The sequence below is a fragment of the Rattus norvegicus genome, chromosome Y (assembly GCF_021556685.1).
Source record: "Rattus norvegicus strain SHRSP/BbbUtx chromosome Y, alternate assembly SHRSP_T2T, whole genome shotgun sequence".
Lineage (NCBI taxonomy): Eukaryota > Metazoa > Chordata > Mammalia > Rodentia > Muridae > Rattus > Rattus norvegicus.
The window spans coordinates 19,683,233-19,755,321 of NC_141555.1; the positions used below are offsets into that span (position 1 = coordinate 19,683,233).

At 38.1% G+C, this 72,089-nt stretch overlaps 1 pseudogene; it reads left to right on the forward strand.

The window, feature by feature from the left end:
• Positions 41,555 to 41,869, forward strand: Glrx-ps7 (glutaredoxin, pseudogene 7; annotated as a pseudogene).

Consider the following 72,089-nt stretch of genomic DNA (forward strand, 5'->3'; position numbering starts at 1 on the left):
CAGATCAGTCCATGCTTATCACCCTGTAGAAAGCTTAAGTCTAACTGGATCAAGTACCTCCACTTCAAACCTGATACACTCAAACTGATAGAAGAAAAAGTGGGGAAGCATCTCGAACACATGGGCACTGGAGAAATGTTCCTGAACAAAACACCAAAGGCTCATGTTCTAAGATCAAGAATGGACAAATGTGATCTCATAAAATGGCAAAGCTTGTGTAAGGCAGAGGACACTGTTGTTAGGAATAAATGGCAACCAACATATTGGAAAAAGATCTTTACCAATCCTACAACTGATAGAGAGCTTATATCCAAAATATACAAAGAACACATAAAATTAGACTGTACGAGACAAATAACCCTATTGTAAAATGGGGTTCAGAGCTAAACAAAGAATTCACAGCTAAAGAATATCGAATGGCAGTGAAATACCTAAAGAAATATTCAACATCTACAGTCATAAGGGAAATGCAAATCAAAACAACCCTGAGATTTCACCTCACACCAGTGATAATGGCTATGATCAAAAACTCAGATGACAGCAAATCCTGGTGAGGATGTAGAGAAAGAGGAACACTCCTCCATTGTTGTTGGAATTGTAGACTGGTACAACCATTCTGGAAATCAGTCTGGTGGTTCCTCAGAAAATTGGACATTGGGTTAACTGAAGACCCACCTATACCTCTCTTGGGCATATACCCAAAAGATGCCACAACATATATAAAGACTCATGCTCCACTATGTTCATATCAGCCTTATTTATAATAGCCAGAAGCTGAAAAGAACCCAGATTCTCTTATCAGAGGAATGGATACAAGAAATATGGTATATCTACACAATGGAGTGTCATTAAGTGATACCAAGTTAATAACGATGGAGAAAAGAAAACTTTACTGGCTCTTTATCTGATGTATGGATCATATCTATAAGACACAAAATACCTTATTCTTCAGAAATGAAGTAATGCAATTAAATAAGCTATATTTGAATAAAAGCTTAAATAATGGCACAGTAATTATCAAAAATTACATGAAAAAGACTAAAACCACAAATCGTTGGTGAAGAACAAATATAAATGACAGTGTTTGTATAGTTTTGCTGGGACAAAGAACCCTGGTATATGTTTGTTGGGTCTAAAATTTAGTATACCTACTGAAGAAATTAATATAAAACTGAAAACTGAAATTATTTGTGATTCAATAGTACCACTGAAGAAATATATACCTTGAGGAAAATGTCTATTACAGTTTTAACTCCATAAATGTATTTACCTTCTCGCTGTTCAAAATATCCATGTTACGAAATTGGAAAAATAATTTATATAGGCACTAGACATTAATTTACCCATCAAAAAAGCAAAATTATATCATTGGCATGGATATTGATGAAACCAGATATCATTGTGCCAGTTGAAAATTAAGAAGTTTAAAGACAATTATCTAAATCTTATAAAAGAGTGCAACTGTTTTTTGTTTGAATTTGAAGCCTCTTCTATAGAAGGAAAGTCAGATGTCATATTATAAACACAGTCACAGTTTTCACATAGCTCACAGGGCCATAGAGAGGATCCCACTATTTCTGTTTTGCTAAATGGCCATGTTGTGAAACTGCCTTCCAATTCTTACTGTTTTTTTTTTCATACATTACTGCTTTATGAGCTGTGGTCAGAGAAATGTATAGGTGTAGTGTGGAGCAATTACTATATATCTGTGTAACTGGTATAAGGCTAAGACCGTGAGAAGAAGAAAGCTGAGCATAAGGCTGGGAAAACATTGCAGAAAAGGAGAAGGCAGAACTTGAGGAGCGAGAGGATGCAATTTTGACATCTAGACATGACACAGTAATTGGACCTATGGACTCACTGCATCTACAGTCGTATGCACAAATCCTGTACACAATTAAGACAATGAATTAGGGAAGATCCCAACAGGCAGTACTCAGTGAACCAATGTATTATAATGAAAATAAAACAGGGAAATATATAGAACATGAAGCTAGAAAGGGAATTTATCCAGAGAGAGTAGAACCAAGTTAATGATCAGTGTGATCAAGGTACATTGTATACATGTGTGAAGAATAAATAAAAATTCCAAAATAAGAAAACAGTTCTGAAAATATATTAAGAATTTTTATATCCTATTTAAGTCATTTTTCCCGAAAAGTAGAATAGAGTATCCTAACTTTTTGTAAATTGCAGAAAAGTCAGTGAAAAAACGTAGTTACCTTAGTCATTAAATGCTGTCTCCATTATGGACATATCAAAATGAGGCTCATTAATTTGTACAGTTAACTTATATCACCTGTTCAAATAAAATAAAATGAAACACTGTGTAATGATCCACCAACACCAAACTGCACACTGGAGATATAAATGCAAACCGAAAAATGCCCTGTTCTTAACCTCAACCATTTTACTCTTTGAAACTCTGAATACTTATGAACATAAAAGATCTAACCTGATACCCAGCATATATTATGGTGTCTTTGTGACTTACATGGTAAGACTTTTAGGGTTGCACATTGCCATCAATTATGTCATTAATTTTTAAAATCCTAGGACAACAAGATCTAAAATCCATGGGCTTTGGTCGTGACAGCCAGGGATTGCACTCTGTATGTGATCACTTTGTATTAATTAGCTAAACTCAGAAAGGTAATTTGCTGCCTCACAAATTTAAATTGATTCATTCCTATTGTTATGAGAAGGGGATTGGCCCCAGGTTCTCTGGAAGAACAGATAGTGTTATTAATCACCGAATCATTTTTTCATCTTCAGCAAACAGCATTTTTTGTAAATATAGTGCCTAAGCTGCCTGTCTTCTGCATAGACCACTGTTTTCTCAAATGTGCTAATTTAATATTAAACACACAGAACTGCTTCTTACCATCATATATATATATATATATATATATATATATATATATATATATATATATATATATATACTCACACAGACAACACACACACACACACACACACACACACAACTGCTTCTTTCCTCCAAGTAGACTTAGTTATGTTCATGGTTATTTGTTTATTTATGCACTTTACATGCTGCATACTGGACCCTCCATTTCAAACTTCTCACAATCTTTCTCCCAGCCCTTTCTCCTCTAAGGAGTTTCAGACCCCACAGTGTTATCCCCTCATAATGCATATCCAGTCTCTGTGATGCTAGTCACATCCTCTGCTACTGACTCCAGACACAGCAGTCTAGATGGATAGGGGTGGGGAGGTAGAGGTCATATCCAGAAAGAGGCATAGAGCTGTGCTAAGAGAGACGCCCATGAATCAATGGGTGTTTCCTTAGCTGACAGTCACAGCCTCAGTGATATCTACCTGAAGTGCCCTCCTTCTGTAGCCAGAGAGCACCCAAAATGGAGTGATAGAGAGACTAAATTTTGACCCAAAATTTATTCTGACCACAGGAAATGCAGGGTCTGTGCATAGAGCAGAGAGTGAGGAATGGTCATCCAATGGTTAGTACAGATTGAGAAGTCCACCATGGATCAGCACTGATCCCTGACACTATTAATGACACTCTGCTATGCTTGCAGGCAGAAGTCTAGCCTGATTTCTCTCTCAGAGACTACACTAAGCTGCTCACTCAGACAGATGCAAAAACCCATTAGTCAAACCACGGTTGGAGCGTGGGGACTCAGATGGAAGAAGAGAATAAAAAGGATTATGGCCTCTAGGGACAGAGTCACTCCACAGGCTTTGTCTTCCTGTGGGTACCAAACAACTAGAATTGGACTTTCCCAAAACATTTTGTCTGTGATGGGATATCTGTTTCTTTAAAATTCATTTATTTATTTACTCACTTTACATCCCAAAATAGGTGCTCCATCTTCATGGAATGTCCACACACATTGTCGGGGGCACTTGTAAAAAGACAAAGCTACACATTGCTACCTATGTCCTGGGGGCTCAAGTTCAGTCCATGTTCACTCTCTGATTGGTTGTTCAGTCTTTGGCAGACCCCAAGAGTCACTGTGAGTTGACTCTATTGGTCTTTCTGTGGACTCCCTCATATCATCGTGGCCTCAATTATTCACCTGTTTTCTTTAAAGACTCCCCAAGCTCCAGCTAATGTTTGGTGGTGAATCTTTACACTTGTTTCTCTCAGCTGTTGGGTGGAGTCACTCAGAGGACAGTTATGCTAGGATTCTCTCTTCAAGCACGATACAGTATCTTTAGTAGTGTCAGAGATTTGTGCTTGCCCATATGGTAGTTCTCAATCTGTGCTAACCATTGGTTGGACGGACCTTTCATGTCTGCTCTATCTATCTTTGTCTCTGATAATCTTGTAGGCTGTGTACATTTTGGATTGACGGTTTTGTGGGTGTATTTTTTTTCTTTTTCACATCACTGGGAATCATGCCTGGCTACAGAGAGGCAAATTAATGATCTGTATCCCCACTGTTAGAGTTACCCCCATAGACACCCTGGGGATTCACCTTTCCCAGGTCTCTGACACTTCCTAGAGATACCCACCCCACAATTGTGATTTACATTCCCTTTTCCCGGCATTCCCTATACCTAAAATCCTACAAACCCACTATACCTAATTCCTCCTACCCATTCCATTCTCTACCTCTCCTCCAATTCAGTTTCTGCCCTCCCTCCATCCTCCTCAATGTCTATTGTGCTAAATGCATTTTAAAGTCAATATTTAGGAAAAAACACTGAGTAAGTACAGGAAGTATCCCATAAGTAATCGTGGCGGATGTTTAGGCAAGATAAGAACATATTAAATTTTATAGAGGCCAAAATTATTACATATATTCTTAGAAGAGACACTGTCTTCATTACATTCAACATGAAGGAAAACCATTTATATATTGTATTAAGTTATACAAGGAAATCTATTAAATGTGTTACACACATCACACAACTTTATTACTTTGAAAGCTCTCTTTATTGCAAATATTTACACAATGAAAAGTACAAAGGTTTAAACTCATGTGAGTGTACTTTGCTGTAAAGTTAAAGTTTATATATACCACATGATGACAAAAGTCATCTCAGATTCACAAGGGATAAATACATCATGGAGTTCTCTATTACCTTACCTGTCTTCTTTCCTTTATTCCTGATGAAGACTCATCTCATTTTCAGCCCCTACTGTGAGAGATGGATCAGAAAATGCCTGAGAGTCTACAACCCAGAATACATTGGTAGAAGATACAAAAGATAACATCTCCAAATAGTATACGCAATCTAAACTTTCTTGTAGATCGTGAAACAAAATGCAAAGAACAAACCCACATCCTAGGATATTACCATTTATAGGAAACGGTAGCTGTAGGTAGCATTCTCAGGGGATTTTAAACATTTGCACCTAAGACTGAAACTGCCTCCGTGAACATGAAGATTTATTCCTTTGGCAAGAAAGTCAGTCTGTCTCTTGACAGTCGTGTCATCTGTCCATCATTAGAGCAACGACCATGCTTTATGAATGTGTACAGATAAACACATACCAGTTTTCACATCCTCAAAGAATTTAAAGAAGAACCTTAAAGAGAATATATAATACAAGAATTTAAGTTAGCCAGCATACATATGTTGTTGAAATTTTCTGCCTAATATTATTTAATAATTTTGACTATTCCTTCTGTGAATGAAAATATGGTTATGTAATGTCTACCAATCCCCAAAGCCTGAAACATTGTGAAAAACTGTCTTCTTTCTCCCTAATGTGGGTCTTTGGTCACCAAACTTTTCATTGCTCGTCTAAATTTTGTTTCTCAAATAGATCAGAGGACTACGTGAGGGTGTCCCTCTCATGTAGAAGACCAAGGAACTTTCTGTATTTGCATGTGTTTTCTCTTGGGAACATGTAAATAAAACTTTCAGTTTCGAGAACCAAAACATGGCCGTCCAATCAGACCCACGTGAATCAAAATGTTCCTGCCATCAGTGAACATTAGCACACTGGTAACAGCACAGACAATAATATAATGGAATTATCCTGGAAAAATAAATAATATATGATGATGATGATGATGATGATGATGATGATGATGATGATGATGATGATAATAATAATAATAATAATAATGATAATAATAATAATAATAATAATAATAATGGAATAATCCTCTCAAGGGATTACAGAATAAGGAAAGAAAATGTTGAGATGTGTTTTTCAAGGGTTATTGTATCCATGAAAGCTATTTTCACTAGGACACACTCCTCATACATGAAAATCACTCAACCTGTCATGACTTCATAGAGAGAGTTGAGAAACAGGGTGGACTTTTCTTAGGACAAGAGAAAGATTTGCCAACCTTCCAAAAAGAAAAACAATCCAGACAGTCTGTGTGTGAGGATGGTTAGCTTGTGTATGACTAACAGACACACACACATGCACACACACACACACACACACACATGCACACACACATGCACACACACATGCACACACACATGCACACACAAACACACACACACAAAAAGACACACACAGAGAGACATAGATAGATAGACAAATAGACAGACACACACATATACACACGTACACACAGAGAGACACACACACAGACACACACACATACAAACACTCACAAACATAAAAATACACACACACATACACACACATACACACAGAGAGACACACTCAGAAAGACACACATACAAACACTTACATAAAAATACACACATACAGACACACACACACAGACACTCAGACAGACACACAGACACACACTCACATACAGACACAGAAACACAGAAACATACACACAGACACACACACACACACACACACACACACACACACACACACACACACATCTCTGATGTGTGATTCCTAGAGTGTCCAGGTGCAAAAGGATGAATTGGCCCGAGGAACTAGTCGGTCAACAGAATATTCGTCTGCATGCAAGTGAGTAGGGGGTTGCTCCAAGGTATTCCGTGTCACAGCTCTGTTAGAAGGTATTCAGGGATGCACTGTGTGCATATATTTTACTCAGGTTAAACAAATGCTATAGGAACCTTGGAGAGCGGGAAGGGGTTTTCGGGTGCATTTGCATCGATGGAGGTTTAAGGTACCAGGAAGGCCTCTTTTGCTTGAGCTTTTATAAATCTCTGTCCCAGCATCGGTCTGTTGTTCAGAGATCTCCATTTGACCTCCTCAGAAACCGACTCTACTGAATGTGCCCCATCGCCTACCCTGGGGTCCCACTTGCTTGATTTCAAAAGATTGAAGGTTCGGACTCTGCGTTCTCTATCAGATTAAATCCTCGGGAGGTTGCCCTCTAGATGCCATGAATTAACCAGTGCATCCATTGAATTTCTTCATTAACACGTATGTCCCCTAATTCTGGCCGGTTCTCTCTGCACCGCGCTATCCCTCCGTCTTCCCCACCGACCCTCTGCTTCTGTCCTCAGTCGCCCTCATTCACCCACAGAATCAGTTCCAGTTTTCCTTTCAGAAATCGATGCTTTTCCCATCACGGACCTTCTTGTTTCCTTTGTCCTCTCTGCATTTGTAGATTGTAGATGGAATAAGATTTATCTAACAGCTGATACCATGCATAGGTAAACGCCAGCCATGTCTGTGTGTCTAGGTCTCAGTTCCCTCTCGGGCTGTTTTTTTTTTTTTTTTTTTTTTTTAGTTTCATCTATTTTCTCTTAAACTTCATGATGGGATGCTCCATCCAATGATGTCATATCCAGCCCCCATTATGTAATATCCCCGCCCCCATGATGTCATGCCCCACCCCAATGATGTCAAACCCCGTCCATGTGATGTCATGTCCCCATCCCCTCTTTGCCAGAATGGTTGTATCTATTCAGCAGGTAACATTCTGAATGCTGCCCTGGCACCACAATCCTCCAGGCCCCCACCATTTACAATCCCTCCTTCTATCCTCTCCCCTTCTTCTCTGAGAGAGTGGATGACCCCTCTAGGTGCACCCTCTCCCCTGGCTCATCAAGTCTCTGCAGGACTAGATTCATAGTCAACCACCAGGTACTGAAAACACAGCCCAGGTAAGAGAACAGGATCCACAGACAGGCGGTGGGTTTAGTGACTCCACGTGAAGATTATTGTGCTGCTCTGCCTCTCCAGCCCTTCCCTCAGCTCTTCAGTGAGACTCTGAGCTCCATCAAATATGTGGTCGTGTGCCTCTGCTTCTGTGTCAGTCGACTGCTGGTTGGAGCCTTGCGGAGGACAATAATGCTACCTCCCCGTCTGCAAACATAAGAAAGGACCATTAATAATGTCAGGGTTAGCCGCCGGCCCATAGGTTAAGTCTCACATCCGGCCACTTATCTTGTCGCCATTCCCTCATTTCCTATTCTATCTCTGTCCCTTTGTCTCTTATAGAGAGGGCAATTTCTGGGTCAAAGTTTTGGGAGTGGGTTTGGTTCCTTGTCCTTCCACCTTGGCTCCTCCGCGGCTACGGAAAGTGAATATTTCAGTATCCGTATTCCCACTGCTAAGAGTCTCAGCTAAAGTCACCTTCATGGATGCCGGGTACTCTCACCCATCCCAGATTGCTGGCAAATCATAGAGATAGCACCCACCATGGACAGTCATTGATTTCTGTTTATTCTCTTTACCGTCTGTTCCTTTTGGCCGTCTCTCCCAAGAAATGATTCTCAAACCCCATTTCCCTTCCCATAACCACAGCCACCCAATCCTTTCCTTACTTCTGCCTCCTCTCATTATTTTATTCCTCCTTCTGAGTGAATTTCAAGCATTTTTCTTAGGTCTTTCTTCATGTTTAGCCTCTTTGGTTCCATAGACCGTAGTGTGTGAATGCTGTACCTTATAGCTAAAACCCTCTTTTAAGTGAATATGTACATGTTATTTTGGGTCTCAGTTACCTCATTCAAAACAATACTTTCCCATTCCATCTACTTGACCGCATCTTCACAATGTCCTTATTTTTATTAGCTGCGTAGTGTTTCATAGTGTAATTGAACCACATTTTCTGTAGCCATTGCTTGGTTTAGGGGCATCTTGGTTATTTCTATTTTCTACTCATTATGAAAAAAACAGTTAGGAACCTTATGGAGCACATGACCTTGCGGTATGGCAGATGTCTTTTCAGATATAAGGCCAGGAGTTGTATAGCTAGGTCTTTAGGAAGAATATTCCTTGTTTTCTCAGAATCCACTGGATAGATGTGCAAAGTCATCTTTCGATTTTGGTCTTCACCCAGCACATGGTATTTGTCTCCTGATATTTATCTGCTTCCTCAAAGGAGGTTGCCCCTAACTATACATCTATCATGGATTAAGGAGATCGCATATGATCCTTATGTCCATTTTAACTGTTCAGTAAATGCTTGAGACTATGACAGGGAGCCAGAGGAAATTTGATACTGGAGTGTTGAGGGTGGGGTTAGGTAGAGAGTCAGAAGAGGGTAGGAGAGATATAGTATTATTACTATGTAATAATTTAATATACCAACATAATATATAAATATTAATTATATTATATCATGATATTAATACTTAATAATTTAATATATTAATATAATATATCTGTATTTATTATTTATTATAATAATATAATTCAATATATTAATATAGTATAGTAATATTTATTATATATTATCATAAAGTTGATATATAACAATATATTATCATAATGTTGATATATAACAATTAAATATGTTAATATATTATATTAATATTACTTATATTATTATGTTAGTATATAATAATTTAATATATTAATTTATTATAACAATATTTTATATCTGTATAGATACACACACACATATAAATATATTGCATGGTAGGCAACATCCACAAAGTTAACTCCAAGTGGAGCTCGCCTGTTAATGGGAAATGCTGAAGGTAGAATATTCTTTTTTTCATTTCAGTTTGCTTATATGGTGGATCTCTTTTATGGGTTTTCATAGATTGATCCACTCCTGCATCCTCAGGAAGAAGCCTACATGATGGCATTGAAGGCGGTATTGATATGCTTTTGGGTATTATTTTCGAGCATTTTACCTAGTATTTTTTCCACCAAGTTCGTAAGGGAAATTCGTCTGAAATTCTTTCTTTGTTGAGTCGTTTGTGATTTAGGTGTCAGGGCAATGGTGGTGTCGTGGAATCAGTTTGGCGATTTCCCTCCTGTTTCTGTTTTTTTGGAGTAGGTTGAGAATTCTTTGAAAATCTGGTAGGACTCTGTGCTCAAACAATCTGGCCCTGGGGCTGTTTCAGTGGGGAAACTTAATTACTGTTTGTATCTCTTTGGGTGTTGTAGAGCTATTTACATAGTTTATCTAACCTAAATTTACCTGTGGTCAGTGAAATCAGTCTATACAATCATCCACTTTGTTCAGAGCTTCTAATTTGTGAGACAGCAGCTATTTGAAGTGAGACCTAACGATTCTATAACTTTCATCAGTGTCCATTGATACGGCTCCCTGGTTCATTTCTGATTTTGTTATGTGGATGCTGGGAAGTTGCTAGGGTGGGGTCTCTCCGGTTTCTTTATAAAAGCGCCCTGTGCTGCATATTCATGTTCCTCTTAGCACTGCTTTCCTTATGTCCCTTAAGTTTGGAGAAGCTGTGCCTTCATTTTCATTGAATTCTAGGAATGCTTTTTTTTTTTTCATGTCTTCTCTGCACTGGTGGTTATTCAGTTTCGAGTTATTGAATTTCAATTACTTTATACACTATTTCTTATTGTAGAAGTCCAGTTTTAATCCACTGTGAACTGAGAAAATCCTATGGTTAGCGCAGTCTTCCTGTATCTGTTGTGGCTTTTTTAGAGTGGGAGAACATGGTCAGTTTAGGATAAGGTTCCATGAGGTACTGAACAGAGACTGTGTACTTTTGTGTTCGTGTTAACTATTCTGTAGATGTCAGTGAGGTCAATTTAATTGATCCCCGTGTTAGTTAAATCATTTATTTATTTACTTTTTAGTTTCTGTCTCAATGGCATGCCCTTGGTCATAGTGGGACATTGATGTCTCCCACTATTAATGTGTGAGTTTCGATGTGATATTTAAGCTTCAGCAATATTTCTCTCACCAATGTTGCTGCTTTTGTCTTTGGCATATAGACATCCTGAATCAAGATGCCATTTTGGTGGATTTTTCCTCTGATGCATAGGAAGTGACCTTCCCCATCTCTTTCGATTAGTTTTGGTAGAAACTCTGATTTGCTGGATGTTAGAATGGCTACACCATCTTGTTTCTTGTGTCCATTTGCTTGGAAAAACTTTTCCAACCCCTTAGTCTGAGGTTGTGTCTATCGCGGTTGCTGGATTGTGCTTCTTGAGTGCAACAGAAGGATGGATCCCGTCTTTAAATCAATTGTATAGAGACCATTAATGCTTAAATGTACTAATGAGAAATTATATTTAGTTGATGCTATTTTGATGTTGCTGGAGCAGTTTTTTTTTTTTTTTTTTTTTTTTTTGCTGGCATGTTTTTTGGTTTTTGTTTTTTCAATTGGGATATTTGAGTATGTATGTGAGTATTAGATCTGTTCTGTAGGGTACATGGATTTTTGTTTGCATGTTTTTGTTTTTGTTTTTGTGGGGAGCTGTTAGAGTATGCATGTGAATATGAGATCCCCTCTGAAGATTATGCTGTGTAATTATTAATTTCTAGTAGGAGTCAGGAATGGTTCAATTTCTAAAAATCCATCAATATAATCCAGAATATAATGAAACTGAAAGAAAAAAAAACACATGATAATCTTATTAGATGCTCAAAAAGCTTGCAAAAATATTCCAACCCCCCTTCATGTTAAAAGCATGAGAGCGATCAGGAATACCAGTTCTATGCAGAAACTTAATAGAGGAAATGGACAGCAAGCCAGTACCCAACATCAACCTAAATGGAAAGAAACATAAAGCAATTCCATTAAAGTCAAGGACAATGTAAGGATCCCCACAGTCCCTACTCAGTATAGTATTTGAAATTCTATCCAGGTTAAAAGCATGGTTCAAATTTGGTTCAGACATGGAGTATGGCCAAGGCCTGTGAAGGAGGAATGACACAGAGCTTTTGAACTCCTGGGGTATGGCCCACTCTTCAGCACAGTCTCGTTGGACCTTGGTGAGTCATGAACCCAACGAGGACTTCATGCAGAGTGTCGCTCGGTTATTGCACTCATATCTCTCTTAATCTAAGAAGTGCATGTAAATCCTCATGGAGCTTCCCACCACTCGGAGGGCAGCACCATTAGTATTTGCAATAACAGTGGTCAAGGCCTATTAGGAATTGCCTCTGGGGCAGATCAGTGCTTCCATCATTGACCGAGGAACTGTAGAATGGTCAGAGACGACCACCAACCTTAAAACGCATTTCAAAAAGTAAATTGTTCCTGAAGCTGTCTAAGATGTTGTCCCTACTGACTTTGATGTAAAAAACAATTTATGTAACAATTTGAAGTTTGGAAAGGCTGGGACCTTTTAAGGTCAGGGATCAAGAACAATGGCGGCACAGGCTAATGGTGTGACTGTCACAAAGGCTGGACTGTTGATGACTGATTTCTGACTGAGTTTTACCCTCAGCTTCCTGATTGATTTAATAAGGATTGCCAATTACAGATGTGCATTCTTATCATTAAAAGCAGATATGATATTTTATACAGTTTTTAGATTTCTGTTTTTTTTAAAGATTCTTATAAGAGTACTTTTAAAGATAAATAATACAATACTTAACCATTTCTCCGTAAATTCAAATTGCTTACTTATGAAGTTACGTTGGCCTTGAGAGTAATTTGTTTTCTTTAGGTGTACTATGTAATATTTGTTCTAATACTGTATTGGGTATCACCTTTTTTCAGCAATAAGGAATAGAAGAAAACAAGAACATGATCACATTTGTGTAATACAATATTGAATAAATTAATGGACTATAAGGAAAATACTACCCGTTGGGAAACAGAGAAAACCTAGAAAATTGAACTGTATGTCACAGCAATGAACCTGGGAAGAAAAATATTATCTAGAATAATCTCATATACTCCATGTTGTTAAATCTTTTCTATCCATGCCGAACCCATTAACAACTTTGTCCATTCAGAGCATGTAACCACTAATGAAGCAAAGAGAAGTCTCTAGATTTAGAGATATGGAGTTTGTAAAGGTTTCCACTGTGTCACAAGAGACTCTCCTGGAAAAGGCACTCTAGAATCTGGTCAATGTAAGGAAAGCTGTTCAGCAGGTAGGCCATGGCAGTTCTCAGTCATCATCATTAGACCCTGCCTGAAAAACCTCTTGTACCCTGGAGAGCCCTAGCTCCTTCTGTGAGGTCACAAGTGTTGTTGTGACTGTATCTGCCTCTCAGATATTCCTTCAGAACTTCTAGGGCTTACTTATTGGCATTTAATTCAGAGTGAACAGCCATTTTTGAGGGAGAAAAAAGAGGATGAAGAGATCAGAGATGTAGAGAAGGAAGATGCCTTTCTGTCTTGGTATATAAAAAGAAAGAAATATGTGGTCCATTGGAGAGCTAAGTTAGTCCTGGGTAGGTTTTTAGTGGGCTCCCTAAAGAGAGCATTGATCTGAGCTTTCCACATATGGGAATCAGGAGCTAGGAGCCTCTCAGAAGAATCTGGACTTGCCTGTTCTTATGGTCCCTGGAAATCAGAGAGTTTATATCATTCATTTCTTTATTCCAAAAGCCAAGTGTTGGAAAGGGCACAGTTGTTTCCTCAGAGCCCATGACCTTCATTGTTTTTTGTCAAGAAGAAAAACGTCCTAAGGAAGAAGGGATGGGCAAGTATCTTGTCCTCAGCTCAGAGTAAACTCCTCCAGGATTATGATCCCTATAGTCCAGTTTGAGTCTGACACTGATAAATGGGAAAGAGAAGTGATTCTAGTTGAGATTTCATCATCTCAGTCTTTCACTATTATTACTCTAACTACCATTCCCTGACAGTGACAGTTGAGATTTCTGAGTCAATAGTTGAGACTAGCTAGCACTTTCTTTTCTTTTATTTCTTCCATTTTTTTTTCTTTTTAGCAAATTTTTGGCTTACTTAATTGGATATTTCTATATTTACATTTCAAATATTATTTTCTTTCCTAGTTTCCTGTCAATAAGAACCCTAACCGATCCCCCTACCCTTCTTCTATAACCTCCCTTACTGCACCTTGACATTCCATTGATCTGGGAGTCAGACCTGGGAAGGACCAAGGGCTTCTCCTTCCATTGGTGCCCAAGAGGGCCATCCTCTGTTACATATGCAGTTGGAGCCATAGGTCTGCCCATGGACAGAATATTGGTTTAGTATCAGAAATCTCTTGTTCTTTGGCATTGATTTTCTTATGGAGTTGAAAGCACCTTCAGCTCTGTTTGGAGGGACAACCTTGATGCCCTCCATTGTTGATGTTATTATTATGGTTAGAATTAAGTATGACTATTTTCATGGAAAATCCCCAGCCAGCTTCATAATACTAATACAAATCTGGTTGTCAAGAAAAATAATAACATTTTAAAGTTGTCCTGCTGACTAATAATATGACAAACCTGTGACTTTTCTGATATTTTGTCAACATCAGCTAATTCCCTGACCACATCAATATTGTGTCTTTGGCCTGAGTAAATGTTTCTTACTTATCCCCTCACTATGTTACCATTGTTATGGTATAAATTCAGCATTGGAGGAAAATAAAATTTCACCTTGATCAGACTCTTATCTTAATGTCCTACTTTGTGACCCTTGTCCCCAGTTCTAATCCAGGTACCCTCAGACCTCTCTCTTACAAATGGCACACAATGAGCGGCTCTTTGAAGGTGTCCTAGAGGAGAAAGTCATTCCCTGTGAATAGGCTGGTCTGTCTTCTTTGTTTTTGAAAGCCTTTGCCCCCCTTGGAGTTTTTGCTCCACCCCCACCACCTCCCAGAGCTTCTGCTGAGAGATGGGACAAGCATTTTACAGTTATCTTTTGTGACATGACTCAGGCTGTCATTCACAACACAAAGAATACGGTTAAAACTTAAAAATAAAATCTTTGATTTTGTAAAAATATTTGTCCATAGTTCCCCCAGGAGGGAACAATTGATTCATAAGATAGTACAGAGTTAGTGATTGTTTAATGGATGGGCTAACACTTTTACTGAAGTCTACCCTCTGTAATGAATAAAAGTTATGTTCATTTTGGGTACAAGGTTGACTCTCCATGTGTGAATGAGCAACACCAAGTACATGGATTAAAAACCTTATACCCTCATGCTACTACAGCGGTCACTTTGTCAATCTATTCTCCGTGGTTGAGCTCCAGAAGTGGTCCACTATGGGGTCTTACAACATTTTGGTGCATCACAAGGACTGTGATCCCTCCAGACCACAATTGGCTAAGAGATCGGAGGTAAGCTCGAGCAAGTCTGTGTTTTGTGTTCTGTGTTACTTTCTGTTTGTCTCTGTGTCATGTTTCGTCTTTGTTTCATGTTGACTTGAGTTGTCTGCCTCTCCTGTCTGAAGGGTTTTAGTCCCCGGTGGAGAAGGTTTATAGTCCACTCGGTGGTCCTATTGGTCCTGTAAGGGGTATACAGTTGTGACAGGTTGACTTGCTAGTTGTCACAAGCCATAGGCCCTTGAGGATGCTCTAGGAGGAGAAAGGAATCTAGGGGACACTCTAGAATCCCATTAGGAGGTGGGATCAGATGGTCTGCCTCATCCAAGAAGCAGCTAAGGTTAAGATGCATTTTTGGCCAGGTCCTGAAGGTAACAGGCATCTGTGGAATTCACTTACAGAATGATTTTTTTTGGTCTTTTTTTTTCTAGTTTGTTTTCTTTGGTATTGTCGTGTGTCTTTTTTGGCTTTTGTTTCATTTTTGGACTTGGGCTGATGATAGTGTTTGAAATCATGGAACTGTTTGCTTTGTTTCTCAAGAAGTTTTACTTGGTCCTCTTGGTGCTTAACTTGGAAATAATTTGCTTGAGAGAAATTGCTTTCTGCCAGGGAGCCTGCCTTATCTGCTGGCCCTATTGCAAGTGAGGAGTTGATCTTCAGCATTAAGTCACCTTCATTGTTAGTCCTCATTGGCATAGACAGTGCCTCTGTTCCTATCCCTGCAGCAGGCAGTTCTTGCCACTATGGTCAAAAGGCTCCAGGTTGGGGGTCAGTGTAGTCCCTAAAATAGCTTCAGAAAACGTCTGCAGCAGATTGCGAGGAAGTTTGTTGTGCCAGACAAACATGCTTTACTCTAGGATGACAAGAGGAGAAAGTCATTGCACCGACTCTTCAGCTTCCTCCAACTGGAGGTTGTGGCCAAGGTCAGGATCAATATTTTCTTTTCCATGGCCCTCTTACTCAGTGAGAGGGCTTGGTGAAGGGTTACTACTGCAGTCCTGGGAGGACTATACTTCTTTAAAGATCAGTACTCCAGTGTTAGTAATCTATTTATTGGTTGCAAGAGGCAGGAAATCCAATGCAATTGTGACCCCTGTCCAGAAATGACAGCTGAAAGAGTCATTAAAACCAATTGTCTGTAACTATAGCTTACTCTCTGATATCTGAGCCTTCAGTTGGATAACACACCATTCAATTCTCAAATGATATTTTTTCCTGATTTTTTGGCGCAAGGTCACCAGGCATGTCTGACAGCCTGGGAGAAACTTTCCCCCTAAAGCAGACGAACCATACAATTATTTTATCAGCCACTTGGCATCTAGCACTCAGGTCCTAACCATCTCTCCATCCTTCTTTTATTACTTCTTACTGGAAGCCTATTGTCCTTCAAAGGCTGAGTCTCTTGAGAGGCAGAGACACTGAGCTGACTCTAAGGAGCTGAGCTGAGCTGAGGAGAATCTAAGTCCAGAGAGAGAGAGAGATGTTAACAGACCAGCTACCCATCTGCTCTCCTTATTGTTTCACAGGCACAAAGCTTGCCCTTGATTGTGGGCTGGCCTTTTCACCCCAAGAAAGCTTCCTCATTTAGCTGTGCGACTGAATGTTATTTGTCACCTGATCTGGTTGTTCCAACCACTCTCACGAGGCCAACCCCTATCATTCTTGCCTGGCCCCTTACCACTGTTCTTAAGAATTTTATCACCTAAGACACTGTTCTTTTACTTAAAATATATCCCATCCTGCTAATATGCATGTCCCAGATTCATGTTCTGAAGGTCATAATTCTAAAACAAGGGGATGGTGCATCCTCCTAAATATTAAATTTACCTCTATGGTCTAAACCATGATTGATATATCTGGGGTCTTAGAATGTTTCAATCAGGTGCTGATACGGAGATTATATTTACTATAAAATTGTTAAAAGAGACATTGCATTCCTACTGCCCCGCTTTTGGGCATTGATCCAAAGAAGGAGCCCAGGGTGGCTCTGAACATGTCGCAAGGTACTCACGACTGCATCTACAGCCTGCACTCCACAGAGAGGAGCTGCTTCCTCAAAGAACTGCACCGCTTCCAGAAGAATTAGAAGCCTACCACCCACTCCAGGACAGCTAAAATATGTATTCTTCAACAGTGCAATACATTTCATAGGATTTGAATTTTTGGATAATGCAATTATGATTGTTGCAGGAACACAAATTATATTATCTATTTGATTTATTTTGAGAATTCAAAAAATGTCAATCAGCATGCTATTTTTCCTTCTACGTATCAACACATTATTTATTTTTCAGTTATTGATGCTTTACTTTAATGACATGGGGTTTGCTTATTTCTTATATGACATGCATGGGATACCTATTTATCTCTTTGTCTTTTGCTTATATATTTTGTCCCTTAGAGATTTAATCACTTAACAGGCCTTGTTAAATAACAGTGAGTTAATATAGCAACAAAACATATTCACTTCTATTCTAATAGGCTAAATATTGACGATGCTTTGATGAGGGCCAAGCTCACCTACAAATCTCCATCCCAGTCCATGCAACGACATTTTTGTTTTTCAGTCAAAGGAGGCAAACATTCTTTTCTGCCTACTGTCCTGATGCCTTTGCAGAAAAACCAAAAAAAAAAATTGTCACCCCTGCGTGCTGAGCTGGACAGTCAATGACGGATAAGTGAGTGATATATTCATGAATAAAAGTCCTAAGAGAGGAGGGCCGACATTAGCTGCTGCCTTATTTCATGATGGGCCTTGGTTACAAGATTCCCTTGGCCATGTGACAAGTAACACCCCAACCTAAGAGAGATGCAGTTTCCAAGGGGTTCATCCCAGGACATGCATGGCCACTGGTCACTTTTACATTTTAATATAAGTAAGGGGGAGATGTTGGTTGCGATGCCCTTGAAGCCCTCCATTGTAGATGTTATTATTATGGTTAGAATTAAGTATGAGTAGGTTCATGGAAAATCCCCAGCCACCTGAAGAAAGCTAATACAAATCTGGTGGGCAAGAAAAATAATAATATGATAATGTTGTCCTGCTGATTAATAATATGACAAACCTCGGAACTCTCTGAAATCCTTTCAACATCAGTTCCATGACCAAATGAATCCTGTGTGGTTGTCCTGAATAAATGTTTCTTAGTTCCCCCTCACTCTGTTACCCCTGTTATGGTATAAATTCAGCCTTGGAGAAAAATAAAATTGATGCCTTGTTCAGACTCTTGTCTTGGCATCCTTCTTTGCATCCTTGTCCCACATTTTTTTCCAGGTACCCTCAGAACCCTCACTTACACAGCATTTGTAATCCTTTCTCAAAATCTACCAAGAACAGATCCCTTGTCAGTAAACTAGTTTGCCACTCACATTCACTTCTGTATTTGATATGCTCTAGCTGTGTCTCTCTCAGGAAAGATCTGTATCCTGTACCTGGCAGCATACACTTCATAGCTTCCTCAATCATATCTAGTTTTGGTGGCATATATATCCTACAGCAATGAGGTTAGGTAGAATTTTCGCAAGGATTCTGTGCAACTAGCTCAAGAATGTAGAATCCACAATTGACAATGCCAAATAATCTCACACCTGTTCTTATGAACTGATTGAAGTTGAGGTTTAACTGGACCTCAAGCCATTCCTCTCACTGCTCATCCTCCTAAGTATTATGTATGGCCTGAAGAAATAATCATGGTAAAACATCCAAAACCCTCAAGACTGACACTGGGAGCACAGGTAGGTATATATGAGAGAACTGATACTTAATTGGAAACAGAACCGCATTCTATAGTCCATGTTTTCCTTTGTTTTATTGATATCTGTTATGTTTTGGATAAAATAATGATTTGGGAGTTTATCATTTGATGTAGGTACACAATATTTACACTGTTATATTCACTCTACTGCTGGAACCACTTTGTTCCCAAAATCACTGAAAAAAATGGAATTGGAAAACAGATTTTTTGAAATCACATTCAGAAATACATATAAAGTCCCCTCTCATGGAATGTTCAATTAGAAAATGAAATACAATATTCACTCAATTAAAGGTTTGTAGGGTAAATACAGGTCTTTAGGAAACAGAGTAAACGTAGGAAATTGAACTGTATGTCACAGGAATGAACTTGGTAATAGAATTATGATTCAGAAGACTCTCCTCCATTCTATGTTCCTAGATGTTTTCTTCCCATGCTAAGCCACTGAATAACTTTCTCCATTCAGACCATGTAAACACTAATGCAGGAAAGAGAAGTATCTAGGCTTAGAGAGATGTAGTATGTAAAGGTTTCCACAGTGTCACAGGAGACACCTGCAAATCGCACCCTTGAATCTATTCAATGTAAGGAAAACTGTTCAACAGGTAGGCTATGGCAGGTCACAGTGACATCATCATTAGGCCCTCCTTGAAAAATCTCTTATATCCTGCAGAGCCCTAGCTTCTTCTGTGATGTCACAAGTGTTGCTGTGACAGCAACTGCCTCTCAGATATTCCTTCAGTACCTCTAGGGGTTACTAATTGACCACTATTCCGAGTAAAGAGTTATTTTTGAGGGAGAACAAAGAGAATGAAGAGATCAGAAATGGGGAGAATGAAGTTGGCCTTCTGTCTTGGTATAAAAAAAAAGGAAGAAATACATGGTTTGTAGGAAATCTCAGTGAGTCCTGGGTAGGAGTTGAGTAGATTCACTTAAGACACAGACTTGACTTTAGCCCTCCACATGCAGGATTCAGGTGCTGGGAGCCTCTCAGAAGCATCTGGATTTCCCTGCTTCTTATGGTTCCTGGAAGTCAGAGCATAATATCATTAATTTCTTTATTCCAAAAGCCAGGTGTTGGGAAAGGTACCATTGTTTCAGGAGAGTTCATGGCTTTTATTCTTCTTGCACAGAAGATAAAGGTTCAAAGGAAGAAAGGAAGACAAGTATTGTGTCTTCAGCTGAGGGTAAACCCCCTGATTCTTTAGATTCCTATAGTGCAGTGTGTGTCTGACACTGATATATGGGAGAGAGAAATGTTTCTTCTTGAGACTTCACCATCTCAGTCTTCCACTAGTATTACTCTGAGTGCCATTCTCTGATAGTGACTCTCTTGATTTCATAATTAGTAGGTGTGATTAGCTAGCGTTTTATTTATTTATTTATTTATTTATTTATTTATTTATTTATTTATTACTTTTTACCAAATATTATTACTTTTCTGATTAGATATTTCTATATTTATATATCGAATAATTTTCCTTTCTTTATTTCCTGCACAAAAGTTCCCTAACAGACCCCCCTCCCCTTCTTCTATAAACCCTCTTGCTGCCCGTTGACATTCCCTTCAACAGGGTGTCAAAGCAAGGGAAGACCAAGGAATTCTCTTTCCTTTGGTGCCTATGAAAGCCATCCTCTGCTACATATCCAGTTTGAGCCATAGTTCTCTCCATGTACAGTCTTTAAATATGAGTTTAGTACCAGATAGTTCTGGTTTGTTGGCATTGTTTTTGTTATGGGTTTGAAAGTCCCTCCAGCACATACAATCCGATCTCAAAATCTACCAACAAGAGACCCTTTTCAAATTTACTGGTTTTCCAGTAGCTTTCATTTATGAATTTGATATTCTCTAGCTGTGTCTCTCAGGAAAGTTCTATACCCAGTTCCTGGCAACAGGGACTTCTTAGCTTCATCAATTTTATCTAGTTTTGGTGGCTGAATATCTACATACTTTTGGTGGCTCCTACAGGTATGAGGTTAGGTAGAATTTTAACATCGATTCTGTGCAACTAGGTCAAGAATGTAGAATCCAGAAATTACAATTCTAAATAGACTCCATCCTGTACTTATGAAACTATTGAAGTTGAGGTTTCCCTTGACTTCAAGCCATTCCTCTCCCTGCCCATCTTCCTGACTCTTATCTTTGGCCTGAAGAAAGAATTATGGTAAAACATCCAAAATCCTCAACTCTGGCCCTGGGAATACAGGAAGGTAGAGATTATAGAACTGATATCTAATGGGACTACAGAACTCCATTCTATAGTCCATGCTTTATATATGTCCCGTAATTTTTGGATGAAATATGCATTTCAGAGTTCATCATTTGAAGTAGGCACACATTATTTTCACTGTTCTGTTAACTCCATAGCTGTGCCCTCTTTGTTACCAAAATCAATTCAAAAATTGAACTGGAAAACAGAATTTTTGAGTGCACATTCAGGAATATATATATATATATATATATATATATATATATATATTCCCCTATTAAGTAACGTACAATAAGTAAATGTAATACAATAGTCATTCAAGTAAAGGTCTGTAGGAAAATACTGGCCTTTGGGAAACATAGAAAACCTAGGAAATTGAATTGTATGTCTCAGGAATGGACCTGATAATAGAATTATGATCCAGAAGAATTTCCTCTGAGATTCTGAGATCATTTCGCCCATGCCAAGCCGCTGAATAACTTTCTCAATTCAGAGTATGTAACCACGAATGAAGCAAAGACAAGTCTCTAGCTTTAGAGAGATGTAGCATGTAAAGGATTTCACTGTGTCGCAGGAGACACTGTTGGAAAGGGCACCCTCAAATCTGGTCATTGTAAGGTAAGCTTTTTATCTGGTAGGCCATGACAGGTCTCATTGACATCATCATTAGGCCCTCCCAGAAAAATCTCTTTATCTTGCAGAGCCCTAGCTTCTTCTGTGATGTCACAAGTACTGTTGTGAAACCATCTGCCTATTAGATATTCCTACAGTACCTCTAGAGTATACTAATTGATCTGTAATTCAGAGTAAACAGCCATTTGAGAGGGAGAAAAAAGAGGATGAAGAGATAAGAGGTGGGGAGAAGAAAGCTGGCCTTCTGTCTTGGTATAAAAAAGGAAGAAATACGTGGTCCATGGGAAAGCTCTGTGAGACCTTTGTATGGGGTAATTGGGCTCGCTGAAGAGATAGACTTGTTCTGAGCCTTCCACATATGGGAATCAGGAGATGGGAACCTCTCAGAAGCATCTGGACTTCGCTGCTTGTTATGGTTCCTGGAAGTCAGAGATTTTCTATCATTAATTTCTTTATCGCAAAAGCCAAGTGTTGGGAAGGGCACAGTTTTCTTTCCGAGAACTCATGGATATTATTCTTTTTGATCAGAAGAAAAAGGACCTAAGGAAGAAGGGAAGGACAAGTATTGTGTACTTAGCTCAGAGTAAATTCCTCCATGTTTTCTATATCTATAGTGCAGTTTGTGTCTGACACTGATATCTGGGAGAGAGAAGTGCTTCTAGTTGAGACTTCACCATCTCAGTTTTTCCAATATTATTTCTCTGACTACCATTCCCTGACAGTGACCCATTAGATTTCTGTGTCAATAGATGTGATTTGTTAGCAATTTTTTTGTTTTATTTCTTATTTTTTTAATTTTTACATCTTTTATTTGTTTTTTAAATGTATATTTCTCTATTTACAATTATAATATTACTTCCTGTAAGAGTTTCCTCCCAAAAGATCCCTAACCGGTCCCTCTCCCCTTCTTCTATAACTCCCCTTACTGTCCCTTCAAATTTGCTTTAACTCTGAATCAAACCAAGGGAGGACCAAGAGCTTCTTCTTTCATTGGTGCCCAACAAAGCCGTTCTCTGCTATGTATGCAGTTGGAGACATAGGTCTGTTCATATTCAGTCTTTCAATATTAGTCTCATACCAGAAAACTTTGGTTCATTAACATTGTTGTTCTTATGGGGTTGAAAGTCCCTTCAGCTCTTGTTAGTCTTTCTCAAAATCTACCAACAAGAGGTCCATTTTCAGTTCACTGGTTAGCCATTAGCATACACTTTTGTATTTGACATGCTCTAGCTGTGTCTCTCAAAACTTATCTATATCCATTTTCTGGCAGAATGCACTTCTTTTTTTTTTTTTTTGGTTCTTTTTTTCGGATCTGGGGACCGAACCCAGGGCCTTGCGCTTCCTAGGCAAGCGCTCTACCAATGATCTAAATCCCCAACCACCAGAATGCACTTTTTAGCTTCTTCAATCTTATCTATTATTTGTGGCTGATACATACATACATACATACATACATACATACATACATAAATACATACATACACACACACAAATATATATATATATATATATATATATATATATATATATATATATATATATACATGCTTTTGGTGCCTACAGCTATTTGGTTAGGTGGAATGTTAACATGGAATCTGCGCAACTAGGTCAAGAATGTAGAATTTACAAATGACAATGTTAAATAGACTCCCTTCTGTACTTGAGGATGAGGTTTCACTGTTCCTCAAGCTTTCTTAACCCTGTCCATCCTCCTATTTCTTATATTTGTCCTTACGAAAGAATCATGGTAAAATATCTAAAACCTTCAAGTCTGGCCATGGGAACACAGGAAGGTAGATAATGTGGTACAGATATCAAATGTGATTAGAGAACTGAATTTATAATCCATGTGGTCCTTTGCTTTATTGATGTCTTGAAATTTTTGGATAAAATAAGGATTTGGGAGTTGATCATTTGAATTATGTACACAATATTTCCACTGTTATATTGACTCAATAGCTGGGTCAAGTTTGTTGCCGAATTCATTGCAAAAAAAAAAAAAGGAATTGGAAAAATGAAATTTGAGTACACATGCAGGAATATATATAATGTCTCCTGTCGATGAATGTACAATCAGATAATGTAAAACAATAATCCCTCAATTAAAGGTCTTTAGGGAAAATACTGGCACATGGGAAACTGAGGAAACCAAGGGAATAGAACTGAATGTCACAGGATTGGACCTGGGAATAAAATTAATCGCCAGAAGAATCTCCTTCACTCCTTTTTCCTATATATTTTCTACCCATTTCAAGCCCCTGATGAACTTTCTCCATTCGGAGCATGTAATCACTAATGAAGCAGAGAGAAGTCCCTAGCTTAGAGAGATGTAGCATGTAAAGGTTTCCACTGTGTCGCAGGAGACTCTGCAGGAAAGGGCACCTCCAAATCTGGTCAATGTAACGAAATCTTTTCAGCAGGTAGGCTATGGCAGTTCTCAGTGCCATCATTATTAGGCCCTCCCTGAAAATTCTCTTGTATCCTGGAGAGCCCTAGCTTCTTCTGTGATGTCACAAGTGTTGTTGTGGCTGTAATTGCCTCTCAGATATTCCTTCAGTACCTTTAGGGCTTACTAGTTGGCCTCTATTTCAGAGTAAACAGCCATTTGAGAGGGATAAAAAAAAGCATGAATAGATCAGCGATGGGCAAAGGAAGCTGGATTTCTGTCTTGTATATGGAAAGGAAGGAAGATGTGCTGTATGGAAAAGCTCAGTGAGACATGGGAAGGCATTGAGTGGGATCTTGAAGAGATAGACTTGATCTTCCACATACGGGAATCAGGAGCAGGGAGCCTCTCAGAAGCATCTGGACTTCCCTGCTTGTTATTTTCCTTGAAAGTCAGATAGTTTATATCATTAATTTCCAAATCAATAAAGCCAAGTTTTGGAAAGGACTAAGTTGTTTTTCTGAGAGCTCATGGCCTTTATCCTTTGGAGCCAGGAGGAAAAGTTCCTTAGAAAGACGGGAAAGACAAGTATTGTGTCCTGAGCTCATAGTAAATTCCTCCATGCTTTGGATTATTATAGTGCATTTTGTGTCTGTCACTGATATCTGGGAGAGAGAAGTGCTTCTACCTAAGACTTGATCATCTCAGTCTTTCCACTAGTATTACTCTACCATTCCCTGACAATGACCCTTTAGATTTCTGAGTCAATAGTTGTGATTAGCTGACAGATTTCTCTTCTTTTATTTCTTTCATTTTTTTATTTTTTAGCAAATTATATTGCTCTTTTAATTGTATATTTCTATATTTACATTTATAATATATTTATTTTCCCTATTTCTTGCCCATAAGATCCCTAACCGGTCCCCCTCTCCTTCTTCTATAGGCTCCCTTACTGCGCCTTCACATTCTCTTTAACTGGGATCAAACCTAGGGAGGACCTAGGGCTTCTCCTTCCATTGGGACCCAAACAGGTCATCCTCTTCTACAGATGCAATTGAGGCCTAGGTATGCCCATGTATAGTCTTTGAATATTGGTTTAGTAACATATATATATATATATATATATATATATATATATATATATACACATATACACATATATATTGGCTCCTACAGCTTTGTCGTTATGTGGAATTTTAAAATGGATTCTGTGCAACTAGTTCAAGAATGTGGAATCCACAAATAACAATGTCAAATAGACTCCCTTCTGTTCTTTTGAACCTATTGAAGATGAGATTTCACTGGTCTTCTAGCCATTCTTCTGCCTGCTCATCCTCCATTATCTTATGTTTGGCCTTAAGAAAGAATCATGGTAAAACATCCAACCCTCAAGTCTTGCACAGGAACACATTAAGGTTGCTATTGTAGTACTGATATCAAATGGAAATAGAGAACTGAATTCTATAACCCCTGTGGTCCTTTGCTGTATTGATGTCTGGTAATCTTTGGATAAATTAAGGATTCAGGAGTTTATCATTTGAAGTAGGTACATAATGTTTACACTGTTATACTCATTCTAGCGCTGGGCCCACTTTGTTGCCAAAATCATTGCAGAAAATCCAATTGGAAAAAAGTATTTTTGAGTACACATTGAGAATTACCCAATCAAGGAATGTTCAATAAGAAAGTGAAATACATATTCATTCAATTATATGGTCTGTATGGAAAATACTGGTCTTTGGGAAACAGAGAAATCTAGAAATTTGTACTGTATGTTAAAGTAGTAAAACTGGGAATAAAAATATTATCTAGGAGAATCCTCTCCATGTTCCTAAATCATTTCTACCCATGCCAAGCCCCTGACTGACATTCTCCATTCAGAACATGTAACCACTAATGAAGCACAGAGAAGTCTTTAGCTTTAGAGAGATGTAGTAAATGAAGGTTTCCACTGTGTACCAGGAGTCACTCATGGAAAGGGCACCCTTGAATCTGGTCAATGTAAGGAAAGTTGTTCAGCAGGTAGGCCATGTCAGCTTTCAGTGACATCAGCATTAGTCCCTCCCTGAAAAATATCTTGTATCCTGAATAGCGTTTTCTTTTTCTATGATATCACAAATATTGTCTTAACAACAACTGCCTCTCAGATATTCTTTCCTTTTCTCTAGGATTTGCATATTGGCCTCTAATTCAGAGTAAACAACCATTTGGGAGGGAGAACAAAGAGGATGAAGAGATCAGAGATGGGGAGAAGGAACCTTCCCTTCTATCTTGGTATCATGTAGGGGTTGTGTGGATTCACTAAAGAGATAGTCTAGACCTGAGCCTTCCACATATGGGAATAAGGAGATTGGAGCCTCTCAGAAGCATCTGGACATCCCTGCTTGTTATGGTTCAGAGAAAACCTAGAAATGTGTACTGTGTGTCAAAGTAATGAAACTGGGAGTAAAAATATTATGTAGAAGAATCTCCTCCACTCCATGTTCCTCAATCATTTCCACCCAGGCCAAACCCCTGATTAAGTTTCTCCATTCAGACCATGTAACCACTAATGGAGCAAAGAGAAGACTCTAGCTTTAGAGAGATGTAGTAAATGAAGGTTTCCACTGTGTCACAGGAGTCACTCCTGGAAAGTGCAGCCTTGAATCTGGTTCTCCTAAGGAACACTGTTCAGCAGGTAGGCCATGGCAGCTTTCAGTGACACCAGCATTAGTCCCTCCCTGAAAAATATCTTGTATCCTGAATAGCTCTTTCTTTTTCTATGATGTCACAAGTGTTGTCGTGACAACAACAGCCTCTCAGTTATTCTTTCCATACCTCTAGGATTTGCATATTGGCCTCTACTTCAGAGTAAACAACCATTTGGGAGGGAGAACAAAGAGGAAAAAGAGATCAGAGATGGGGAGAAAGAACCTTGTCTTCTGTCTTGGTATTAAAAAAAGGAAGAAATGGGAAAGCTCAGTGAGTCCTGTGTTCGGGTTGAGTGGAATCAATGAAGAGATAGCCTAGACCTGAGCCTTCCACATATGGGAATAAGGAGACTGTAGCCTCTCAGAAGCATCTGCACTTCTCTGCTTGTTATGGTTCCTGGAAATCAGAGAGTTTATATCATTACTTTCTTTATTCAAAAAGAGAGGTTTTCATCTTGGCACGTTTGTTTTCCTGACAGCTTATGGTTTTTATTCTTTTAGTCCAGAATGAAAACCTCCTAATGAAGAAGAGAAAGACAAGTACGGTGTCCTCAACTCAGAGTAAACTCCTCTATGCTTTGGATACCTATAGTGCAGTTTGTGTCTGACACTGATATCTGGGAGAGAAAGTGCTTCTAGTTGAGACTTCATCATCTCAATCTTTTGACTAGTATTACTCTGACTACCTTTCCCTGAAAGTGATTCTTCAGATTTCTGAGGCCATAGACGTGGTTAGCTGGAAATTCTCTTTTTTTTTATTTTTTTTCATTTTTCTTTAATTTTTAACAAAATTTATTGCTTTTTTAATTGGATATTTCTATATTTACATTTCAAATGTTATTTCCTTTCAAACTTTAATGCCCATAAGATCCCTAATTGGTCCGCCTCCCCTTCTTCTGTAATCCCCCTTACTCTTCCTTGACATTCCCTTGAACTATCAGTCAAACCTAGGCAGGACCAAGGTCTTCTCCTTCCATTGGTGCCCAACAAGGCCATCTTTTGCTACATATGCATTTGCAGTCATAGATCTGTCCACAAACACTCTTTGATTATTGTTTGAGTACCAGAATGCTCTGGTACATTGACATTGATGTTCTTAGGGGGTTGAATGCACCATCATCAGCTCATGTAATCCTTTCTTAAAATCTACTAACTAAAGGTCCATTTTCAGTTGACTGATTTGCCACTAGCATTCACTTCTGTATTTGACATTCTCTGACTGTGTGTGCCAGGAAAAATCTATATCTGGTTTCTGGCAGCTTGCACTACTTCTTAGCTTCATCAATCTTACATTGTTTTGTGGTGCATATATATTCTCTTGTACTGCTCTGACTATCATTCCCTGACAATGATCCTTTAGATTTCTGAGTCGATAGATATTATTAACTGACAGTTTTCTATTCAGGTATATTATCATAGGCTAACTATGGAAGAGGATTTGATGAGGGACAAGCTCACCTACACATCTCCTCCTAGCCCAGGTAAGGATATTTTTGTCCTTCAGTCAAATGAAGCCAATATTCTTTTCTGCCTACTGGCCTAATGCCTTTTTTGAAAAATTAAGAAATTGTAAACCCTGTGTACTAACCTGGACAGTCAATGCTGGGTAAGAGTGATATATTCACGAATAAAGGGCCAGACACATGGAGCGGGGGGGGGGGTGCCATTAGTTTGCTGCCTTATTCTATATCGGACCCTGAGTAAAAGATTCTCTTGGCCGTGTGACAAATATCACTCCAACCTAAGACAGACAAAGTTCTCGAGGGGTTCATTCCAGGACAAGCACAGCCATTTGACACCTCTTCATTTGACTATAAGTAAGGGGGAGATGTCTGGAGTGAAGCCACTGAAGCCCTACGTTGTTGATGTTATTATTAGGGTTAGAATTAAGTATGACTGGGTTCATGGAAAATCTCCAGCCAGGATCAGGAGACTATTCCAAATCTGGTGGTCAAGAAAAATTATGTGATAAAGTCCTGACGACTAATAATATGACAAATCTGTGAACTTTCTGACATCCTGTCAACATCGGGCAATTCCCTTACCGCACAAATATTTTGTCCTGGACTGCATAAATGTTTCTTACTTCCCCCTTCCCTTTGTTACCCCTGTTATGGTATATATTCAGCCATGGAGAAAAAGAAAATTGACGCGTGGTTCAGATTCTTGCCTTGGCATCCTTCTTTGTGTTGCTGGTCCCCAATTCTCTTCCAGGTACCCTCAGACCCCTCATGTGCACAGCTCTTGTAAACCTTTCACAAAATCTACCAACTAGAGGTGCATTTAAAGGTCACTGTTTTGCCCTGATCACTCACTTCTGTATGTGACATGCTCTAGCTGTGTCTCTCAGGGAAGATCTACATAAAGTTCTGGGCAGGATGCACTTCTAAGCTTCATCAATTATACCTAATTTGGAGATATATATATATATATATATATATATATATATATATATATATATATATATATATACACACACACACACACACAGACATTTGGTGGCTCCTACAATTTGGAGGTTATGTGGAATTTTAACATGAATTCTGAGCAACTAGGTCAAGAATTTAGAATCCACAAATGACAGTACCAAATAGACTTCCTCCTTCTCTGATGAAACTGTTGATGTTGAGTTTTCCCTGGGCCTCAACCACTCCTCTCCCTGACCCTATTCTTATATCTTACGTTTGGCCTGAAGAAAGAATTATGGTAAAATATCTAAAACCCTCAAGTCTGGCCATGGGAACACATGAAGGTAGATATTAGAGAACTGATATCTAATGGGACTACAGAACGGCACTCTGTAATCCGTGTTGTTCTTTGCTTTACTGATGTCTGGTAATTGTTGTATAAAATAAGTATTTGGGAGTATATCATTTGGAGGAGTTACACAATATTTACACTGTTATATTCACTCTGTACCTGAGCCCCTCTCTTGCCAAAATCATTGCAAAAACTTGAATTGGAAAAAAATTTGAATAAACAGTCAGGAATATATATAATGTCCCATATAGAGGAATGTAGAATTGAAAATGTAAAAAAAATATTCATTCACGTAAAGGTCTGTAGTGAAAACACTAGCCTTTGGTAAACAAAGAAAATCTAAGAAATTGAATCATATATCAGAGGAATGGTCCATTGAATAAAATTATTATCCAGAAGAATCTCCTCCACTGCAAGTTCCTAGAACGTTTCTACCCATGCCAAGCCCCTGACTAACTTTCTCCATTCAGGGCATGTAACTACTTGTGAAGCAAATGACCTCGTACCTGTAGAGAGAAGTAGTACATAAAGATTTCTACTGTGTCACAGGGACACTCCTGGAAATGGAACCCTTGAATCTGGTCAATGTAAGGAAAGCTGTTCAGCCGGTAGGTCATGGCAGTTCTCAGTGACATCATCATTAGGCCCTCCCTGAAAAATCTCTTGCATCCTGGAGAGGTTTAGCATCTTCTGTGATGTCACGAGTGTTGTCGTGTCTTCAACTGCACCTCAGGTATGGATATTCCTTCAGTACCTCTAGGGTTTACCAATTAGACTTCCTTTCAGAGGAAACAGCCATGTGGAAGGGAGAACAAAGAGGATCAAGACATCAGAGATGGGGAGAATGAAGCTGGCCTTGAACTGTCTTGGTATAAAAATGGAAGAAATATGTGGTCCTTGGGAAAGCTCAATTATTCCTGGGTAGGGGTTCAGTGGTTCCACTGAAGAGAAAGCCTTGATCTGAGCCTTCCACATACGAGAATTGGGAACTCTCATACTCTTAGAAGCATCTGGATATCTCTCCTTGTAATGGTTCCTGAAAGTCAGAGAGTTAAATCCTAAAACCTGGGTTTGGGATGGGCACTGTTGTTTTCCTGAGAGCTCATGGCTTTTATTATTTTTTCCCTGAAGAAAAAGGAGCTAAGGAAGAAGGCAAATACAAGTATTGTGTCCGCAGCTCAGTGTAAACTACTTCATGCTTTGGATTCAAATAGTGCAGTTTGTGTCTGACATTGACATCTGCGAGAGTGAAGTGGTTCTAGTTGAGACTTCATCATCTCAGTCTTTCCACTAGTATTACTCTGATTAACATTCCCTGACAGTGACCCTTTAGATTTCTGAGTCAATATATGTAATTAGCTGGCAGATTTCTTTTCTTCAATTTTACATTTTTTTAATTTTTTAGCTAATTATATTGCTTTTTTAACTGGATATTTCTATATTTGCATTTCAAAATTTATTTTCTTTCCAAGTTTCCTGTCCATAAGAGACCTAACTATTGCCCCTACCCTTCTTCTATAACCTCCCTTCGTGCATCCTGATTTTCCCTTGAACTGAGAGTTAAACCTAAGTTGGACCAGCAAATTCTCCTTCCATTGGTTACCAACAAGGTCATCCTCTGCTACATATGCAGTTGGAGCCATAGGTCAGTCCACGTACAGTCTTTGAATATTTGTCTAGTACCAGAATGCTCTATTTATTGGCATTGTTGTTCTAATATATTTGAAAGCCCCTTCATCTCTAGTACTCCTTTCTCAAAATCTATCAACAAGAGGTCCATTTTCAGTTCACTGCTCTGCCACAAGCATTCACTTCCCTATTTGACAGACTCTAGCTCTGTCTCTCAGGAAAGATCTATATCTGGTTCCTGGCAGCATGCGCTTCTTACCTTCTTCAATCTTATCTGGTTTTCATTGCATATATATTTTTTTTCATTTTAAATAACATATTATATATATTATATATATTTTCCATGTGGATGTAATGCTAGGAATGGGATTCCTTCAGTTTCTGCTCTAAATTCATAGATATTTTTATTCCCCCTTTAAAAGAAGTGAAGCATGCACATTTTGGGTGTCCTTCTTGGGCTTCCAGTGGTCTGTAGTCTGCATCTTCGGTAATTTGAGCTTTTTTGGCAATATCTGTTTTCGGTGATTTCATACCATGTGTGTTTTTCTGTGGTTGTGTTACCTCAGGAAGTATATTTTCTAGTTCAATCCATTTGTCTATGAATTTCTTGAAATCATTGCTTTTGATAGCCGAATAGTACAGCATTGTGTAGATGTACCATATTTTCTGTACCCATTCCACTGATGAATGCCATTAGGGTTCCTTCTAGCTCCTGGTATCATGAATAAGACAGCTATGAACATAGTTGAGCATGTGTCTTTTTTGCATTTTGGAGCATCCTTTCGTGATATGCCCAGGATAGGTATGCCTGGGAACTCAGGTAGTGCAATTTCCAATTCTGAGGAATCTCCAGACTTTTTTCCAGAATGGTTGAACCAGTTTGTAATCCCACCAACGAAGAAGGATCATTCCTCTTCCTTGACATCTTTATCAACATCTGCTGTCTACTGAGTTTTATATTTCAGCCATTCTTACATGTGTGAAGTGGAATCTCAGGGTTGTTTTCATTTACATTTCCTTGATGACTAAGTATGTTGAACATTTCTTCAGATGCTTCTCAGATATTTGATTTTCCTCAATTGAGAAATCTTTGTTTAATTTTGGAACATAATTTTAATAGGGTTATTTGTCTCTCTGAAGTCTAACTTCTTGTTTTCTTTCTATGTATTGGTTTTAGCCCTCTATCAGGTGGAGGATTGGTATAGACCTTTTCCAAATCGGTTCCTTGCTGTTTTGTTCTAACAGTGTCCTTTGGCAGGCAGTTTTCTACTACAGTGAAGAACTGTCATTTAGTAAACTAGTACACGGCCTGGCTCCACCCTGACTTCCCTACATGTTCTGAATAGTAATTGGGGATACTACACAACCATGTTATACCCCTACAAGGCATGCCTATCTATATTCGTGTGTCTAGAGAGACCTATCAGTGATTCTGGGCATCTGTCAAGGAAATGTAGGCTGGTGGAGTTTGCAGTTTTCATCTTGGCTTTTTTAACTACAGGGTATGGTGTTGTGAAGACAAGAAACACCATGTTCAGCTGTGAATAAGCCTGAGAAAGCTGACTCTTGGATTTCTGAAGTATTGCTAAGGGAGTGAGAGGAAATCAGGACCCCTTGCTCAACAGAGCTCTGGGAATGCTGACACTCTTGCTTCATCTCTATATGAAGCTAGGTCAAAATATCACCTGTCAGGAATGTTCTTGAATATCCTTCAGTGTGCTAGCATTGGACTGCAATGAAATACTATGCATGAGAGGTGTGGGAAACACCTGAACTCTTCTTCCATTCAGAATCAGAGAGATGAACTGTATTCACATTCAGTTGACTGCGTATGTTCCTGCTCTTTGGCTTTGATCATGCAGATCTATTGTCTCATACTTAATTGTTCATGTGGCCAAGTTGTGCGTAACCATGACACACAATTATTTCCCACTTTCCCATTCTTCATTCTAGGGTAATAGATTTTAGTGAAACCCTTCACATTTTATATTGTCGCCCAACTGACCTAATTTTTCTTCCATAAGCACTTCTCTATTATCCCTACACCGTGTGTGTGTGTGTGTGTGTGTGTGTGTGTGTGTGTGTGTGTGTGTTTCTGTTTGTGTGCTTAAATGGTTGTTTGTATGCAACTTTACAGAAACCTTGTCACTAAAAGGAGTCTATGTAAGAAATCTATAAAGTGTGAATGGGGCAGCTTCCAAATGTTCTCCCACAACATGACCTTCTAGAAAGAGTAGCATAATCGGCAATAAAATAATACATTTGAAAGTAAAACTTGGAGGAAATGCCCTGGCATGGCTACATTATCACTGGTAACTGTGACATTTTTCTCTTGGATTCTGTGTCCAGACATGAAGGCTCTGAAGCAAATTTGCATCCTGTTGATCTGTGAATAAGCTGAAGGAGGCTTTCAACTGGGTCAAATGAAGCATATGAAAGGCGTGACAAGACAGTATCAGGCCATTGTGACACTGCCCTCCCAATTGAAACATGGAAGTGTTGAAAAACAGAGTGGGTTCTCATGTCTGAACTTTAACACCCAGCAAGGCAAAGTGTAACCTGTCAGTTAGCTTCCTGAGTACCATCCACAAGCCAAGGGTAGGCTCAGATGAAGCAATGTTGAAAATAGCTGCTATTCCTTGTAAGTTACTTTTCAGGGTATGTGGAAGACCATTCAGAATGTTGTGACAAGGGAGGTCAGAGTAATGAGAGGCAGACAGAGGGGACAAATCTGTGCTTTTTCTCTGGGCCACCAAAGCTGCATTATCCAGGCAAAGATTTTCTCATGTAAGTCTACTTTCTCACATTGATATGAAGTCTCAATAGCACAATTGGCTCCAGGATTCTTTCTTAGTTACTAGGATTTACAGTCAGTCATTTATACTTTGTCTTTTAGATATACAATTTTTTTCTGGCTTCTTTCACTCTCTCTCTCTGTGTATGGATCTTTCTCTGTCTCTCTGTCTTATCTCTCTTTCTCCTTTTGTCTACCTCGCTTTACTATTTTTAAGCTTTCCCAAAACACTATTTACTAAGGATAACATATTTCATGTCAGTTTATGCATTTTATTCTCTCATAAACCCCAGTGTGATTGGAACTTGCTGGCTACTGGAGAACCACAATTTAAAATAGAATTGATGTCCAAATCTGCTACACTAGAATTTTAACAACTCAGAAGACGAAGAATATTCAACAACTCCCAACAAGCCTAGGGGCAATAGATTATGTATGGAAGGAAAATGTTCAGAGATCCATGAAATGCATGCCAGTCTGATCATGGACTGGCTTCTCTTTACAGTGACTGGCAGCATCAGAAGAAAGTTAACATGGGGCTTTAATAAACATGCATCGTGTAATAATACCTAGTCTCTTCCCTTACGTTACTTTTGGACATAATGACTAACTTCTCCGAAAATTCTGTTGGTTCAATGGTTCATTTCTTCATGTCTTGGCCAGATTTTTTTGTTAAGGGCCAGGGGGACTGCAGCAGGGAGTGAGGCACATGTGTAGTGATCATGGTTGGGAGAAAGAAAATAGCTAATAGGTCCAGCTTGAAGAGAGATTTCCTCCTACTTCAGTGCTTCCAAGTATCTGTAGATTTCCCCTTTCGTCATGCTTCATTAGGGGAGTATCATTTTCTGTCCTGTTTCTGGGACATTATTATGCAAGTTCCCTTGTATTTATCTACATGGTCTGCTGGGTAGGCATCATCCCAACATTCCACCATCAATGAGCAAGTGCAACAGATTAAGAAGTTGTAGAAATTGACTAATGAGCTCCAGAAGATGACCTGTGAGTTGGAAAACTCCCAGGAATGTTGAAACATTAAACCAACAGCATTTTCAGAGAAGTTAGTCATTATGCCCACTTCTTTGTTGACTGCCCTGACACATCTGTGTTAACCACAGTTTTGTCACACCACAGGAAAATTCCACTGTAATGTCCTCATGTACAAACTAATTTTCTTATGTGCCTCTCAGAGGCACTACATGAAGAAAGGATAGGAGTGTGATAGGAAGCTATTTCATTTCTCAGAAAAGCAGAAGCTGTGGTTTGAATAACTGTCTTGGGAATCGGCATGTAATGTGTGAGGCCTCATCATGGATTTTAATGGACAGAGAATGCATTTTCTGTCCTCAGAGGAACACAGAAATCTGGTCAGCTACAGAAGCACAATAACTTAAATTTAGATAAGTAAACTTTTATTTTTTTTATTTTAAAGATTTATTTTATTTGTTTTGTATGAGTATTCTATTAATGTCAGACACAACAGAAGTGGGAGTTTGATGCCATTATACATGGTTGTCTGTCACGATGATTTTGCTGGGAATTGAACTCAGGACCTATGGAAAAACAGTTAGTGTTCTTAAGTGCTGAATCATCTCACCAGCCTAAACTACTTTTGATGATCATGGTGATGTTGATGGTGGTGGTGGTGGTAGTGATGATGATGATGATGATGATGATGATGATGATGATGATGATGATGATGATGATTATTATTATTATATTATAGTGCAACTCTAAATGGATCAATATTTACCCTCCTCCAAAGTTCTTCCCCCTCTTCTGTCTCAAGAAGAACCTACAATAAAATAGACACCATCACAGCTGCCCATCCTCCCCAGCACTAAAGAAAGGAAAGTTTTACTTTGTCTTGGTTATGGAAATATTCTTGTTGACTGGGCTCATAGCTTCAGATCTGAAGCAGGGAGACAATAGATAAGGGAGCTCCTTTAGGAGGAAACTGCATACCTTGGAGGAACGGCTAAACAGTGAGCAAAGGTAAGATGTTGTTCCACCACCTTATCCCTAGCTGAGAACAAAGTCCCCTCTTCACAGCTTGGGAACTGGGTAAGCAGGCTAAGCAAGCATTGCTAACAATCCAGACCAGATGGGTAAACCTTTGTCAATTGGGTATACAGGTGGAACATTTTATTGACTATGCTGCCTGTATCTCATGTCCACTGTGTTCTAATCCCTTACAAGGAAAGTTTGGTGGATTTTGTCTGTCCTGTGTCAGAAAAATAGTGTTTCCCATTCTGAATGCTCTTTCTTCACTGATATGAATCTTGAGAGAATGGAGAGAGCCAAGGAAACCCACAGCCAACAACATTCTACATTCTAGAATAAAAAGGTCTTCTCAAAAGAAACACTTTCTTGTAGCTGTGAATTCAGCAGGGAGGAAAAATTACAAACAACCTTTGATCATGCCGGATAAAAATTAGCATGAGATAAAAAAAATACTTAAAGTGAGTCAGATCTCTGATACACAGCAAGAAGTGGTCCCAGGCAGGGTCACAAATAACATGAAGGTTATTTTGTTGAGCAAGAGTTACTCTCCTGGAGTCCTCAGATATTCATATGTGGTTGAAAATCTGTCACGGAAGACTGTATTGATATCTTACTGTAATCCAGAGATACTAAACAAAAAAGTATATTATTCCTTCTGAAGTACTGGGTTGAAATTTATTCACATCACACATTTGTATGTGAGGCTGAATTTAATGTTCTACATAGATAAAAGCATTATCTCAATCCTTGCCTTAGTAATTTCTTTTGTTTTTTTTTTTAATTTGGAAAATTGATGAGTATTCTTCAATTCCACAACTTAACTGAAGTTACTGTTCCTCAGACTGTATACATAGAGGTCTTCTGAGAAGTAGTTCACATTTTCATTGAATAATCAAGCATAGACTTATTTCAGCTAAGGGAATCATGTAATATCCAAAACATTACAGGATCCATCTGCTGTAAATATTTTCTTTTACACAGGTGAAGGAAGGTGTATCAAAGGCTGTGTATAAAAGGTTGCAGATATTACACCATCTATAGAAGATAATATATTAAGAAGAATTCTGTAGGGCTACACAGATTGATATAAGTATCCCCACACAATTCTAAGACAGGATGTAGAAGATATCACTTCACCAGGGAACTTTAAATAATATGATGCTATGGTATGTGGAGTGTTAATAGATAAAGTAAAGCCACCTAAAAAGCACATGCATACATACAAGATGCTATTCAAAAATTATCCAGAGGCAGTTTGCAACCTACATTTAGCATAAAGAGATTGATTCGCCACTTCACAGATTCTGACCAGAACCATTGAGTATTAAGAAATCTATATTAGAAGTCACTTGCATATCACATGTCTGTATTACTAGGCTGTCACAGCAAACTTGACATTCAGAAAGCATAGCTTGAACTTGACAAGAGTGAAGGCAGTGCATGTAGAGGATGAGGTTTGGGCATGAAACTCAAAAGTGTCAAATACAAGTTAGATTTGAGTTTTGAGGGCAATAAATATTTAATGAGTTTTGGGACAAAATTTCAAGCTAAAGACTCCAAAAATCATTTGTCAATCAGCTCTGAGTCCCTATGGAGATTGTGGATATTATGAATTTAGTCAGTGCCCCAGAGGTATAAGTAAATGGTGTAATTTGAAGTGACTAGATATGCTAAAAAGGCATGCAAAACAAAGTAGGCCATGGTATCTTTGAACAAGTATGCTTCTCCAAAACGTAGCATGATTTACTGTGGAGTGTCCTAGACACTAGACACACACACACAAACACACAGACACACACACACAGACACAGACACACACACACAGACACACACACACAGACACACACACTCACACACACACACACACACACTAACCCACAAATAACTGACTTCCTCTGTGCTGTATGTGGCATGTTGGATTTATCCAAGATATGAAGTGTATTCTCCACAGGTAAGTGAAACCTGAAGTCAATGAAAAATTTAAAATTCCTCCTCCTTTCTTGAGAAAGCATTCTGTGCATGAGCAATGCTTACATTTTAAAATTTTAGAGGGATGAATTGAAAACAATAACTACTGAATCCCACTTTAAAACAGCATTTCAGAGATGTGTAGTGATTCAATTTTGATTTTATGGAACTGTAGTTGCACAGTCCTCACGATTGTAGTACTGAACCAGTTCGTTACTGGACATAACTCTGTAGGGACAATAAGAGCTTGGAGAGTTCTGAAAGTTGAAAACCTAAGAAAAGGTATTGGCAACAGCTTAATTCATAATGGAGAAACTTGTGCTTAAGTAAGGTCCTGTACCTAAGACCGAGCAGCTGGTTCAAAGCCAAGGACAAACAGTGCATGTAAACCAGGACTGCTGGGTACAGAACCTGTTACTAAAATGAAGAAAGCTAAGGGCTTTAGGAAACATGCATGAGGAATACTTTGAATGGTAGAAATTATATGCTATAAATTTAGTGGTACACATTGAGTGTATTAATTTTTGAAATATTTATCTCCTTAGGAGTGTAAACATTTGAACTAAGTAAATGCTATAGCCTAGTTAGGAAAGGGAAGTGAGTTTCCATTCAGACATTGGAATTCCATTTATCCCGAACATGAACATGGGAGGGTTTCAAAGAAATGTTGAACCACATCAAGAGCTTCTGAGAATCCAGTAGGAGTCTCAGAGGATTAATTTGTTCTTTTTATGGGGGATTTTCAAGTTTATTATTGGAAATCAGTCAAGAGAATTTCAAAGTCTAGAAACCAAATTCTGTACAAGTCTCATATTAGCTTTGTAAGACCATGACCTATAAAGGCCCCAAAAAGGCATAGCTAGATTAAACTTTTAAAATGTATTACAATTGGTGACTGACTGTCTTTCCGCTATGTTCCCAAGGCCAGCCACAGGGTACGACTGTGGTTCTAAACCTTCAGCAGGAGAATTCTGCTTAGCTTAATTACTGTGTTTTGTTTTTGATTTGAGTTGTGCTTGCTTCAAGTATTATTACTGTTGGTTTGGTTGGAAGTTTAGTTATTCATTTTTTATTAATTTTTGTTCTTTTGGTGAATTTGTAGTTCTGCTAATGTCATGCACATTACATTATGTTTGTATCATTTAAGCCCTTTTTAAAAAAATTATTATATATTTTTCAGAATATAATGTGTTTTTCAACTCATAAGAAACAAGTATTTTCTTGTGTAATGTTGCATTCTGTAATCCCAGAAAACATATGCAGACATAGGTCACTGAAATTTGCAGGGTCTTGGAATTCACAATTGTTCCTAGCAAGACAGAGGAACACATGTGGATTGGCCTTTCGATGTGGCAAGTGTGGCCTACTCTGTATACCAATTTCATGATGGAAAAGGTATCCATACTGTATCCTTGTGGTCATATATTTAGCTAATCCTAAAATATAGTACTTTAGGAAAGATCATATAGAACAAATTAATGAGAAAATCAACAGTATTGGTCTAATGACTCCCCAGAAATGAAAACATTCACCTATGGATTGGAAATAAAACTCAGGAAAATCAGACCTAATCTGTCTCTGGTTTCTTGAAATATAGTCTCAGTGGGAACCACAAAGAAGAGATAATGATTTCAATGTCTTTAAAACCTTTTCTATACTTAGTTTTTATGTTGTTGGCCTTGAATATGTATTTGGTACCTATTTTGGATAGTTGATTGGTTCAGATTTTTATAAATACTGTTATTATTGCTATTATTTCATTTATGCATAAGTGTCTCGCTTGATGTAAGTGCTGTGCACCACATACATGCAATTACCACAGAATCCAGTCAGGGTCCACGATTTCTACCTGGAACTGAATTATCCATTGGTTCTTTGTTAAGCAAATGCTCAAAAGGGATGAACTATCTCTCCAGGCCCTGCCCATGACATTTATCCATACTTCTGTACTGTATTAGTTGAACTGGATCAAACTCAACCAAAGAGAGAAGTTTTATGAGAACTACAGGAATACATATATGGGATAGGAATGCTTATTGTCTAAACTGCCCGTCATCCATCAGGTCATTAGTGAATACAGCATCATACCGCAGCATCTCTTATTGTAAGGGTTGGAGCAGAACTGCCAAATCTCATCCTGTGTTACAATGTAGATTAGACTCATCAGATTAAATTAAGAATTGAAAAACTATCCTGGGGTTGAAAGGGGTAAGAAAATCATGCTGATGTATCATAAATGCAGTGCAAAGAGCAGGATTCAAACCAGTCTGGGGGGATGAAGCCTGCAGCAGAGACCACAGATCTTTGGTGGAGAATGATTCAGTTCAAAACTGGAAAGGGAGAAGGATGGTTGATATTGTTCTAGAAGATTTCCCAACATTAAAAAAGTGTTTCTTTCAGATCAGTGAGTGATTTTTGTAAAGCAACTCCTGGAATGAACTTCTGAGGACAACCATCAGCCAGAGAATTTATGTGTGAAAGAAGAAATTCTGTGTCTCTCCAGACCGTTGCTTTCAAAGCAACAGCCAAAAGTGTCCATCCTATGAATGATACATATATACACACACACACATTATAGCAGGATGGATACCGAGAATCTTCAGGTCCAGGAATGAGGTATTCAGCAGTAGACCTGGCTCAGCAATTAAGGAAATTTGTTCCAACTCTTGAGACCTGAGCTCCTTCCCTATGAGCCCCATGATTGAAGAAAAGAACAAACTTCAGACAACTTGTCTTAGAATTTATGTAGTTGTGGTTTCCTGGTATTGGTCCATAGAAGGACGGAAATCTAGTTTTCCAATTCTTGTTTATCCTATAATAATATTTCCTGATAAACTCATGCAGATATATTACTGTGCATTTCATTGATAGATTATGTTTGTTATTTGAATTCTGTTGCCAATAATTATAAGAAATAAGAAGCCCTGTATCAAAGCATCATATGAAAATCATCCTAAGGGAATGGGGCCATTGGCAATTTGTAATTGAACTGAAACTCTTCCTAGACACAAACTGGTGTAAAAGGTCTTCTCTAGATTCCTGGTGTAGAAGTTGGTTTTCCTTAATAGAGAATAGAGGATGGATCTCTCTGTACAGAGAAAAGGGATTTATCACAATGATCACAGGCTGTGGACCACAAAATTTAACAATGAATGGATATTTTGAAAGTCCAAGATTCCAGGAGTTGATCAGTCCACAAGACTAGATGTCTCATCTGGTCATTATTATATGGTTAAATCCTCAGTGAGCAGGTTCTATTGTCTGTGAGGGTTTGGTAGCAATGTGAGTGCAAGCTAGAATAAGTAAAAGCTTCTTTCATCCATGTTTTCTATGGGATTCAGGTAGAATTCATTGTTACGAATACATCGAGATTGCCATTTTTCAATAGACCAGTCCCTTAAACTGAACATTCTTTTCAGGGAAGCTGCAGCCTCACAGCATGGCTCATGTGTATGGAAACTGTAAGACCCAGTCTTGGAAGATGTTCCTGTTCATCAAGAGTACCCTCCAGTATTGCAGAAACACCGAAGAAATCCTTAATCAACTCCTTTTCTAACATGGTCTTCTGGGATTTGTTGACATCACAGCTACTAACAACACCAATTCACTTCAAGATTACTTACAACAGCTCATTGGAGTGAGAATAGTTCTTGGGTCTTTATAGGTAATCAAAGACTTCACAGGCAGACACAGTGATCTAATCTTCTTGCAACAGAATGGGGAGCTGAAGCAGATGGGTGCTCTTCTGTTATGAAAAGGGTGGCAGTAAATCCCATGCTTACAGCTGTCATCCAGGCATGCTGAAGGCCAGCGCACCTGGGAATTGATGTGTGTCATGGAGGAGGACAGTATTTTCTTGTGACTTGGATTTTCTAAAAATTTTCTTTTATTCTATTCCTCAGTACTTAAATATGATGATGTTTACATGAAACCATGGGGTAGGGAAGATTAACAGATCACACAGAATTGATTATCGATACTTCATGTACTGACGTGTCTCTACCTCTAAGCCCACGGTTAACAATCCAGTGCATCTAAATCTCCAGTGAATCAATTACTGTTTTTATACCGTGCTGCTCTGCTGAAGTCATTTTGAAGAAGTCCACTTCCTAATTATTATTAAAACAATGAATATTGTGAAGTTGTTTATGATCTACACACAGGCCTTTCCCACTTTGGCATTTACAGCTCTCCAATGGTGTTCTCAAACTTTCCCTCACACAAGCACAGAAGTCCAAAATGGTATGAGGATGCTGTTTGAAATATCAGACGAAGAGTTTTAACTTATTTGTTCCTCCCTGTAGAAATATTAGCATAGATGACAGAGCATATGATGAATTCTGCTCTGTTCAAAACTGGTTAATTGTCAAGAAAATCCCAAACAGTTGTGAGTTGATTCTAGTCAGAGTCCCAGAGGTCTCAAATATGAAATGTAAAATTTCAGAGCTCTATGTCAAATACTGTCTATGAAAGAAGTTGCTTGCAAAACACTGTCCTAAAGTATTTATTCCATTCACAGTTTTACATTTTGCTTTCATGTCTTGCAATGACGTTTATTAATCATGGAACTGCAGGTCGCTTCTCTGGTCTCCAGTGAGAAAGATTCATTCCTAAAAAGGATGTATCTGAAGACGACTAATAATATAAAAATAATGAATTGACCTTGATTAAAGTTCTGGGTTAAAAATGCAACATCCTACCACAAAGATAAGATTAAAAGTAGATTTGACATATATATATATATGTGTGTGTGTGTGTGTGTGTGTGTGTGTGTGTGTGTGTGTGTGTGTGTTAAATCAGACTTGTGTTTTTGGGGATTTAGCTCAGTGGTAGAGCGCAAGGCCCCGGGTTCCGTCCACAGACCCAAAAAAAAAAAAAGGTATTTAAAAAAAACTCAGACTTGTGTGTCTGGTAATTTAAGAAACCTTACCTGGTTGAAGATTATTTTTAATGTCGTCTTGAATCAGTTCACAAGGATTTTATTGAGAATATGTGTGTATCAGTCTTCCTCTCTTTCTGTCAGTTGTCTGTAATTCTTTCTCCCTCTCTTTGTACCTTTCTGTTTACCTCAATTTCCCCCTACCTCACTCTCTCTCTCATTTGTTCTCTGTCAATTTTTGGATAATTCCAGATTCAAAATAGAATTTTAATGTAATCAATCCTTTTGTCTACTTTGTGGAATCGTCTAAGAAAATTTCAATGCTCTATAAAAGAGTAATAAAATTTTTAAACTAATACAGGTGGTCCCATGATATTTTAGGAGGGTGATATTAAATGCCCAATTCTGTGCCATTGTTCAGTATAGCGGTGTTTATATTATGCATATTGAGGTGATTTAATATTGCTATATCCAATAAAATCAGTAAATCATTAATGGTTTTAAGGATATTCTAAATTTGGGACAGTAAATATAAAAAGTGTTTTCTCCATGTCTCCTCTCTTCTCTTTAATTTTGATAATTCTATCTTTTCTTTAACTTACTTGGCCAGAGGTTATGACAATCTTGTTAATACTTTCCACGAATGAACACTTACTGTCATTCATTATATTATTGTCCTCATTTTATTGATTTCTGACAAGATGAGTTGGATGTACATGTTATACACCTTCCACAAGTCTCAAAAGCCACCCTGAAACAAGATGCAAAGAGACTGTAGGTGCCCAAAATGTGGGGGTGATCAAAGGGAAATCATGTCTTCTGGATACACAGAGTGCTCACCTCATGACACATAGCAGCTGTGGTTCCCTGCACAGCTTCAAGCCAATCAACAGTCCAGAATGCAGTGTAAATGCCTGAAAGTTGTTACTACTAACTGACACACTATGAACAGTTAGTGTCTTCTGTTGGAGTGTTGAGCGATTTTTGTATGGGATCATCATGGGGTTATTAAACAGTATTTTAATGTAGAAGATATACGAAGGTAGGATTCAAAGAAATATTGTGATGTAGGTAAAATAATTGGGAGAATTATCATCAAAATATTTTGGTGGAAAATCTCAAAAAAATAAAAGAATTAATATATATTCCTCAATATTATCTACAAAGAGAATGTTTTACTATATAGGGATGTTTCATAAAATGACTTTAATGAATTCTGTTAGTTACAACCGATCTGCCAATTCTGTGAGTATAGTGGTAGCACATTATCTGATTTGACCTAAGTAAATTTAAAGTGGCTCTTTTCAAACATAGTAAGCGTTTTTTCCATGTACATGTTCAGCAATGGGCTTTTTTAAATCATAATAAAAAAATAAAACTGTATATACAAAAAAACATAATTAATTTGTACATATCTAAAAATATTCACAATTGAAGAAACTTAAACGACTAAGAATCTAATGCAAAATATATATCATCCTTTTCCGTTCCAGAAATGCAAATCAAAATTATTCTGACAATTTTCATCCCTTTCAGAAACCTTAGTTTAATAACACATGAACCAACTTATCTTTACTGTGTTATGGAGAGAGGAGAACATTGCTATTCTCCTGGTGGGAAGCCACACTTCTACAGCAACTTTAGAAATCAGTATGATGGTTCCTCAAGAATGTAGAAATGGATACACCTAAAGATATAACTCGAGGACATATATCCAAATGTTGAGTTATTCTAGTAGAGAGATCCTTGATAATTTGGAAATATTCAAGGTGTTCTTTAGCAAATGAATTCATAAGGAAAATATGGTGCATTGACAGACTATAAAAAGGAAAGCATGTAATTTTCAGGACAGTGAATGGATCTTGTGAAAGTCATCATAGGTGACTTAACCCAGATCAAAAAGGGGAAAATGGGATACTTTTCACTTTAATCTGAATGTTAATTCAGCAAACTGTGTATCTGTATGATCAATTTAATGTCCGCTGTCCCCATTTTGGGAAATACAAGTGCACTTATGAATTGCTGAGGGACACTGTCAGGAACAGGAATGTCAAATGGGAAGAGAAAGGGAAGAGGGCGACAATGGAGGAAATATAGAGATGTACAGCTATAATTGAGTGAATTTCAGTCACAGAATGTAAAGCTAATGGTGGAGAAACACTTATTTTAATTTTTATCAAAGCTAATAAAGATTTATAATAGGTACAGGGACAGAAGTTAAAATATTGATTGGGATTATCTATGTAAAATTTCAATAATAAGCACATCTCAAAAATTATGGATTTCAGCTTTCAGTAAATCTGTAGTACACATAATGACTGTATAGTCCTTAAGGAGTGAGATGTGAATGTCTCTGTTGGAAACATAAATGTGTTATATAATAAACATTATATGTATACAATAATCTCATTATTTCTTTACATTTCAAATGTCATTTCCCCAATTTATTTTTCTTCCTTGAATCACCCAACCATTCCGATGCTCCTTTTTTTCTAAGATTGTGCTCCCCCATCTACATGCCCACTTCCACTTTAGTCCTCTACCATCCCCCTTCTCTGAGATATGACGTCTCCACAGGAGCAATTGACTCCCTTCCCAGATATGGCAGATGAGGCAGTTGTCTTCCACATATGCTCTGCTATCTGTGTAGCAGAAGTCTTGGACTGGCCAAAGCATACTCTAGGAGGTGGAAACTTTCCTGAACCTTTGAAGGTTAAACTTAATTGATCCTGTTGTTCTTCATATTGGGTTCCAATCCCTTCCAGATCCTTAAGGCATTCCCCTAACTCTTCTTTTGTGGCTGTCAGGCGCTGTCTAATGCTTAGGTGTTTCTGCATCTGTCACAGTCAGGTGATGGCAGAGCCTCTCAGAGGCCATATTAGCATCTTATCTGGAAGCACATCTTGACATAAGGAATAGTGTCAGGATTTAGAGTCTGTGGATGAAATTGTTCTTTTGGTGGGGTGGTTCCTGAAGGGACTTTCCTTCAGTCTCTGCTCCATTTTTTATTTACATTTTTTTAGATTTGAGATTTATAGGTAAAAAAATTGTGAGCTATGTGGGCAGCACCATCCCTTCACTGGGGGGCATGTCTAACTATAGGAGGCAGATTCTAGTTGTTCTAACTTTTTGCTGCTCGGTATTTAAACTACCACCATCACATTAAGTTTCTGGGAGACACTTGCATCCCTGGCATCTGGGATTTTCCTGGGGATACCCAAGTTCATCACCCACCACTGATGCTTATTTTTATTTACTCCACATTTCCTCTGAACTTCTCTCTTGTCTCTTTTAATTGTTCCAACTCCCACCACATTGTCCATCATTTTCTAACTCTAGCTAATTTCTTCCACCCCTCTGCCTTCCATGATTTTTTTCTCCCTTCTAAGTGGGTTGCAGGCATCCGCAATTTGGCCTTCTAAATATGTTATCCTTCATGTTATAAAATATTTGTATAGTGGGTATTTTGTTAGCAGGGTAACATCTACTTGTCACTAAGTGCATCCCATGTTATAACCTTTTCGATCTCTGTTACTTCACTATTTTCCAGTTCCATCCTTTGTTTACAAAGTTCTTGATGTCCTCATTTTTAATACCTGAGTAATGTTCAATTGTTTAAATATAGCACACTTTCTGTATTTATTCCTGATTGGAGATGAGGTATATTATGATTGTTTCCAGCATTTGACTATTATAGGTAGGATGCTGTGAATACCTTCAACCACATGCCCTTTTTATGTGTGTATCAAGTTTGGGTATATGTGTTGAAGTGAGTGGTAAAGCTGGGTTTTCAAGTAAAGCTATTTGCAATTTTCTCTGAACCTCCACACTGATATCCAAAGTGGCTATCCAGCTACTAATCCCACAAGCAGTGGAGGAGTGTTCAACTTTCTTTACATCCTAGACCACTCTGCTACCACATCAGTTTTTTGTCTTAGCCAATCCAGATTTCATCCCTCTCCCAGCCCATACTCTGACTGCTCTACATCCCATACCTGCTACCCTCATCCCCATCTGAATGAAGCTGTCTCCTACTCCACCCCCAGTCTACCAGACCTCTCCACTACCTGGGGACTCAAGTCTCTTGATGGTTAAGTGCATCTTCTCTTCTTGTGTCCTGAACCAGCACTCCAGTCTTAGAGGCCTCATATTTGCTGGTGCATGATGCCGCATTGATGGCTCAGTGTCTGAAGAAATCACTGGGGTCCAGGTTAGTTAACACTGGTGGTCCTCCTACAGGGCTTCTTCCCTCCTCACCTTCCTCCAGTTTATTCCTAGTTCAACCACAGGGCTTAGCAGCCTCTGTTCATTGGCTGAGTCTAATTGTCTGCATCTGACTCTTTCAGCTGCTTGTTGGGTCTTTCAGAAGGCAGTCATAACAGGTCCGTTTTGTGAACATGACAAGGCATGAGTAATAGTGTCAGGAACTGGGGGTCTCTACTTAATCTGGTTGCTAAATATGGCGGGTCACTGGAAATTCTTTTACTCAGGTTCTTCTCTGGTTTTGTCCCTGAAGTTCTTTCAGACAAGAACAAATTTGGGTCAGAGTTTTGATTGTGGATTGCAACCCTATCCCTCAATTTATGCTCTCACTTCCTAGTGGAGGTAGACTGCACAAGTTCCCTCTCCACTCTCCTGGATATTTCACTGAGTCCTGATAGTCTCTTACCTGTCATATCTCTGGAATATTCTAGAGCCACCCCCCCACCCACTTCCATGTTAGCTCCTGCGGTTTCCTGCTTCCATTTATTCTGCTAGCACTCAGGGCTTCAGTCCCATTACCCATCAATAGCTGACCATATTCCCCTCCTCCCCTCACTGTCTCCTTTCTCATTCAGGTCCCTCACTCTCCCCTCCTGTGCTTCCTTTTTTTCCCTTAAAAGTGGGATTGAGGCATCCTCTCTTTGGCTGTTCAGTTTGTTAAATTTTTATTTTTTCTGTTTTTAAAATTGGATATTTTTTCTTACATTTCCAGTATCATTCACTTTCCCAGTTTTCCAGTCATAAGACTCTTATCACTTCCCCCACAATTCTAAATGATATTCCCCCTCGTCAACCACCCCAATTTCTGCCAACACATTCATTCCCCTACATTGGGTTATAGTAGGCACAAGACCTTCTCCTCCCATTGTTGTCCAACAATGCCATCCTCTGCTACATATGCAGTTGGAGCCATGTGTACCCTTTGAATAGTGGTTTACCCCTGGGGAGCTCTCTTTTGTTGGTATTGTTGTTCTTATGAGGTTTCAAGCTCCTTCATCTCCTTCAATCCTTTCTCTTATTCCTCCAACTGGGACACTGTTCTCAGGTCAATGGTTGGAAGCTAGCATTCACCTCTCTACTTGACAGGCTCTGGCTGTGCCTTCAGAACACAGTAATATCTGATTCCTGTCAGCATGCACTTCTTAGGTTCATCGTTCTTACCTTGTTTTGGTGGATATATATATATATATATATATATATATATATATATATATATATATATACACATTCATACGTACATACATACATATATACATACACACACACACACACACACACACACACACACACACACACACACATATATATATATATATATATATATATATATATATATATATATATATATATATATGTTCCCAAAATGGGGCAGGCTCTGAATGGTCATTCATTCACTCTCAGTTCCAAACTTTTTCCCCATATAACCTCATATAAATATTTACCCCTTTTAATAAGGACTGAAACATATGCACATTGATTTCCTTTTTTTTCAGCTTAATGTGGTCTGTGAATTGTCTCTTGGGTAATTAGAGCTTTGGGGCTAATATCCACTTATCAGTGAGTGCATACCATGTGTATTTTTTCTGTCATTGGGTTACCTCATTCAGGATGATATTTCCTACTTCCATCCATTTGCCTATAAGAACAACAATACCTACCAACTAGAGCTCCCAGAGTCTAAAACACCATAAAAAGAATACACATGGACACATCCATGGCTCCATCCTCATACGAAGCAGAGGATGGCATTATTGGGCATCAATGGTAGGAGAAGGCTTTTGTCCTGCCAAGGCTTGACCCACTATGGTAGGGAAATGTTAGGCAGGAGGGCAGGAAGGGTGAGAGAATTAGTGGAGCAAAACCCTTATAGAAGCAAGAGGAGGGGCATGGGATAGGGCATTCATGGATCTGAAACCAGTGAATAAGAAAACATTTGAAAGTAATAGTATATTCAGTAAAAAAAAATTAATTGCGTCTGGGAAAAGGAAAGACAGTTTTCTTCTTAGTAAAAAATTATTTTACTTGTTATCATGTGTATATCTGTATCATATATTTTTGAATATGTGCCGTGAGTAGGTGACAATGAATCCAGAGCCACTGGAACCCCTGGAGCTAGATTTAGAGGCAATAATGTGTCCATGATATGGTTCCTGGGAATCCATCTTGGATCACCTGTAAGATTAAAGTGTGTTCTTGAACAACAAGTAATTCCAGCACTCAAAGATTAGTAGTTGTTTACATTGGTGTAAATATCTGTTAGGCCAATCACAATACAGACAAAAACCCATTCTCAAGAGTACTTGAGCAGGACAAATTGAACATGGTGTTTGTTTTTAATAAAAAAATTCGCAAAATTGGAAAACATTAATTACAGAGCTTAACAATAAATTCTCTATTGAGGAATTTTGAATGACCTAGAAGCACTTAAATAAATTTTCACTATCTGTAGTCATAAGAGAAATTAATATCAAAACTATCTTGAGAATCCACCTTACAAAAACCAGAATAGCTATGAAAAAAACAAAAACAACAACAACAACAAAAAAAAAAACCTCTCGTTACATCAGATACTGGTGACGATGTGGAGAAGGAACTCTCCTCAATTGTTGGTGGAATAGGTAGCTGGTAGCACTACTCTGAAAACCACTCTGGTGCTTCCTCAGAAATTTGGAAATGATTCTCTTTGAGGACACAACTATATCACTACTGGATTTATATCTAAAAGATTCTCCAAAATAGAAGAAGGACAAATGCTCCACTATGCTTATAGAGGCCTTATTTATAAGAGCCAGAAGGTGGAGAGAACACAAATGTCTCTCAACAAAGGAATTGATACAGAAAATTTGATACATTTACACACTGGTCTACTACTCAGCTATTTCAAAAATGACTTCATGAAAATGTTAGGCAAACGGATAAAACTAGAAAATATCTTCCTGAGTGAGATAACTCAAATACAATAGGACACACGTGGTACGCACTCACTGATAGGTGGATATAGGTCCAAAAGCTCATAATACCTTAGAAAAAATTCATGGACCGTATGAAGTTCAGAAGAAGGACAAACAAAGTTTACATGCTTCAGTGCTTCTGAGAAGGAATAGCAAAATATTCACAGGATGAAATATGGAGAAAAAATATAGGGCTGGGACTACAGAAAAGGTTATCCAGAGACTGCCCCTCTTGGGGATCCAACCCATAAACATTTACCAAACCCAGGGACAATTGTTGATGCCAAGAGATGCATGCCGACAGGAGCCTGATATGGGATTCTCCTGAGAGGATTTACCAGAGCTTTACTGATACAGATGAGGTTGTATAACCAACAGATTGAGCACATGGACCCCAATAGAGGAGTTAGAGAAAAGAGAGAAGGAGCTTAAGAGTTTTGGAATCCTGTAGGAAGAACAATAATATAAACCAAACAGACCCCCTCCTCCATTGAGAACTCCCAGAGATTAAACCACCAACCAATGTGTTCTCATGGATCCACCTGCCTACGTAGCTGAGGATGGTCTTGTCAGGCATCAATTGAAGAAGAGGCCCTTGACCTAGTGAAGTCTGCTTCCCCAGTGTAGGGAAATATCAGGGCGTTGAAGTGGGTGTGGGTGGGTGGAAGGGGGAGCATCTTCATTGAAGTTGGGGTATGTGGTAAGGAAAATAGAAGAGGGGTGACCCAAGAAAAGGGATAATATTTGAAACATAAATACATGATGTATCCAATCAAAAAAGTTAAAGAATTGAAAAAAAATCTTCCAACTGTAATATATTTTCTTTCTTTTTTAAACTTTTTGGATATGTTCTTCTTTACACTTTAAATGTTATTCCCATTTTGGGACTCCTACCCATAAGCCCCAAATCCCATCCCCGTTATACCTTCTTTTATGAGGGTGTTCCTCCAACCCCTACCCCTTTCGCCTCTCCACCCTGACATTCCTCTATGCTGGTGGTCTCTAGCCTTTTCAGGACCAAGGGTGTCTTTTCTCATATGTGTAAAACAAGGCCATCATCTGCATACACATATGCACCTTGAGACATGGGTCTGTCCATGTGTAATTTATTGGTTGTGGTCAAAATTTTTATTATTTATTTACTTTTACACTCCAGATTTTATTCACTCCTGGTTTACTCCCTGACATTTCCACATCCCATACTTCCTCCCCACCTAATGCTTAGCTGCATTTTTTCTAACTGATACCAGAAACAGGAGTCTCTCCTGTATGTGTGCTGGAGGCCTTATCTCAGCTGGTAAACATTGCCTGGTTGGTGAGCCAGTGTCTGAGAGATGTCAAGGGTCTAGGTGCTCCTCCTGGAGGGATGCCCTCATCCTCAGCTTCCTCTATCTTTTCCGTAATTCAAGCATAAGACTCAGAAGCTTCTGTTCATTGGTTGGGTACACATACATGCATCTGATTCTTACAGCTACTTGTTGGATGTTTTCTGTGGGGGAGCAGTCATGATAGTTCCTTTATGTGAATGCCCAATAGCATCAGTACTGGTGTCTGGTGTTGGTGCTTCCATTAGAGCTGGATCCCGTTTTGGCTTTCTGTTCCTCAGGCTTTTCTTCATTTACATCCCTGAATCTCTTTCAGACATGAATAATCATGAGCTTTGTCTGTAGGATAACAACCCAATCACTTACTTGATGACCTGTCTTTCTACTGGAGGTAGATTCAATAATTTCCCTCTCAGCACTGTAGAGAATTTAATCTATCCACCCATCCTGGAGTCCTGAGGGTATCTCCCTTCCAGGTTATCCAGTACACTCTATAAAATCCTCCTAAGCTACTTTCTCATCGGTTCGCGTGTTTCCCTTCTTTCTGTTGGCCCTCCGGTTTCAGTCCTGTTTTCCCACATAATAGAAAAACATGTCCCCTCTCCCCAAACCTTTATCCTTTATCATTCCTCAGTCCCATCCTCCATCTCCCCTTCTGGTTTCTTTCGTATCCCTCCAAATTGGATTGAAATGTTTCCACTTGCACCTTATTCCTTGATGAACTTTCTGAGTTCTGCGACCTGCATCTTGAGTATTCTTTACTATTATTGTCTAATATCTACATATTATTGAGAATATACAATGATTGTTCTTTTAGTTCTGAATTACCTCACACAAAGTGATATTTTTTAACACAAATGTATAATTCCATTCATTTGCCTGCAAAGATAAGGAAGACACTTTAAAAAAAATTAGGTACTTTTCTTACTTACATTTCAAATTTAATTCCACTTCCTGGATTCATGTCCAAAATCCCCCATCCACTCACCTCCCACTTCCCCTATGGTTATAGCCCCACACATTCTTCTTACCTCCCCCCATATTACCCTGGACTGGGTTCAAACCTTGAAAGGACCAAAGGCTTCCCTTTCCACTGGTGGCCCAACAAGGCTATTCTTTGCAACATATAGAGTTGGAGCCCAGGGTCAGTCCATGTATATTCTTTCAGTAATGGGTTAGTCCCTGGACTCTGGTTGGATGTCATTTTTGTTCTCCTGGAGGTGCAAGCTACTTCAACTCTTTCCATGCATTCTCTAATTCTCCCATTAGGTCCATTTCTTTGTTCAGTGTTTTGATGCTACCATTGACCTCTTTATTGGAATGCTCTGGATGTGTCTCTCAGGAGAGATCTATATCTAGTCCCTTTCATTATCCATTATTAACATAATCAATCCTATCTAGTTTTGGTGGATAGGCATAGATGTAGATTAGATATAGATATAGGTAGATATAGATATGGATATGGTTATGGATATGGATACAGATACTGATATATATATCATATGTATCAGATATGATATATATAGATATGTATATATATCATATGTATCAGATATGATATATATATACATATATACATACATACATATACATACATACATACATACATACACACACACACATGTATATATATATATATGCCACATATATATATATATATATATATATATATATATATATATATATGCCACATGTGTGCCAGACTTTGAGTGGCCATTCCTTGAGTTGCTTCTCTAATATTTGCTTCCATTTCCACTACAATTTATATTTTTTCCCTTTTTAAATAGGAGTGGGGGCATCTGGAGTTTGGTGATTCTTCTTCTTGAGCTTTCTGAGTTGTGTAGATTGCATCTCAAGTAATCGAGCTGTTTGGCTAATATATATTTATCAATGAGTACATACCAAGTGTGTTTCTCTGTGATTCAGTTTCCTAAATCAGGATGATATTTCTAGTTCATTTCATTTGCCTGTGAATCTCATGATGTTGTTGTTTTGGTAGCTGATTAGTATTCCATTGTGTATTTGTACCACTTTTTTGAATCCATTCCTCTCTTGAAGGGCATCTTGGTTCTTTCCACATTCTAGCTATTACAAATATGGCTGCTATCAACACAGTGGATCATGTGTCTGTTTCTTATGTTGGATCATCTTTTGGTTATATGCCCAGGCGTGGTATAGCTGGGTCCTTACGTAGTGTGAATTCCAAATTTCTGAGGAACCTGGAGACTGATTTCAAGAGTGGTTTTACAAAGTTGCAATCCCACTAAAAATGGAGGAGTGTCCCTCTTTCTCCACATCCTCACCAGCATCTGTTGTCACCATAGTTTTTTTTTTTTTTTTTTTTTTTTAACTTGGCCATTCTTACTGGTGAGAGGTGTAATCTCAGGGTAATTTTGATTTGCATTTCCCTGATGACTAAGGATGTCGAACATTACTTTTGGTGCATTTTGACCATTTGATAATCCTCAGCTGAGAATGTTTAGCTTTGTACCCTACTTTTAATAGGATAATTTTTCTCTTTGTGTCTACCTTCTTGTGTCTTTGTATATTTTGGATATTAACCATCTCTCAGATGTAGAATTGATACTGACCTTTCCCAATCTGTTGGTTTCTCTTTGGTCCTAATGACAGTGTCTTTTGCCAGGAAGGCATTTTCTTAAATAGTGATGGATGTTGGGAGGGATTATGGGTGGTATCATCCTTGGGCTTATGTTCCTGGGTCCATGGGTCAGACAGCAGGCTGAGTAAGCCATGTGACTCACACTAGTAAGCAGCATCCCACCTATTCTCCCTGAACCAATTTTTTGACTGTAGGTTCCTGCCCTGCTTAAACTCCAGTCTTGCTGAAACTCCTGTCCTGACTTCGTTTGGTGATAAGCAATGATGTGGAAGAATAAATCAGATAAACCCTTTCCTCTACAAAAAAGATATTTTTTAAAGAAATTTTCATGTTGAAAGTGTTAAAGTTGCTTTTAGAGTTCAAAATAGCACAATTTTGACTATAGAACAAGGAATTTTTTTCGAATTTTCAATTTTTTTACAATCAAGTGTTTGCCCCCCTCCTTGACAACCAACCCACAGGTCCTCATTTCACTCCTTTCAAACTCCAGATTTTTCTAAGCTCAGGAAATAATAGCAATGGCAGCCCCATTCCTACCAATAAGCATGCCTTTCTTGCGAAAGCTGGCCTGGTAATCAGGTGATGATTAGTGTCTTGTACACATTTTACCATCAGTTTAATGATATTATTTGATAAAAAATAATGAATAGATGTACACTGTGAGAATTCAATGAAGAAATGGCGAATTGTTTTATATAAAAGTTTAGTTTTATAATTTTTTATGAATTTCATAAGATTGCTTTTTTCAGATAAACAATAAAGAAATTGATCCTTTCTTTGTAACTGCAAATTGCATGCTGCCAGTAAGAGAAACTGGCTTACAAAATTACCTTTTTTGCTTATACCTTGTTAATCTATAACACGTTTCTTAGTTAGAAATGTGTGTGGGTTCTTCGCAACAATTCATCGTTTTAAGTCCAAAATTTATAAACAGTTGATCATGGTGAGTTATTGGGGAGATGCTTTTTCTTACATGTATTCATAATTACACTAGAAGAAAATAGAATATAATTACATTTTCATTTTTTACTACTTCGTTTTGCTGGAATATGTAGGAAATGCTTGACAATAATAAAGTTTAGACTTTTTCCATTCAACAAATAATAGCATGTATGCAAAGTGCTTGAAGATTTACTCTATCCATCAAATGTGTAGATGTGTATGCATTTATTAAAAATTGTTACATCTCTTAATGGTTGCTTTTTCCACTAAGTCTGTAAATGAATCTGTACCTGCTTTACATGCTACCAAACCAAAATCTCCTCCTTGAATCACTGAACACATTGTCCTAGCTAATCTTAGACAAACAGGCATACATACAAATGCTTATTGATGTGGCTTGAACATGCATGCAATCCTAAACCCCATATCTACTCCAATAAGGCTATACCTCCTTATACTGGCTAAAGTCCTATGGGGACCAATTACATTCAAACCACAACACATACCTAGCTACATGCATACCTACATTCATAGATGACAACTAAAGAAAGAGGTAAATAAACAACGAGAGTGATATATAGATGATAGTATTTGGAAACATAACTACCTAAGTTCATTCATACATATTTACATACATACATACATACATACATACATAGATACATACATACATACTTATATACACAGAAGATTGATAGAGAGACACATAGAAGTGATTATATTCTAAAAATTATTCCCTTTAATGGTAATCTAAAAATTATTCCCTTTACTTCACATACACACACACACACACACACACACACACACACACACACTGAACATAGTTTCTTATCCCCAATTAAAACATAAAGTTGACATACAAATTTCAAAGTCTTCTACAAACACCTTCACAAAACACAGAATGTTTTTGGATATAGATTTGATAAGTAAACTAGGGTTTCCTTTGTTTCTGGCTGTTTCTATTTACTGTACCCTAAAATCTCTTTCCCATACTTGTTCATTACTTCAGTTATTGCTGTGTAGTAAATGATACTTTTAAACCAATGGACAGCAATGCTACAGAATCTGTTTTTTGTGCTGGAGATATTCAATCATATACTCTCAGCTCCAAACAACATCTTTTAAAGACACATCAGAAAGAAATGATCTTCCAAATGACTTCAAATGAAGCTGTCACCCAGTGAAAAAGAGCACATAACAGGAAATAGATTTGTATATAAAATATATACTCAAGTGAATATTGGTTAATATGATTACATTTGTAAAAGACATTTACATAGTGCTATGTCTTTGGAACACTAGGGGAAAAGATATGTATACATTGTGATTTCCAAATAGAATAGAAAAATGTGAAATATTTCAGCAGCAAGTTGTTGGTTTTTAATGACAGTAGATGACTATCAAAACCCCAATATTACAAGATGTCCTCCTCTAAAATTACAAGAAAACAACATCACCAAGGACACAGCAACAATCAAAGTAACCATGTCATCTGTGGAGCCTTCAGGAAGAGGTGCAGCAACCTGAACATGGTTCCAAGATGTGGGTTAGTATGTAGTGCTTTGTCACCCAGGTAGGTTGACAGTGTAATGAGAAAGTAATGTCTGAAGTGCACTTGGCCAGAGATGGAGTTTTAAGATTCCATTAGAGTATGTGGTCACTGTGGATGTCTTCATATACAGACTGAAAATGACCCAAACATTAGTCAGGGACTGACTACTGGAGAGAGACAAAAGGACAAGGAGCATTGGGAAGAAATGAGGCCTGAAGAGCCATTAAAATTATACAAGAGTCCGAGTGTCAGAGGGGAAATATGTGAGGGTATCTTGGGTTGATATTGGAAATCTAAAGACCTTTGTAGAGGGAACCAGCATATTAGGTGGGGTAGAGTTTAAATTTGCATACTATTTCCTTGACAAGAGATCAAAGACCCAGTCTACCTCATGGAGTATAGCACATTCCAATGAATGTCTTTTCAGTCACTACATCATCATCAGAGTCTAGAGCATCTTCCCAATCTAGTGAAAGTACTACACATTCAGGTTGCAGGCCGAGCGTTCATAAAAATCTGGGTGACATTCACATGTTGGTTCACCTCCTCTACCATATCTTCACCTGTTAGGTATGAATGGTGGAGAATTTATCATTATGTTTTCTTCCTGGAGACAGTGAGTTTCTGTTCTGGACTGTACTTGCTAATCCTGAGTGATCTAGAGGCTCCTTCTGGAGGATGGAAATGTTATAGGTCCTAAAATTTAGAGGTGTGTGTGTGTGTGTGTGTGTGTGTGTGTGTGTGTGTAAAACTTACTGTATCAGAGGAAGACAATACGACTTCCTCCTTGTATAGAAAGGCATATTTGAAGACTTATTAGGAAAAATCAAATCAGAGGGCCATTGAAAATATTCAGAGGTTAAAATAGAAATTCCTTTGGTCACAACAGAAGGACTGGGGGCCCAATTAAATTGACTAAGTAAGAGCACTCCCACAAGATAATATATAGAAGGTCTCAAAGCCTTTTGGATTCTGGAGTTCAGTAGAATTTTATTCGAATAGGCAGGGTTGGGATCCTTTGATGAGAAGACAAATATTTGGGATAAAATTAGAGATAGGAAACAGCTTAAAAGCCATTTCTGTCAAAAAGGACACTGAATGTACATAGGAGCAGTCCATAGTAGGAATTGGCTGGTTTCTTCCAGTGCCTAGAACTGAACAAAACCAGTACCATAGCTCCCTGCAACCACATCCCATGGGGAAGAGAGCTGGATCTTCAGAAATGCAGAAACTCCTGAGAATCCAGAGGAGACAAGTACTTTCTGAGTACATTCTTGAACAAAGAGGAAATCACCTAGTGCCATCTGTCCACCTTGGGCACAGGGACCTAGGAGAAGTCAGCTGAAGGACATTATTGTTGTCTGGCTGTGCTGAGAGCTGAAAACCAGTTGGTAAGAATGCCTACACACTTGAAAGTAGAGGTAAGACCAACTTTTCTTCTCAAGTTACATGCCGTTTTGACTCAAAGACACAATGAGAAGATCGAATGTAAGAATAATAGGTATAAAAGAGAGTGAAGACTCCCAACTTAAAGGGCCAGTAAATATCTACAAAAAATAGTGAAGAAATCTTCCCCAACCTAAAGACAGAGATGCCCAAAAACATGTAAGAAGCCTACAGAACTCTAAACAGAATTTACCAGAAAAGAAATTACTCACATCACATGACAGTCAAAACATCAAATGCACAAAATAAAGAAAGAAGTTAAAAGGCAGAAAGGGAAAAAGGTCAAGTAACATATAAAGTCAGACCTGTGATATTTACAGAAGGTTTCTCACCCGATACTATGAAAGTCAGAAGATCCTGGAAAGATATTCTCTAGACCATAAAAGAACACAAATGCCCCTCCAGTCTACTATAGCCAGGAAAATTCTCAATAAACACATATGGAATAATGAAGATATTCCATGAGAAAACCAAATTTATACGGTATCTTTCTACAAATCCAGCCCTACGAAGCATAATAGGTAGAAAACTCTAACACAGAGAGGGGAACTACACCCTAGAAAAAGCAACAAACTAATCTTGCAATGAAACCAAAAGAAAAGAGACACACAAACATGATTCTACCTCTAACAACAAAAACAAAAGAAGCAACAATCACTATTTCTTTATATCTTTTAACAACAATGGAGTCAATTCCCCAATAGAAATACATAGATTAACTGAATGGATACATAAAGAGGACCCAGCATTTTGTTGCATGTAAAAAACACAACTCAGAGACAAAGACAGACACTACATGAGAATATTAGGCTAGAAAACAAATTTTGAAGCAAATGGTCTGATAGAAGGAAGTTGGAGTTGCCATTCAACTATGGAATATAATCGCCTATCAACCAAAAGTTTTCCAAACTGGTAAGGAAGGAAATTGCATATTTATCAAAAGAAAAACACACCAATAGGAACTCGCAATCCTAAATATGCATGGTCCAAATACATGGGCACTTGCATACATAAAAAATACCTTACTAAAGCTCAAACACCCACTGCTTCTCACATAATAATAGTGGTAGATTTCAACACCACATTCTCATCAATAGACAGATCATGGAAACAGAAATTAAACAGAGACCTAGACAAACTAACAGAAGTTATGAACAAAATGGATTTTACAGATTTTTATAGAATATTTTATCCTAAAACAAAAGAATATACCTTCTTCCCAGTACTGCATAGTACCTCCAAAATTGATCATATAACTAGTCACAAAACAGGTCTCAACAGATCCAAGAAGAAATAAGTTCATTCATTCTATCAAACCATGACGGAATAACGCTGGTCTTCAATAGCCAAAAACCATGAGATAGCCCACAAATACATCGAAGTTGAACAGTGCTCTACTCAAAGATAACTTGTCTAGCAAGAAATAAAGATTAAAGACTTTTTTTTAGAATTTAATAAAATTGATGGCACAACATACATATGCAATACTCAATAATAAAAGAACTTCTGGGGGAATCACCATTCCTTACCTCAAGCAGTACTACAGGGCAATTGTAATTAAAAAAAAAAAACAACAAAAATCTGTTGTATTTGTACAGAGCCAGGAATGTTGATAAGTGGAATAGAATGGAAGACCCCAAAATCAACACACATATCAATGGTAACTTGATATTTGACAAAGAAGCTAAAACCATCCAATGAAAAAAAGATAGGATATTCAAAAACTGGAGGTCAGCATGTAGAAGTATGCAAATTGATTCTTTTTTTTTTGCCCTGTACAAAGCTTAAGTCCAAGTGGATAAAGACCTCTACAAAAACCCAATATACTGAAACTAATAGAAGAAAAAGTAGAGAAAAGTCTTGATCACATGGGCACTGGGAAAAAATTCCTGAACCAAACACCAGTGGCTTATACTGTAAGATCAAGAATCAGAAATGAGACTTCATAAAGCTGCAGAGCTTCTGTAAGTCAAAGGACATTGTTATTAGGACAAAATGACCACCAAATAATTGGCAAAAGATCTTTATCAATCCTACACCTCATACAGAGCTAATATCCAAAATATACAAAGAACTCAAGAAGTTAGACACAAGAGAGCCAAATAATCCTATGAAAAATGGGGTCCAGAGCTAAACAGAGAATTCTCAACTAAGGAATATCAAATAGCTGAGAAGTGTGTGAAGAAATGCTCGACATCTTTAGTCATCAATGAAATAAAAATAAAAACAGTCCTGAGATTCCACCTCACACCAGTCAGAATGGCTAAGATCAAAAACTCTTGTGACAACGGATGGTGGTGAGGTTATGGAGAAAGAGGAACACTCCTCCATTGTTGGAGGGATTGCAAACATGTATGATCATTCTGGAAATCTGAGATCATTCTGAAGTTTCTTGAGAAAATTGGATAGTGCCCTAACTGAGGACCCAGCTGTACCTGTACTCTGCATACACCCAAAAGATTGTGCAACATACAACAATGACACATGCTCCACTATGCTCATAGCAGCCTTAATTATAATAGCCAGGTACAGAAATAATCCAGATGCCCTTCAACTGACGAATGGATACATAAAATGTAATACATCTGTACAATGTTCTACTACTCTGCTTTAAAAACAATGAATTCATGAAACTCATAGGCAAATGGATTGATCTAGAAAGCGTCACCCTGAGTGAGGTAACCCAATCACTGAAAAGGACACATAGTATGCACTCTCTGATAAGTGGATTTTAGCCCAAAAGTTCCAATTCGGCAAGATATAATCCACAGACCACATGAAGTTCAAGAAGAATGATCAAAGTGTGGAAGCTTCACTCCTTCTTAAAAGGGGGAACAAAAAACATTCACAGGAGGGTTTGTGGAGGAAAGGTAGAAGCAGAGACTGAAGGAATTCATGCCCCACATGTGGCCCATATACATATATACAGTCACCAAAAGTATATAAGATTGATGAAGCTAAGAAGTGCATGCTGACTGGAATTGGATATAGATGTCTCCTGAGAGACACAGCCAGAACAGGTCAAATTCATAGTTGCATCCTAGCAGCAAAACATTAATCTGACAATGCAACACCTGTTGGAGGAATTACAGAAGCGATTGAAAGACCTGAAGGGGCTTGCAACCTCATATGACAATAATGCACAACAACGAAAGGTTCCAAGGAGTAAAGCATAACCAAAACTATATACATGGATTGACTCAAGGCTATAGATGCATATGTAGAACAGGATGGCCTTTTTGGGCACCAAGGGCAGGAAAAGCCCTTAGTCATTCCAAATGTGGACTCCTAGAATAAGGAAGGTCAGAAAGACTAGACGGGTGGATGATGTGGATAGGAACACCATTATTGAAGAAGGGGAGGGAGAGCAAATAGATGTCTTATTAACAGGAAACCAGGAAAGGGCATATTTTTTAAATTAAAAAATCCAATAAATGAAAAGAGGATACTCAGATTCCTTTGAATAGGTGGATGCATATCTAATTTCCCTGTGTGCAGAAGAGGAATTGTCGCTGTCCCTCCAGGATCAGGTGATAGATCTATGACGTTTTAAAGTAGATGGGTGGAATAGGATCTCCCCTGGACTGTACGGAGTGTGGATAGCTTCTCTTCCTCTTATGTCTGGAGCACTATTGAGCAGAAGTTGAAGGTTGATTGATACCTTGAAAATTATAGAACATTCCAGCCAAACACTACTTCTGCAACTCCAAACTGGAAATCACAGTAAAGAATACACATGTGAAAGTCCATGGTAGGCAGTCAACAGTCTTAGAAGTCTTGTTAGAGGCTCTAATGCAGTAGTCTTAGGTTCAGTGTCTTATTCAAACATAAGTCCATCTACACATTCCTCTGCATGTGAAAGGACATCTCCATGTAAGGGAACACAATGAAGACAGTGTGCTTGCTTTTAGACTCTTGTTTGAGACCTCAGTCCAGATTACTCTGAGATCTCTTATGTCAGAACAATGTTTCCCAGACCAATAAACTTAGAAACTGTAGAGAGGAAATGCATTTGGGATATGGGGAATCTGTGGTAATTCCTTGGCCTCCTAGAATCCTCTTAATTGTGAAAGTCTAAATCTTACTGGGGAAGATGGTGGAGGTAGGGAACTTGCACAGAAGTAAGAATGTTGTGTCAGTCATCAAAAAGTTAATATGCCAGACTTCATGGGCAAAAGCTGTTATTGCACCGTGGACATCACCCGGATTTCTGAGAAAATGTGCAAAGGAGATATTCTATAACTGTTTGTTAGAGGGGTAAAATCTCTGGCTATTTTTAAAATAATAAGAAAGACCATTTCTGGAGAAATTGTAAGTACCTTGTGGAGCAGAGGAAGATTCAGTATTGCTTGATCAGCTTCCTATTCTTTTTCAGTATTTAGAATGTCCATATATGTTTGTGCCATTTGAAAGTCCAGGCAGAAATTCTTCCATTATTCCTACAGGTTGCATTTTATTCCAACAGTTGTCTTTGGGCTTTGAAGACTTTTGTCAGACAGGAAAAGATCAACGCCCCTTTCTTCAGTGGAGGAATGTCTCAGACCACATGTAGCAGGAAGAAGTTTGGATGTAATCCTAAACAGTTGGGATATAGCATGCTCACAAAATCAAGAGAAGAGGTGTTATTGACGGCTACAAGAGAGTGCAGGTATGAGTACACCTTGGGCAAAAGAAGATATTTCAGGCCAATGTGGGCTTATGGTGAAAGTGCCCAGTATACAAAGAAAAAAGGTGAAATCCTTGTGTGTAGATGTGGAGTGTTGATACTCCCATAGGGAAAAGGAGAGACACTGAAGCTCTTCTATGAAAGGATTACATTTACAGAACCCTTGGACAGATGGTGTGAATTTGGGAACAACTGGAGCAAAAGGTGTCATTCTGATGTCCCTCCCAGAGGAAGTTTTGAATGTGACACACAGTTAAGTGTAATTTTTGTGCCATCTTTCATCAAAAGTAGCATGGTTCAGAATCATTCTTTGTCAAATAGGGTAGCTCCTGTGGACCTTTTTGACTGGAAGTGGAGTTTGAGACCTGGATGCCAGAGATGATCTCAGGAATTGTCAGTCTTATAAGACAGATATCGGACACTCTTATATACAGAATATACATTTGACATACAGTGGACATAAATTGGTGATCTAAATTAATGATGTTTAAGAGTAGAATATTAAAGAACACGTAGAATCTGCTTAAAGTGACAAACCTATTTAAGGGTAAGTGAGTTTCCAAGCCTACCTTGAGCAGGAAATCTAGGACTACTTCACATATTCCCATCTTCAGTTATAACAGTGTAGGCCTGTCCGGAATCCAAGCATTAGTATTATTCAGCAGTCATGATTTTCAGTCTCTAAGTCCTCTTGAAGCTAATCATCAACGACATGGGTATAAGCATGAAGGATGGTATATAGGACAAATAATGAAAGTTTTACCATCTACTAACACAGATCATAATTAGGTGAAGTACTTTGGTCACACCTGTATTTTGTTAGTGGTCATAATTAGATGGACATGATCTAAAGCTCCCTATTAGAGCGTTATATATGAAGCCCATATAAAGGTTGAGTATGCTCTGAGGACTCTTTAATCTTGGTCCCCTAGGGCAAAAAGAAAATTCTGTGATCTCAATAGTAAACTCCAGTCATTCTCATAACTGATCTTGGACAGAAGGGGATGGTGTAAGGTATTATTTGTCAAAGAATAAAGGCCTGAAGCCACCAATCAAAGTGAAGTGCTGATTCCCCTTCGTCTAAAGGGGATGGTGTTGAGATTTCTAGGAAATAGGTGCATTTTCAGTAACGTGTGTTCAAAACTGCAACTTATGGGGTCATCCTGAACTGCTTTGCTTAACAAGAAAGTGCCTGGTCATTTTAAACCAATTACCAAGATTCAGTCACCTAACTGTGAAGAAGGGAAAATTCTAGCTCACCTTTGGTGGTGGGAAAACAGTATCGTATTGCATAATTTTTCTCCCATTATTCTTTCCAGCTTCCATTAGTCAGCATGCTCTTCCATCAGGGTAAGTGATTGAACTCTGATGCTCCATCTATACATATATATGTATATGTGTGTATATATATATATATATATATACATATATATATATATGATGTATATATATATGATGTATATATGAATATATATTATATATATATGATTTATATATGTAAACATATGATTTATATATGTATATACATATGATGTATATATGTTTATATGTGATGTATACATGTATATATATGTGTGTATATATATATATATATATATATATATATATATATATATGTATAAGTGTACATGTGTACACATCCATGATTTAGAGATGGGAAAATTGCATTTCTAACAACCATCTGTAGTAAGATTCCATATATGTTAATTTTAGCTTTCTATACTCTGCCCTCTGATCTACACCAAGAATCTTATGATGTCCCATTGGGAGATTTCAATTACGATTGCCTGCCAATCTTGGTCAAGATTGGCCATTCAGTAAAATGAGTTTAAATCAGGTATAAGATGCCCTTGTAATTAAGTGATACTCTTGTGCCTTCCAGAGCTAGAGGCTACAACTGAAACTGCTCACATGTATAGATGGAATCAATGAGACTTGACAATAGGAGCCAAACCTGAGATATTTCTGTTAGCATCATTCCATAGCATATACACCCTTGACCAGGAACTGGCTGCCTATAGTTTTTGTGGTTAAAGCTCCCATTTTGTACTACATTGAACTGCATGTTAGTGAATCTGATTCTGGCTTCTACAGATGTGTGCCATGGTACCACGGGGCCTCTTTAATCAGAAGTGAAGTGACTTGAGCCGACTTTCAAAGAATCAAAGTTTGGTGGTCTTTATATGAGTACCTGAGAGGACAGAGGACATAAGGCAAACAGGGAATGTGCAGAGTAGGCACAATTTTAGGAGGGAGGTCTGACATTTTGTTCAATGACTTAGGTAATTGAGGGAAAAAGGAAGCTCTCCACCCCTATAAGAAAGAGAAAATTTTTGTATTTGATTTTGCAATGGTATGTCTTAGAAAACCCTTGGAGTTGTCGTTGGTAACATGCAACATCCTTTGAAACATGGATGTCATTGTTACCTGATTTGGTGAAGAAAGTTCCAAACAATGCTCTTCAGTTTCTACACTTCTTCAGTTGGTAGAAATTTTACATCTTGTGTTCAGACTGGGGAAGTTCAGGTATCATCCCAAGCCTTTTTTAAGCAGCCATCATGACTCTCTCTGGCTCTGTTGCTCCTTCAGTTTGTCTTAACATGTCCATATATGGGCAACAACAAAGTGTGCTCTTGATTTCTAGTGATTGGATTGAAGAGCATAACATGGGAATCAATCAATGATTCTATATATAGGACGTGGGACCTCAAACCCGAGTGGAAGAACATATTTCCCTATCCGCCATGGTAAAAAGTAAAAGCCTTGAATCTCTATTATTTAGAGTATATCCATGTGAGGTAATTCAAATTCATGAGGGAATTCTTTAGAATACAAGGAATGGCACACTATTATTTGAAAAAGTATGTCTCAAGTCACCCTGTGAATAAAGGAATTTGTGAGTTTCCTTTCGTCAAAGACAGTGTACTCCATCAAGAGGTGGGCAAGATGCAAGGCCACACTGATTGGGAAGGAGTCACATCATCATTCAGGGTAGTTCTCAAGGCCTCTTTAAAGAGGAAGGAGTCTAGGAGGTATCTCAGAACAGGAGAATTCTGAGAAGATATTCGCAGAATGAGAATTTCTGAGAAAATCTTTAGCAAAAGAGAAATTCTGAATGTATTGTTTCACAATGTGGAGGTACCTAGTCATATATTGTAGAAAAGAAGTAACCACTTCACCCATGGTCAGCAGGGGAAGGTTTTCGGCTACATTGGGTTGTGGAGGAATGTTTTGTCTCTGTCTCAGTAACTTGTAAGTATATTCCCTATATGTATACCCTATATATCTTTTAGTCCAGGCAATGGTCACAACAACAGTAGAAGTGGTTAAGGAAGCGATGATGTTTCTTCAAGGATGTGTTCAGCTGCACACATATGTGAATAAATGATAGGAATGGTGCATATTTTGATGACGTACTTTAAGGCACATGGTATAAGGGTCAATTTAGCTTTGTGTCTTCTGAATTAGGAGTCAGAAGCAGAGATATATTAGATACCAGTGGTTGTATATGTGTTGTATGAATACCTTGAATAAAGAGGTTAATTTTAAGCAAACTTAGTTAATAGGGGTGTTGTAAGACATAGGCCGAAGGGCAGCTCTAGTGATTCTTTACTTCTACAGGTACTCCAAAATTCCCATAGTGCTCAGGGTGGAGGTCTGAGACAATCGATGTGCACTGGGATTAATTTTTAGAGCCCTTTCAATAGAATTGTATTTCCCAGGCTCCCATTTGCAGAAGATGAAGGTCTACCATCAACTTAGTGGATTGATGTAGACAATTTGCCCACAACGTACTGGAAAGACAGGGAATGTTAGATGTTCTCTCATGTAGGATGAGTGGTATAAGGCACCCTTGGTCTGGCAGCCCTTTAAGAAGAAAAGACAAAACCACTTGATGGGAATAGAATTATAAAAGGGCTATGTAAGGCTTCAAACAGGTTTTAGGCCCCTTTACCAAAAAGGGTGTAGGGTAATGTTATACTTAGGCGAGTACTGACATACTCTACAATATAATCAGAAGGAGTAAGTTAACACTGGGTAAAGTGAACCCCATGCAAGAGAGGAAAACTCTAAAGCCCTATTGAAAGTGAAGAGAAACTTCTTCAGGCATAGGCTATATAGGTGCCATATACATTTCTGTCAACAGAAAAGGTCCCTGGTACCTTAAACAGTGGATAAAGTTTCCAGCAGTAATCATAAGTTTCAAATTCTCATTCAGAGCTTTATATTTCATAATTTCTGTTAATGCAGGAGAGGAAAGACAGGAACATATTTCTTCTGCCAAAGGCTTTGGATAATTGTTGCTAGCTAGGTTAATACTTCTGGTTGTTCAGCTGTTCAGATCTAAGCAGAAATGTTGAAATTATTACATTTCTATTGATTTGCCTGATGGCAGTTGGCAAGAGTTATATACTCTGATTCTAAACTTCGACTCTGGAACTTCAAACTGGAGTGGAATATAGTCCCTGGTTTATAAAAGTAGTCACTTTTGAAAATATATCTGATCCGTTAGGTATATGACTACTTTGTTGGAAAGTCATGTGCCCGTTATTCAGAGAGAACATTTTAGGAGGATAGGAAAGAGCGAAAAGTTCACAGAATCCTTCAGGCAAAAGTTTTCCTTGGGAACTGGAAGAAGGCAATCAGATGCAACTGTTTTCACAGTCCAGAATAACCATGTGTCTGGGGACTCTGAGGCGTGCTTGCCAGAAATTAGGGAATTTGTTACTACAAATTGTGTGGTAATCTCTGGATTTATGTTTTCCACAAGTTGTTCAGCAGCAGGAAAATCATGAACAAAGATGAAACTGCTCCATTATCAGTGACAAACCTTAAAGGCAGAACTTAGGTTAGGGCTCAGGTTTGCACTGACATGTCTGAGGACATCATGTCCATGTAGTCTGCCATCCCTTCAAACATTTAGGTATGCCTGACCACCCAGGTCAGAAAGGAAATATTAAGACCTCTTAGAAGAATAGAATTGAGATTCTATGGATAGAAGTGGATTCTCTGAAGAAGCCATTGTCAAGGGATATAAATTTAAAGTGTCCTTAAGAAAAAATAAACATCTGTATGAGATTTCATTTCATTTGCTTTTCTGTATGTTCTTTAATCAGAAGAATTTGTATTAAGCCCCATTCAACTTTAAGGACATGTCTAGATTTTCTTATTCAAAGGAAGTGGAATATATTCATCCTACTTTATAGAATATGTTTGTCAGGGGATCTTCATTGCATCACAATTGAACCGCCAGTTTACCTTGACTTTAAGGAGAAACCTGGGAAAAATTAGGAAATATATCTGTGTCACAGTCCATAACATCAGGAAATAGTGTGGGTTTCCTCACCCTAAATTAATATCTAAACCTACTTTGGACAAACTAGAATGATCTGAAGTAACCTTTCCTTCAGGGATGAAATATGATGACTCCTTAATCAAAGAAAGAATGGATGAGTACCCCCTAGAAAAGAAGAGTTGCTGATGTACCTGTGATAGGAGAATTGATTAGAGTATTCAATTTCTCCTAGTATTTGAGAAAATTTAAAATGCTTACAATAGCTCAGGAGGTCCTAGCATTGCATCATCTTCTAACTGTACTTCAAAGTCTACCATATCCACATCTTTAAATGAATCTGCAAGATACTGAATAAAGATTCCATGATTCATGAAAAGTTGAGGGTGTTCTAAGCATGATTGCCTCCTAAAACCTATATGCAACCAAAAAGAAATGAGCACCAGACTGATGACTTCACAACATATCATATGACTTTACTCAAGGAAGTAGCATAAGATTCCAGGATTTACTCTCCCCTTTTGGATTTCAGTGAACCTTGACCAGAGGGAGCAATGCTCCTTGGTCCGAGGTGAAATATCCCATGGGCCCCAAGCAGAATGGATTGTTCTGAGAGACATTTGGTCCAATAGGTAACTCTAAGACCTAATCATCCTGAGTATAAAAATAAAAACAATGTTTTTGAAAGGAGAAAGGTCTTAACCCAGTTTGAAAGTAGGGGACTATCCCTGATTACCTTCTATAGAAGATGATGGTCCCAGCACTCCAGGCCTCCACATTTTCAGAGAACTCAAGAAAATTCTTATCTCCGAGGCCTCCACTACAGTCTTGAGAGCAATCTGAGGTTTCTTCTGAAATGTTGGGTCAAAGTCACTATCCCTATTTCAACTTACTATAATCCGCACAGGTATGGGTGTGAGGGATATTGACCCTTCTGTTGAGAATCTTAGATAAGTGTCCTTGGATCCAGGCTGGAATTTTTATTCCTTGGCCATGGGACTTCAATCCTTTGTTCTTGGAGATTTTTTGGTGGTCAAAGTTGTATTGGCTACGCAATAAAGTGTGAGGAACAAGTTCTGTTCTTTTTTAGTTGAATAGTATAACTGAGTCAGCCACGAGCAAAGTGAGAATCTCCTATGGATTCTTGTTCACAAGGATTCAGTCTCAGGTAAACTGCAGCAGAGGCTGAATGTTTGAGACACACTCCTCAGTCACAAGGTCAATTCTAGATCTTGTTCCATCAGATGGCCATGTCTCTGACCCCTCCATTTCAGACAGAGTACGAATAAAGTGTTTTAATTCCAGGGCAGTTGACTTCTATTATATGTCGTTTTATGGGTATTTGAGTTCTTTGATGTTTAATGATATCAGGGACAAATGATTGGTTTTGTCTATTATTTTTCTTGTTAGATGTCGAATTATGTTTCTGTGGTTATCTTCTTTATCTTCTTTTGTGTTTTTTCAAAGGAGATTATTTTCTATCTTTTCCTGGGTGTAGTTTCTGCCTTGTCCTGGAATTTTCCATCTGTCATCTTTTATAGGACTGGATTTGTGAAAAAATATTGTGTAAATTTGCTCTTCTCATGGCATATCTTGGAATCTCCATTTATGGTAGTTGGGAGATTTTATAGTAGCCTGGGCTGTCATTTTTGTTCATTTGGGATCTGTGTGATATATCCTCAGGATCCGCTAGCTTTCATAGTCTATTTTAAGAAATGTGGAATTCTAATAGGTCTGCCTTTTTATGGTACTCGACGTTTTCCCTTACTGCTTTTAATACTTTTTCTTCGTTTTGTGCATTTTATGTTTTGACTATTATATAATGGGAGAAATTTCTTTTCTGCTCCAATTTTTTGGGAGTTCTTTTTGCTTTTTGTATTTAAGGTTGTCTCTTTCTTTAGGTTAGGGAAGATTTCTACTATAATTTTGTTGAAGATATTTACTGACCCTTCAAAGTGGGAGTCTTCATTCTCTTCTATACCTATTATCCTTAGGTTTTATCTTCTCATTTTGTCTGGGATGTCCCGGATGTTTTGGGTTAGGAGTTTTTTGTTTTGCATTTTTTGACAGTTGTGTCACTGTTTTCTATGGTATCTTCTGCCCCTGAAATTCTTTTCTATATATTTATTTTCTGTTTGTTGATGCTTGTGTTTATGACTCCTAAGCTCTTTCTCAGGTTTTCTATATCCACAGTGTCTCCCTTTGTGTGGTTTGTTGTTGTTGTTGTTGTTGTTGTTGTTGTTGTTGTTGTTGTTTCCATTTTTACTTCCTGATGGTTTGTTCAACTCCTCCAGCTGCTTGGTTATGTTGTCCTATAATTCTTTAAGGGATTTTTGTGTTTCTTCTATAAGGGCTTCTATCTCTTTACATCTGTTTTCTTTTATTTCTTTGATGAAGTTATTTATATCCTTCTTAAAATCCTTTAACCCCATCATGTATAGTGATTTGAAGTATAAACCTTTCTTTCTCTTTTCTGGTGTGTTGAAGGTATACTGTGATTGTTTTGGTGGGAGATCCGGGTTCTGATGATGTCTAGTAACCTCAGTTTATGTTGGTTAGGGAATTATACTTGCCTCTCACCATCTGGTTATCTCTGGAGATAGCTGGCTTTGCTGTCTCTGACAGTGGCTTGAATCTTCTCTAAGCCTATGTGTCAGAATTAACGGGAGAGTTGTTCTCTCTTGAAGTATCTTTTGTACCAAGAACTGTGGATCAGGTTCAGCTATATAGAATAGATAGAAACCAAAAGTATGCTGTAACAGACTGCACCTCTTTTCGTGGGTTTTGAGTGCTCCAGGAAGTTACCTCTGAGAAGAGGTTGCCTCTCCCGTGCTCTTGAGTGTGTCAGCACTCCTGGAAGTCCATATATTTCCTTGTGGGATCTGAGGACTGAGAGCTGAGGTACAGGTTCAGCTCTGGGAACACAGCTCAGGGTCGTCATGGTTTTTAATCTTTCACTGGAACAGCTCACAGAATAAATTTGACTGCCTGATCATTAAGCGCCTAAAAATGATCATCTCTCTGTCTCTTAAGAGATGGGACCAAAAACATATGGCACTTGGCATTTTCACATGGGTGCTGTGAATTAAACTTAGGAATCTCATTCTTTCATGTCTAATATATTCCAAGCTAAGATAATTGCTCAGTGAACAAAGTATTGTGTTGAATATGAAATAGACTATCTGTGACAAATTAAAATGCTTAGGCAATGTCAACTAGGTCATTGAATTGTAATATATTGAAGAACTCCCATAATTACTACATGTTGATCTAACCAATATGTGGAATGCATATTCATTAAAATGAAGAATAGTATAAAGTTTATCTTGACAACTTACTGAATCATGTAATTAACAATAAGTCTCCATTACTGTGCCAGGTCCATAATAGTGGTATAGATTAGGAATGAATAAAAAGTATTACGAACTTTCTTTTATAAAAATTGCATTATAGTATAAGAAAAAAGAAAGAAATTAATGCATAAATCAGTGTGTTGGAGTTGATAGTATGCAAGTATTTAAAGAATCTATTTTAGAAATAAGGTCATAGAGATTGTCCTAAGGAAGTGACATTTAAGTTAAATTAGATGAAAAACAATTGATCTATATTTTGGGCAAAATCACAGTAAATATAAGGTCGATAAAAGGACAAAGACCTTGACATATCAAAAAAGTAAATATAAGAGTAGTTGGTATTGATTAAGAGATAGAAGAGTGGTCCAAATAAAGCTGAAGCTTAGGCAATGTCACATATGAGAATATAAAAACAATATTAGAGATATATTTTTTATTCACTGAAAATTTCTTAGAAATCAATGAATAGTTTTAAATAAGTTCGTTTTAATCACCATGTATATAGTAAGGGACTATGGTTACTTATGTATTATTAAATGATACAGAGAATGATTTGAAGGATATTTTTGAAGTCTATCTGGAAGTAGTGTCAATGTTAATGAAAAAGAGTCATACCAGAGAGCTATGTTGAAAATTGATGTGTTTTGTAGTAGAATGAGGGTGGGGTGGGCAGGAAGAAAAGAAG